The following is a 72,089-nucleotide window of genomic DNA, read 5'->3' as shown; positions in this document are numbered from 1 at the left end:
CCACACAGCACACACTGAACGGATCATAAATATTTGATGGACATGAGATGGAGCAAAAAAAAAAAACACATGAATATATTGTGAAACCTGGTGAGCTGAGATGTGGGACCTGGCTGATCCATGAGCAGTTGCAGCTTTTTTTTTAGATGCTGTGGTTCTGTATCTAATGTCTATTCAATAGAACAAAGACAACACAGTTAATAACAGCCTATAAGATGATGATGATGATGATGATGGAATACAGGCATCTAAAACTTAATGTTGTCAGGTTTTCAAAACACATATCTGCATTTTTACCTTGAACCTCCCGGTCATCGAGTCAATAAAGACTTGGCAATAGAGCTGCAATTAATTGATTAATTGACCAATAATCGATTATTAAATTAATAGTCAATTATTAGATTATTTGATAATCAAATAATCTGTTTTTTAAAGAAAAAAAGTCCAAATGATCTGATTTCAGCCTCCTAAATGTGAACATTTCTGGTTTCTTTGTTCCTTTATGACAATAAACTGAGTCTCTCTTTGGTTTGTGGACAAAACAAGACATTTGAGGACGTCATCTGGTGGTTTGGGAAACACTGATTGACATTTTTCAACATTTTTTTACATTTTAACAACTAGGCTAATCGATTAATCGATAATGAAAACAATGGTTAGTCGCAGCCCTACTTGGCAGATAGAGGACAGTGAGTATGAAGCAGCGACAGGTGAGGCGGCTTCTGCAGTTTAGAGACAGACAGCATGTCCACACTGGGTGTGTCCACACTGGGTGAGAGGTTAGACTGATTTGAATGAAGTGTGTCCTTGGTGTTTAGAGAAGGTGGGAAACTAATCCACTCCTTGTTTTGTGTCGTTGACATATTTCTCAGACTGTGTCACTCATGGCAGATGGACAAATCTCTTACACGCAGCCTCTTGCTGTCCAGTCTGTCGGGTTATGATGAAAAAAACAAAACAAAACAGAGGATATAGTAGAGCACAACTTATTTATTTGACAAAGCACCTACTGACAATGTAGCTACAGATGAGTTCTGACATCTTCTCAGGTACGTGGCGTCACCATGAGAACTGAGCGAGTCACAATGGACAAAGTGTTTGATTCTGTGCAGTCGAGAGAATAAGAATTAAAACATCCAGCGTCACATTCAGTGTTAAAAGGCTATTTATGTGCCATCATAAGAAAATACAAGACAAAAACTTAAATATCAACAAGTAAAAATATTCAAAACAAGAGGACGAGAATTGCACCAGGACTTTTGATATGTATCCGTCATGCTTAAATAAAACTTTTCAGAAGACTCTGTACCGTAAAGCTCTGCCTTCATGATGTCGTCGTCATCTACTTGAAGTCTCTAGATTCACCACTGTGTTTGTTCACACATATAAAAACACATTCAGTTACAACCAACTGTAAAAAATAAATGACAAAGCTCCATAGGGCATAAATAAGTTACATTACTAGGTCCGTGTATAAGGCATACAAAACAACATTCCACACATTAATGCTGAGGTTAATATGAGAAAAGTGTCAGTCAGTGCAACAGTCACACAATGTATAAAACCTGTTGAGGTACAAGGTTGTTCAAACTTGACACCGAACATTAAAAGTTGGCCTAACATCAAAATTTTCTAATTGGCCTAAGTCAAAATCACTGTTGCATTGCAACCAATCACAAGTTCTCATCCAAAAAAGGAAATAAAACATTCAGTGTTCTGGACTTTGTTTATTTCAAGGCACCGTCCAAGTACGCCCTCATCCTGGCTCTGTGTGGCTGGCTGAAGCAGCGGCCAATGGCCTGCTCCGTCTCCTGGATCCGCCGCCGGAAGCGGTCCCGGTCCCGTGCCATTTCTTCCCAGTGTCCTTTACGAGACGCCTGACGGGCGAACGGCCACGTCCTCATGACGTGGACTTTAACAACAGGAGAGAACTGCACCTGGAGTCCAAGAGAAACCTCATTAGAAACAATTGTGATACAACACAACAGCTACTGGAGCTGATAAAGGTATTTCAGATGTTAAAGTGACCACACAGATGAAAATACCCTTCACTAAAAACAGACGGAGCTCATGATGCCAACAGCAGCGCTCCTCAGACAGACTGTGGAACAGCTTCTCTATTTTCTGAGTCTGATGCAACAGGCTGTGATGGAGGAAGCATCAAAGCGTCTGTGCAATACTGCTGCAACTTCTTTCACTGCAAACTCTCTGCTGACTCGCTGGAGTCACGTGACCCGCTTAGTCATGACGACCGGCAGCGTTGCTAACCCACAGCAAACAACAATTCATCCTAACACTCTGTACAGTGGAGTGTGTGTGTGTGTGTGTGTGTATGTGAGTGGAAGCAGGAATTAACCCTGACACTCATCCATACAGGAAGCTGTGACAGTCAGCCGAGGCCACTCCCATAGATATTAATGTATGAAGCTAAATCCAGGCTGACGTGCTCCTGGATGTTTCCTCACTGACGACAGGGATGTGCCTCTTAGTTTCTAAAATACTCTAACTCCAAATAAAGTTGAGGACTGTATGAGTCTATTTCAGTCTCAACTCCACAGAGTTCACATGTCACACCTCATATCACACCTCCTGACTAGAACTTTACATACACTTTTCTGGGCAAAGTGAATCGTAGGCAACTGGACTTGTGTTTCATTTGTATTTGTCTGGGAAGACGTTTCGCCTCTTATCCAAGGGGCTTCATCAGTTCGAACGCAACAAGTCTCACTCCCACAAGTCCAGTTGCCTACGATTCAATTTGCACGATGACCTGGATGAATGAGAATATCCATAGACAACTTTACATATAGACTTTTATCAGACAATCACCTTTTTCTTGGTGCTGCTGGTCTTCTTGTCCTTGGTCTCCTCTGGTGGTGTCTGGGGGGTTTGTCCTGGTCGTCTCCAGGGCACCAGTGTTTTGTCCGGGTGGGAGTGATGCTTCAGCTTCCTCTCCGGCAGAGAGGGCTTGGTCGATCTGGATCTTCGGGGCGTTTTTGCTTCTTTTTCACATTTCTGGCCCTTGCTGGGTGGATGTGTGGTGCGCTGGCCATCGGGGACGTCTGGATCTTCCTCAGACTGGAGTGCTGCTGCTGCTGCTGCTGCTGCTGGTGTGGAGGAGCTCTGGAGGCAGGAGCGGAAGTTGAGCGGGTGGAAAGGGTCGTCCTTCTGGCAGAGAGCCTTCCACAGCTGCTCTTCTTCGTCGTCCTCGGACGGAGGCGGAGAGCCGGGAGGGAGCGAGGGAGTCTGCGGTTTGGAGAGCGCGGCGGTCGTGCTGCTGAGCGCGCACGCCGAGAAGCACATGGGGTTGTAGGGGTCGGCGGGGCTGCTGAAGAACTCCCACAGCCTCTCGCTCTCCTCCTTGTCCACGTCGGGGCTGGAGCTGTCCGAGCTGGCCCAGCTGCTCTCGCTGTCCGAGCGACTGACCCAGATGCCGAGGCCTCGAGGACCCAGCACCTCCTGGCCGGCCTTGCTCACCGACACCAGGTCGGCATCGCTCATCTCACTGTCGCTCTTGCCCATGTTTGTGTTTGTTGAAATACACGCAGAGAAAAAGAAGGGGTTGTACGGATCACTGGACTTGGACAGAGACTCCCACAGCGCCTTGCTTTCCTCGCTGTCAAACTCCACGATGTTCTGGTCCTCTTCGCTACTCCAGTGACAGCTCCTCTCCTCTTCTGAACTGTCCTGTTTGAAAACCGTCTCCCTCATGATGTCGTGTTTGAAGACTTTCTCGCCGCAGGCCTCGTTGGAACCGGAGGAGCTGTCGCTGCTCGACACAAAGATGTTCCAGTCGCCGGGGAAGCCCATCTTCCAGGTAGACTGGTGGTGGTGGTGTCCGAGGAAGATGCCGTCTTCCTTCCCGGCCGTTCGGGACACAAAGTCGTCCACCAGTCCGCAGCACAGGTCGTCGGCGCGCAGGCTGGACAGCAGGGCCTCGGCGGGGGATTTCCCGGTGAAGGGGTCGCCGGCGTCGGCGCAGAAGTTGGAGAGGGGGTTGGAACCACCGACCATGACTCCGTTGTCTCCGTCAAACAACGAGGAGAACAGGAAGGTCTCGGCCGGCTTCGCTGCTGTGCCCATGTGCTGGATGTGCTGACCCGTCTCGTCAGTGATTCTCACGTGAACCTCAAATCTGAACATCTGGAAAACTGGAATCAAATCAGAGAAAAGTGTTAGAATGGTATCAAGTTCAACTGAGAATGTACACATGTCATTATTATTTATTTCTGTTAGATCAACTAATGATGAATGATTACTGATATGGATCAATATGCATTACTGTGTGTGTGTTTTCTCACACATCACTTCATGTTATGCATGTTGAGCTGTGGCTGGTGGATATTTAGGACTGGATGAAAAAACTAAATAATCACATAATTCATTTACTGATCAGTAACTAATGATCGCTGTCAAATCTTTGTCAATGTCCAGATAAAGACGTGGTCTTTTCTCTGCATTGTCAGTTGTTCTAAGGGCAACAGTGCATCTCCATTTGTAACATAACAATCTTACAATAGTGTTTTATTTGAGCAGGCTTTAAATTAGACATGGGTCTTCATGCCTGTATCTATGTGCCTACTTGTGTTACTCATTGTATTTTTTGTCTCTTTAATAGTATTCTATTGTAAAGCACTTTGTGATTTCTATGAAAGGTGCTACATTAATACATTTACTTACTTAGTTTTTAGTCTATATTTAGTAGCCTACTACATGACCTTAGTGGGAACATGAGTGGGATAACGTTAACCTGGGCAGTCCCCATACTGTATCTATGGGGAGTCCCAGCCACTCAGTTGACACAACAATGAAATGACAGTGAAGTAACGTTACTTCAACTGGCTCGTATCATAATATTGACTAACGGTCGCGGTGTTTCCCAGTGACAGTGAACGTCTCCCGGCGGATGAATTTAGTAAACAGGACGTGAAAAGGAATAAAGTTACAGGCTTAATGTGTGAACTTCCTCCGCCTTACCTGACATGAAGGTGTAGTAAATGACCTGCACCAGCAGCCGAAGCTGTTCCCACATCACGGTGAGCATCTGTTTGGTCCAGGGCAGAAGCGCCATCCCTCCGCTACCGAATGTCTCCATCGCCGTACGTTCGGGACCCTTATCGGCACCAACCGTCGTAGCCATTTTTCCTTCCGACTTCTTCCCTCTCCTCTTGTCCGTGGGTTGCGGTGTTAATGTTCAGGAAAAATCCTCACGTATTCTGGTATTCCTCGTCGAAAACCAACAGATTTCGCGTATTGGTCGGTGACAGATAAGCAAAGATGAGCTGTCGCTTCATTTTACGGCAAGTCTGTGCCATGTTTCGATCTCCTTTGTCAAATGTTCTCATGTATTTTCTCCATGTTTCTCAGTCGTGTGTTGTCGTCGTCGTTGTTGTAGTAGAAGTGAATGTCTCGATGTTGCAAGAGCGCCTAATATATAATAAACAAGCCTGATGTCATACCGCGCGTTGATTGGACAACGGGCTGTCACTCACGTAAGACCCCGCCCTTTCGTTGCGTACACATGACGCATGGAAAATGCCAGTAAGTTCCTCCTCCTCCAGGAAACCCTCTTATGGCTCCTTCAAGTGTATTATGCTGCCTAACAACCATATGAAACCGAAATTAGCGGTGAAAAGTGGGAAAGTTTCTATAAAAGTCCAAGAAGATGAAAAGTAAAAACTCGATTTCAAAAATCAGAGATATAAGTTTCAGTTCAACTATTAATAGAATCTCTACAATTAGGGCATAGTGAAGGAAGGGCCAAGAAGATCCTTACATAGTATCTGTGGAAACATTATTCTGAAATCTATTTAAGTGTAAATATTTTCAGCAAAAATGGAAACCTACTTGTTCAGCCACAAAACTTTGACGTCTTTAATTGGCAACATACTGAAAGTGATGATTGGTATAAAACTTCTGCAGTTATCCCTAGGGCTGCTATTAATATCCCTTTAAATCAGAAAGGAATGTGTTTCCCAGTAGCAGTCAAGAGATATATTAGGGGGCGTGAAATAATGAGGTGAATCTGGAAATAAATGTTTCACTTATCATGATTTTTGTGTGTAAACAGGACAAAATGCAAAACAAAAAACTAATTCACAACTCATCACATGTCAAATATGTTGCAGATCACTGCTTTTATCTATAGATTACAGTATACAAAACCTTAATATCAGGGGTGCAACCTCATCAGGGGTAAAAAAAAAAAGGGTGACAAGATACCGACCCCCTAGGGCAGAGGCGGTCCTGGCTAGTTTGACCCCCCCCAAAAAACCCCACCAACGAACAAACACAAGAATATATTATAAACACTGTTGGGGGGGTTTCTTTTAAAATGTATTCCCCTACAGATTACTGATTACATGTCCCAAAATCTGTAATCTGTAATGCATTTTGATTACTCAAGTAAAGTAATGTATTATGAATACTTTCTGGATTACTTTTAGCGTATTTCAAAATCACCTGCCTGAGCGCCTTTAACACTGAATTTGATCTCACACGATCTTATAGGCTACCGTGGTTCCTTTAAATTAAATCATCAATAAATGTGTTTGAATTTGTCAAACCACAGTTTCATTTGTTATTGATCATCCAGCCATAACTATTTACATTTTGTTTTAAATAGCCAATCACATAAAATTATAGGCTTAGGCTATATTAAAACTGAGCAGCTTGACTACAGCCTCTGAACCTCTAAAAGAATACACAATTTAAAATAGGTTTTGTTTTTGAGTGTAGGGCCAGCAACATGATATTTTGAATATTAAGTAATGACAGGAACCACTGTTCCATCTGTAGGCTAAACTAAAAATGTACTTGTTAGTGACCGTTTACTTTTCATATTAAATATGAAAAGTAAACTGTTTTCATATTAAATATGAAAAGTAAACAGTCACTAACAAGTTTAGTAAGTGGAGAAAAATCCAAAAACATAAGACTAAAATAAAAGTCTTGAGTATCAGAACTGGAAAATCAAATAAGCACCTAAAAGTTATACCCAAATGCAACGCTTCAATAAACAGTTACTTCCCACCACTTTTGTATTGCCTTTAATTGATAGCACAGTCAAGAGAGACAGGAAATGGGGGAACAACATGCAGGATTTGAACTGGGGTGAGGACTGGACTGCAGTGAGGACTGTAGCCTCAACATGGGGCGGCAGTGAGCTAAACGCCACCCCAGTGGTTTGACATTTTGACAAAAATGTTGCTTAACGGCAATTAAATCAGGACGCAGATGACATCAGTGTATAGAAGACAGGACAAATTTCCAATTTAAATTGTTTTATTAATCCAAAAAGTGTATGTTTATGCCACCAGAGCAGAAGCTGTAGAGGACTCACTGTAGACAGAAAGAAAAGCAGCCATTAGAGGGAGCACCCCTCAAAATCACAACCACTCTAGTGTTTATAAGCACCCTAAAACCTGAAAGAAATGTTTATACACTATACCAGAAGCTGGTGATGTAACAGCATTCAGTATTTATAATGTACAAGACTGTACAACAATTGCCTGTGGGCACACTGTTAACTATGGGAGTGTTATAATAGTGTCCTACATTACAGCTACTCCACTGTGACCTATGTATGCATGTCATGTAAAATATAATAGAAAACACATCAAAAAGTATTTGCATTGTATGAAGGGGACTGGCAGAGGTGGCACGTGGAGCCACTCTGCTAATTTACCTCCAGTTTTTCTAGCACAACAGAAATATCACTGCTCCCAATGGTGAGAGGAGCAGGACAATGATTTGTGCACATTTCCATGCATGTAACAGAACTGTTTACTTCCATGATAAACCAGCTAACTGGCCTTTTGAAATATGACCATTAAACTGACCTTGCTGTTTCCTGTCGCATACAAAACTAACAAGCTTTTGATTCTTTTCCCAATTCAGAGATAAAAATAGAATGTTCCCAAAGCAGAAACAATACTTACTACTTCCAGTTGGGGGCCAGTACTCTCTTGGTCTTGTAGTAACGGGCCAGCCTGTGGATCCTGCTCTCGATGAGAATCAGACGGAACTTGGCATCTTTGTCCTACAAACACAAAGTGGTGTGGTGAACATGATTGGATTCACACAACATAATGCAAATCCCAGCATCAACCTAGAACTCAACCCCGACTGTGGTTTTTTTCTATTTCTCATACTTCTTTGGGCATACTATGATTAAGAATATAATTGCCATTTTTTAAATCAAATGTTAACTCTGCTACTATAAAGTTAATACTTTGTAGCAAGAAAAAAAAACACTTTCTGTCCAGGTAGACGTGACCATCTAATATGAATATGATCTTATTCATGCTACAATCAGGGATATGAATGCAAACACATGCATACTGTAATGGCAGTGACATCCTGAGGGCAGGAGGAAGAACTCATTTGTATATTGCAGTTATTTGACCATTAAAAATCCATACAGGGCAGTGTACGTAACCAAAAACAGAACCAGGACTATTGAAGCGTCACAGCCCAAAAGGGGCCGGGCTGCATTCAGGAATCTGCCAACATTTGTGAATTAAAGGGATAGTTCACCCAAAATTGAAATTTCACTCATTATCTACTCACCCTCATGTCGACTAAGGGCTGGGAGAAGTTTCAGAGTTATCCGTGGCTTCTCTGAGTTACAGGGGGTCTCGGCGTAGCAGTGCATGTCCATATAACGGTTGCAAATGGATACCAACTGTCTTCGGAACAAAAAGACACCAAAAAACATCCAAATACCTCCATGCTGTTCGTATGTAATGTCCCTCTTGTATTAAAGCCGCGAAATGGTCCCGAAAAAAATTAAATAAGTCTATTATTCAAGCTTGTTTTGTAGCGGAAGCTTCTCGAAGCTCCTCTTCCCGGTTCGTCAAATTTGGACGAACCAGGGTCTTCCCAGTCCGCTACAAACAAGCTTGAAATATAGGCTTATTTAATTTTTTTCGGGACAATTTCGCATTTCGGGGCTTCAATACAAGAGGGACATTACATACAAGCAGCATGGAGGTATTTGGATGTTTTTTGGTGTGTCTTCTTGTTCCGAAGACAGTTGATATCCATTTGCAACCGTTATATGGACATGCACTGCTACGCCAAGACCCCCTGTAACTCTGAAACTTCTCCCAGCCCTTAGTCGACATGAGGGTGAGTAGATAGAGTGAAATTTCAATTTTGGGTGAACTATCCCTTTAAGCAGTTGATAAAAATCACAGAGACTCTTCCAGACATGTAGACTCAGCCATCTGTTCCAGACACCACTTAAAAATCACTTGCTTGTACTTCACATGCGTTTTAGGGACAGTCTTGCCACACCTTTCTGTTTCTCTCCAGATGCTTCCTGACAGCCACAGCCTTCTTGATGAGGTGGTAGAGATCCTCGGGCAGGTCTGGGGCCAGACCCTTGGACTTCAGGATCCTCAGGATCTTGTTACCAGTGACGAAACGTACCTGGGCCACACCATGGGAGTCCCTCAGAATCACACCTAGAAGGTACATAAACAAGCTTGAGAGAGTTGCTCACAACAGCAGTGAGCTCTGTTCATTTGTCATAGTGTGTGATGCTGCATTAATATCAGCCAGACACTTGATAACCTTCTAAATGAGTGTAAATCAAACCCGACAGTAGTGAACTGTGACCAGATGTAAGTTAGTCACTTTGTCCTGACTACAGTAAACTAATCTGAAACACCACAGCTGCACCCATCCACTTTAAAAAGAAGTCAGTCACAAAAGGGCTTAACATTTTGAGAGTGCAAGCAGAAAATTTAGGAGCTGCACTGTAAATCGACATGCAAAGCAAATATTCATTCATGATCCTAACACACATTGTAATGACAGATACCAGAGTCCTTGAGTTGCCCCTTCCATGTTTCACAAGTAAAACAAAAAAAAAATTTAGGGGCAAAATGCCTCCATTTAGGGGGCATTTTGAAAAAGAAAATCACCCGTTTGAACATCTGAGTTCAGGCCCCAAAGTAAACCAGAAAATGACTGAAATCAGGCAACAGTCCACCAAATGGAATCTGATTTAATACAGATATCCGTCAGACTCCCGAGGATGTCCGCACCCTGAACACCAGCTACTATTGGTCTTCACACAACAAATCCATGTGGTCGTAACCACTACAAGTCAGCATGCAACACCACTTTTAAAAACTGAATTTTAAAATGTGGAGTCTCCGACAGAAATACTCACCGATCTGGGAGGGGGTCAGACCCTTTTTGGCCAGCTTGAAGATCTGCTCTTTGACATCGTCGGATGTGAGCTTCAGCCACTGCAATTCACGTTAAAATGATTATCGACTTGATAAATGGGTTCAGAAATATAAAGTGAGGTCAATAACAAAAAACGACCACGTTTGTGTGTATACTCACAGTGGGAACACTGCGCCTGTAAGGCAGAGCTGACTGGGACAGGCCCTTTCTGCAGAAAATAAGGTTAATTAGACACTTTGTTGAGAGACGGAGAATCCTCAATACACACAAGTTTGATACCAATTTAGAAAAGCTGTCTAGCATCACTATGAGACTGATTCAGCGAGGCCCGGCAACCCGTAGCTTCATACTCGTGCAAACTTATGTCAAGTGTTTTACATTACAATACTTCCACTTCTAAAACAACCGCATAAAGGTGATACAAATGGGCCGTGAATGCACAATATATCACTGTCTTTTCACTGAGAAATTACACATCGTGGTGAACGCCGCTAGCTAATGTTAGCTTAGCGGGCTGGAGGTGGATGTCGATTCAGACGGTGCGAGCGTTTTATGTAATTTTCTCACTTTTAGACCGAATTTAAGAGTTCAACTTGGTCCTCAAGCATTCACAACACATTTAAAAGTCATATCCCGTCATAAAATCCGGCCTCGCTGGACAAAATAACAACTTTATACGATAGAAAGAGAGCTCACCCGGGAGCGTGCATGCGACCCATGATGGCGGTAGAGGAAGAGAGGCCGCACACGCGACAGAAAATGGTATTTTGCGCCTGCGTCGGAAATGACGCAATGACGCACAGGGGAGCATGACTGACGCAGCCAAACGCGTTCAAGATACCGTAGATTGTTGATTGTTGAGTTTATAACAGACTGTATAACAGCTATTTAACATGTTAATATCTTGTGTAAAATGCACTAGATAGGGGTTTAGTCCAACAGACTAGGACTAGGCTTTCCCTCTTGACACATTTGAAACATTCTAGGTAATTTTGCCTGAGATAAACCTGTAATAGACAACAGTTGGTCTCATCTGTATTTTCCCTTATATATTTCAGTAATAGCTGCACACTTCACTGTGTTGTAGATTTGGCTTTGGAAAATTGCAATCTGAACCCAAAGAGGCACACTTTAATTATTGTAAAGAGCCTGCCATATACTATTTACCTGTATCTTCATTTGAGGGTCTGCCCTGGGAGCCTCATCACAATCTATGCTTAGACCCTGATCAATTATACAGGGCACATACCCATTTATATGTACAGTATGCCCTAAATGTCATGTAGGCCAGTGGTTCCCAACCTGGGGGGCGCCAAAGATCCAGGGGGGGTCGCGAAGCCCTCTTTATTTTAAGGGGTTTAATAATTTTAATGTAATTAAAATGTTAAATAAATGAATAGGCTAAGCATTTAATTCATATATGTGACAAATCTAAATTCAAGGGCCACATTAAACATTTATTCGTGTATTTAAATAGATAAACAAATAAATTATAGGCCTATATCAATAGATGATTGAATATCAACAGTTTTAAAACATTAAATACATAATATAAAGCAGGGCAATATCAGTCACAATGAATTTGAAAAACAGCATGGAACAATGAGAAAAAACCTGTGTAAAATTAACATATTCTTCAGAACTTGTACTTTTAAAAACACAATTATGTTTTTAAAAGTACAAGTTCTGAAGAAATATGTTGTATTCATACACAGGTTCTCCTGATTGTTTGTTCCATGCTGTTATTAAATTACTGAAATATAATAAAGTATTTCATGTAAAAGAAGTTATGATGTTCCTTTCCTCACCAAAGTTTTCAATGGTAAAAATATGGGTCCCTTAAGAAAAAGGTTGGGAACCACTGATGTAGGCTACTGGTATGGGAGGGCAGGCGGTGCCTTTGATTATAAACAATCATCCAGCAATGTTATGAGTGTGAGTTCATATAAGATGTAGAGACTAGGTAAAAACAAGTAAATAGTGGATCAGAGATGGGTATATACTGTAAATATATGCCCTTGAGCCACAGTAGGAATTAAACATCCCATCAGATCTTCGAGGCAGGCAACCAGCAGCTCAGCTCTCCTCAGTAAGTCACAAAGGACTTCAATAGTGACTCCTCTGACACCACGCCTTGGCCTGGAATAGGAGACTGTGGAGGATCAATTCCATACAATAAGCCTTTAACTTGCCAAACTCACTCCTGCATTAATGACACATATTGTTTATTGGCCATTGTAGTTGTCATCCCATGTAAGTGGTTTGAATTAATCCAAATCAACATCCAACACATTTATACAACAGAAATAAAGAGTCACATCAGATTTGTTCCAAAAACATTTAATTTGCTTTAGGAAAGAGGGATTACAGTACACACTGATCCATTCAGGTTACAGGTCACCAATTAAGAATAAATAACTGGCCATGTTAATACAAACTTTGCTTTCTTTCTTTGTACAGTCACTAAAAAAGTGGATCAAGTCACTAATATTTATAGTGTGAGTGTTGCTCTTTAATCATAATTGTTTTGTATAGACCTTCTCTTGAAAAGTCCTCAGATAAATTCATCATCATTTCTTTATTAAACATTAACAACTTTAGATTTATAGTTAGCGAGTGGAGAGGAAGGCAGTTAATTTATTGCTCATGATCTTGTTCCCTTTTTTTTCCCTAAAGATGTTTAAGTTAAAGTTGCCTGTTTTGCACTTCTCTGTGTTCAGTTTGCATTTTCTCATTTAAATACCCTAAAACCTGACTGCATCTGGACTTCACTGGCAGTTTAAGTTATTTATAACCATTTGGCCAGTTACACATCACGGCGTCATTACACCACCATTAGGCACTGAGAGTGAGTGTGGTATTGCTGCCGAACTGAAACAGCCTCATGTCCAGACTCAGCTCCTAAACTGCATTCTGCAAGTCTGCACTGTGGTTTTGAACCACCAGAAGGAAGCGCTGAACAGACTTAGGATCAGAATTATTAGGCAACCATAACCTCTATATCCAGAGCACAGACAAGAGCATGTTCAAAAGCTTATGATGCTAATTCCCCTTTAAGGTGTGCTGTGTGAAAATAGTCAAGTAATACCATGAGAGAAAGACCTGGTAGTGTGCATTTAGTGGCAGTCCACTGTTAGAAAAAACTGCTCTGGAAGAAGTACTGATATAGCTTGACAGAATATAGATTCTTCTTTAATAAGGACATATCACATTGTTAATCAAATATATAGCAATAAGGCCAAGTCGAGCATTAAAAAGAGATTGTGAGCACGAAGGCACCCTGTTCATCTCCCTGTTGGAGAGAGTGGTTTCATTTGCTGTCCTTGTCATTCATTTTGGCACTTTCTTGGGGAATCATAAGGTCACTGTTGATTTCCTGGAATCTGGTGTGTTGGACTACTCTACCCAGAAGTGTCTATTGGAAAGCAGGAAAACCCTGATGCCTCCTATTTGTCTATATAGAAAAGAAACACGGAAAATGTAAAAATGAGCCCCCTTTCTATTCCTTAAAAAATAAATGTGTCAATCTATATATACTCTTCTGTAAGTAAGCCGTTTTGGTCCTCTAATATCAAAATGTACAAAACATTACACCTCTTTGTTATAGTTCAGGAAAAAAGAGAGACAAAATAAGTGGAGATTGTTTGTCACAGAAACAATCTTGATTAGTTAGCAGGATCCTCTTTGAGGGTGTGAATCAGCTTGTTCAGTCGTCCTTGGTGAGTTTTCATTCTGCATTCATGTCATATGGGAATAACCTGAGGCAACATGATGATGGTTAGAAGCTGTGATTTACAGGAGTTTAATCTGTGAGGATGACATCAGATGCCTACGACACGTTGTAATAAGTGAAAGATGCTTTTCTGCACAGAGCACAGCCGTGTCCTGCTATGATAAAGATCTGAAGAATACTTATTACAAAACCATCCACGTGAAAGAAAATGTTTGGTTTGGTTTGTTTGACTTGAAATGAAAACCTCACTGAGGGTATTTTATGAACTGAGCTGAGGTGACCAGTATTTTCAAGTGAGGTCACATCTGCTGCCTTTCCCATATGAAGTGAATGCAGCGTTTTGTCTGCGGAGTGGTTCCCGGCTTCAGGGAGACACAGGTACAGTAGGGGGGGTTAGAAGTTAGAAGTAGGGCACGGCCGTAAGTTTGTACCACTTGACCGTCTCTTTGCTGAGGTCAAAGTCTTTGAGTCTGAGCGTGATGCCGCCCAGGAAGTAGTTCTCACGCAGCGACTCAGCACTGAGCACGCTCAGCTGAAGCTCCCGCAGGCCCAGGGTCTCCTTGCTGTAGCCGCTGTACACCAGCTGTGGGGGGAGAGGAGGAGGAGTAAGCAAAGGAAGTGCAAGTTCTTATTTAGTTCAGATGCACCTTGGACTTAGATGACTGAGATAACCACGTGGAAAGCTCAAGGGATAGTTCAACATTTTGGCAAATGATCCCTATAGTCATAGCAGTAGGTTTGTTACCTTTAATTGTCCGTGCAAGCTGTTTTTAGAACGGCCGAGCAGAGCCGTGAGCTGCTCAGAGCTACGCTACGGAGGCAATGGGATTTCTTGGCTTCCCTCATCAAACTCATCAAATACACAATCCAACAACTCCAAAACGCTCTGGTGGACAAGTTGTGACCTGCACATTCACCACACTATGAGATAATAACAGAACGTTACGAGACAGAGTTGTTTTCGAGGTAAATTCATGCAAAACCGCTGATGCACGTTCCCGTCTGGAGCAGTTTTTCGGCAAGCAGTCTCTAAATTTACCTCGAAAAACAACTCTGTCTCGTAACGTTCCGTTATTATCTCATAGCGTGGTGAATGCGCAGGTCACAACTTGTCCACCAGAGCGTTTTGGAGTTGTTGGATTGTGTATTTGATGAGTTTGATGAGGGAAACCAAGAAATCCCATTAGCCTCCGTAGCGGAGCTCTGAGCAGCTTGCGGCTCTGCTCCGCCGTTCTAAAAACAGCTTGCACCGACAATTAAAGGTAACAAACCTACTCCTAAAACTATAGGGATTATGGCAATGGGCCAAAATGTTGAACTATCCCTTTAAAGGAAAATTCTAACCTTTACGTTTCTAAAACCAAACCTATTCTAGAGTCCATGAGCTGTAAATATATAAAGAGAAATTTTCAAATTCATGCTTCCTAACCATCTCATTGAAAGTAGGGTTTCTGGTTTTCCTCGAGATCTTGGTCTTGCGTTTGGAAGTCTTGTGAGGATCTGGAAGCAGGTAGGTTTTCACATACGGGTTGGGATCCGTTCCATCCTCAGAAACCTGAAGGGCAGTGGATGAGAGATGAGAAATAAAATAAGAATGAGACGGTCAAACGTTCTGTAAAAACAGCATCTCTGGGATCATCACTGTGTTTACCAGATCTCTGATGTGCATAACCATGATGAACAGAGTGCTGTTCCTGTAGGAGATTGAGAGCTTCACTTCTCCTTCCACCCGACCAGAGGTTGGACTCAGAGGAGGCTCTGCAGCAGACAAACACACACAAGTCAGACACACAGGAAGGAGAGTCCACACCAAAGACTTCAAAATAAAGTTCACAGTACTTTCAATTATCAGAATGGGATTTCTGCCATTTATGTTCCCTCTGAGTTCAAATTAATATTTTATATAGTAGGTATTAGGTACTAATTTGATCTCCTTAGAAAAATATATATAAAAAGGAACATTTGTAATGAAACCAAAAGCACATACAGTACAGTGGGAGGAATCTGACTAACACTTGAAGAATGGAAATGAAAAGTGCAGGTGTTTACCCGGCGCTTTGGGCGTGGCATCTAAACCTTCTGTCTTGTCATCCCGTGCAATTGGATGAAAGAACGTGTAGATCAGGTCACACTGGGAACAGAGAGCATGACGTCACTTCACTGCTGCGTTGAAACTTTCACATTACTACCACGTAACGCGTGTGTATGTACCTGGGTGACCTCCGTTGAGCTCCTCATCAGGTTGTGGACATAGTTGTTGAGCTCCAGCTTCCTCTTGGCCGCTACATCTTTGATGTGGGTGCGACCCAGCACCATTTTGTTGGGGAAGCTACAGATGGAGAGTGAGACATGGTACATTTACTATAAAAGAAACTGATGGAACATTCTTCCTCAAAGCCTAGAATAGAAAAATAATTTCTTAAATTTATCAGGGTCTTCAGAAACAGAAAGGGAACAACACAGGATACATTAAAGCAAAATGGGAGAAAGAACTAAACATAGAAATATCAGAAGAGGATTGGCATCCTATGTGGAGTGCACAGAATTCATCTACGAGTTCAAAGAAGTGAAGAATATTTGGCTGGAAAAATTTGATTGTTTTTTTCATTACACCTCTTGTAAAAAGCTAATTCTCTCAATCACAACAACAGTGCTGGAGGCAGTGCGAAACATGAACGCAGACCATTCTCATATATTTTGGTCATGCCCAAAAATTCAAACTTTTTGGGGTAATGTATCTGTGACTGTGGGAAAGATTTTGGGATACACAATTCCTAACAATGTGATGGTCCTCTATTTTTGTGTCTTAAGAATGTGATTATTTGTGATTAAGACTGGTATCTATGTAAAACACTGTTGATGGCTCGTAAAAAAAAAAAAAGCTCTAACAAACTGCTGGTATAAAACCGAGTCTCCAAGCCTTAACCAATGGATGGACAGAGTGAAGGAAATGTGTTTAATGGAAGAGATGACTTTCTCTCTCAGATCTAGAGGAGCGACCTTTCCCAGGAAAAGGGAAAAATGGACTGCTTTTATTAAAACAATAGCGGACGCTACACAATAATAAGTAATGTGTTAAGAATAAGATTATCAACAGAGAAGCCCCCATGTTTTTGTCTGTTTTTTTATTTCCTTGACAGCTTGTTGTGAACTTCTTTTCCCATAAATTGGAAATGCTAAATAAAAAGAAGAAGCACTTCCTCACTTATACCCCTTTCCCACTGGCCAAAAAACCCGTTTAAACCCGCTAACAATCGGCTTTTGGTGGCAGTGGGAAAGGCGCACCGAGCCGCGTTGACCCGCGTCGACGCGGGTCAAACGACTCGGCAAGCGACGCGGGTTAAAATCGCCTTTAATCGGCTCGGCTCTGCTCGGCTTGCAGTGGGAACGCCAGACCCGCGTCAACCCGCTAATTTACGTGATGACACTGAACGTTACGTGACGCTACGTCATCGCGCCGGTCGCGTCTCATATCACGTACCAAAACAAAGCTCTGCTCCGCTCTGCTCTCATCCGAGACTGGGATCAAAACATCAGAGAACACTGACCGAAAACGATAGAAAAAAAGAAAAGAAAAGAAGCGACAGTCTGTTTAACTGACGTGTTGCCGCGGACGTCCGTCATCCGGCCGCAGCAGACTCTCTGTCCTCCGCGGTCCTGGTGCTCCAGGTCAGCCAGCCAGAGAGTCTGCCTCGGCGGACGGACACTCCACGGCGGGCGGCTGTGGCATGACTGTGTGTGTCTCTTGCACCGCGGATGAGAGCGGGGCGACTGGTTTATGCTCTGTCTGATCCCCCAGCGGGGGGTCAGACTCGGCTCATTTTGGTCAATGGGAAAGGGGCCAAATGCCGATTGTTAGCGGGTCGACCCGCGTTTAAAAAACCCGCGTCGACCCGCTAATTTTAGTGGGAAAACGGTTCTAGTCTGATGAGCTGAGGGTGACGGGTGAAGTGAGGCCTTACCTCGGCAGCTTCCACAGAGGAAAAAGTATGGTCAGTTTGTTGTGCAGCTCCTGGAACTCATCAAATGTGCGGAAGAGAAACTGGGGTTCGGTCTGACTTTCCCTCAGGATCCTCACCACATACGTCTGCACAGAGAGCACAGGGAGAGGAGCAGACATGACCATCAGGTGTCACTATCTTTCCACTTTACATACAGAGATGTGGTGGAGAATAGAAAAAGAACATGGTTTTAGTAATGGAACTGACTCCATAGCACTCACATAATGCTTGTCGGGGTTGTATCTCTTCTGGAAGGAGAAGATGGAAGCGTGGATGATGCGGCCCTCCTGTTTCAGGGTGTAGGTCTTGGGGGAGAAGGACAGGATGGGCTCGTCGTTGGCTGGCAGACCGGAGAATCGTAGCTGAGCAAGGTTGTGGATAAAGAAGTTGAACTTGGTGGCCACGCTGCCCAGACTGGACTCAATTAACCTGCAGGGAAAACACAGAGGGGATCAGAGGGAGGCGGGGTGAGGAGGAGAAACAGCACACATCTTAATATGCTGTACTGACCTCAGGCTCTTAAAGGATAATTACCGTTTTTTACAATCTGGACCTTATTTCTAGCATAAAATATGATCATTTACTCACCCAGATAACTTTGGTGTCATTACAAGTCGTTCCGACGGAATTAGATCCAGCCAAGAGCCGCGTATATCCGTATAATGCAAGTCTATCAGGCAGCAGAATGCAGCCTCTAAATAACACATTATCTGCCGCTTATTTAGAGGCTGCATTCAACTGCCCTGTAGACTCACATTACATGGATATACACGGCTCTCGGCTGGATCTAATTTCGTCTGAACGACTTATAATGACACCAAAGTTATCTGGGTGAGTAAATGATCGTATTTTATGCCAGAAATAAGTAAAAAACTGTAATTATCCTTGAAAGAAAATGTCATCAAAGCATTTGTTCTGACAATAGACTTAGTTTCAATCAATCAGGTATCAACCTGCCACACCTGATGTGTGTTATGAGTCTGTGTTGTGATGTCAGACAACATCTGTGCTTGGCTTTCCTGTGCCTCTACTGCCACTTGGTGGACTTTGAGTTACACAACAACAGTTTGCAGCAAAGAATAATAATAGATGAGAATGAAAAATGTCTCTGTGCAGTCGGAGGTAGAGATGTTGTGTTGTGTTTACCTGGTGAAGAAAATAGTTGCCTCAGCATCTGTGTTGTGGGGCTGCAGAGCATCAAACACGTACTTCAGGTCCTGGGAGCCCGTCAGCTCTGGGAGGCCTGATGATGTCATCTGTCACACAAAGACACACCAGGTGGATTCTTAGTAGATTAGTGCTTATTCACTTTCAGATTGGTTCAGCACATGGAACCTTTTATTGCCCAACGCTTTGTACAGCAACATGATATATAACAAGGCAGTGAATCAACTTTAAATCTTTAAAATAGCACTAATCAGTGTTGTAAGAATAATAGCTCATAATTTAGTTCATTTAAACTATGGTAATTCCAAAAGTATATTTTCCATGATTTTCAGGTTGTCAATCATTTTGCATGATTCATTAATTAATGAATTATTTCAGAATAAAGTTTGTTAACACAATCTAACTATGATCTATACAGTTAAATCTTTATTTTAACTCATTGTCATTTATATGTAGATTTCATGCATTATTCTGTCTCTGAAAGCTCCACATTGCCTTTGTGTTTGAATACAAATACATGTATTTGTATTCAAACACAATGGCAACGTGTTTGACGTTGTTTCTCAAAAGAACCATTGCTGTTTATTGTATACATACATTGCTGTTTATTGTATACATACAATAAACAGCAATGGTTCTTTTGAGAAACAACGTCAAGTGTCTACAGACACAGAATATGTTTTAAACTGACATATTCAGGACAACAGTGCAGCCCTGATTTATTATCAAGGCACAACTGCTGCGCTTCGTCTGCGTATGTTGGTCTCCTGACTCTCACAGGTGCAAAAACAAAGTGCTTCAGCTAGACTGGAAGAAGAAAATGAAAAGGCTAAAACTGCTGGGAACCACAAAAATACATCTGAAGAGAGATGTACAAAGATATAAGAACAGGAATCTACACCAATGGAAACAAGTAGGACTACATGTCAACTGCAATACTGTTCTAGAAACACTGCTACATCCCACTCTGCCGTGTGTGTGTGTGTGTGTGTTTGTGAATTATTGTCTCACCAGTGACAACAGGTTGAGAAAAAGGCCGGAGTGCTTGCGGATGAGGTTGTAGGCCTGACAACACAAGTCTACGAACAGCTGGAAACGGCTGGTGGGACGCTCGCCTCCGTTGATGACGTACGCCATGTCAGAGGTCAGAACGAACGGAGCTCGATCCCTGATGGGAAAGATGGAGATGGGGAAGAGAGAGAGGATGTAAATAAAAGTGAATAAAATGTGTTTGGTTCAAATCCCTAGGACATGTGGATCAGGAAAGTATTACACACTATAACACCACTAAATAGCTCAATGAAGGTGCTGAGGGGGCATAAAGCAGAAGTGTAGTAGTGTAGTTGTGGGGCAGATCCCAGCAGGGAAGATGTGTAATTGTGCACACCATGAAAACAGGTCATGCCCAAAAACACATTAATCTTGCTGCACAAACAAGCTTACTCCTGCATCTGACCCACAAAGGAACAGTGGGCCATTGAGTTTCTTAGAGACAGACCTGATAATTAACTGATGGTTTTATGAGAATAAATGAACATCATAACCATATCTGTGTCATCACTGAATCATTCCCTCATGTGTTCCACGACAACACCTACACATTACAAACAGGACCAGGTTGAGTAGCTGTAATCAGCTGCTGCAGGACCTTTCACCTACACTGATAACTCCTTGATAATAAAACAATGACACAGCTAAACCATCCTGATGAACCACCTTCAATACAAATAACAGGGCTGATTTTCACCTTTTGAAGCTGCCAAACATTTGAGCGTGACCCAGGAACTTGCCAAAGTCGATGTGGAACATGTGACCAGTGGAGCGCAGCATGATGTTGTCGTTGTGCCGATCGCAGATACCCAGTACGTAAGTTGCGACACAGCATCCTGCACATGAGTAGATGAAGTTCTCTGATGCCTACGGAGGAGAGAGAGAGAAGCACAGCTTGAGGTTTAGCTGGATACACAGGAGGTGCTTCCTTTTTTCCTTTTAATTTGTTTATTTAGATGGGACAGTGCACATTTCCATCTGTAGTCCCATTTCCATAAAAACAGTTTAAGACAACACTACAATACATATAATAGAAAATAAAGAAAAAGAACCAACAATGGGGAAGAGGAAGAAAACACTAGAGTAAGGGCGACAATGAAAACAGTGAAAACAAACAAATATAGTATACAGGTGGGTGACATACAAGTTTTTTTCATCTTGAGTAGTAAAGTGCTTGAGTGCTGGGCTCAAGTGCTTAAGTCAGTGTTTTTCAACATTGGGGTCGGGACCCCATGTTGGGTCGCCTGTAAGTTACATGGGGTCTTTTGATTAAAAAAATTTTTTTTTTTCAAGCAGAAGTAAGCTATCCGGTCGTTTTGGCTAACTTTTTGTCAGCCGATGGAGTTAGCAGTCCCCGCCCTCGTCATGGATCTATTGGTCCTTGTCCCTTCGTCACCACATTCATGTGCATCCCTTGGCTGCACACACAGAGAGGACCGCCCCTTTATGCCGTTCTCTCTCCTCATTGGATAAAGGTTGTAGGATACGAGGAAAGTTTTCTCCTCGGCTTACAGCAGAGCAGAGTGACTGACAGACCCGTGTTTCAGACCAAACACTCTATAAGTGATTGCCGTCGGAAGATACAACTATTTAAGACTTATATTAACACAAACATTCTGCTTACTTCTGCTTTAACTAATTATTATTCTTTTTCAAATTATGATTAAAAACTATTTAAAAACCATCCTAAACAACTGTATTCTATACTTTCACTTCCTCGAATACAAATCGAGTTCAAACAAAAGTTGGCGCATCTTGATTGATGGGGTCGCCAGAAATTTGTGATGTCAAAATGGGAACACGAGCCAAAAAAGGTTGGCAACCACTGGCTTAAGTGCACAGTGCCAGATTGATGGCGCCCTAATTGCACATGAATCTAAAGTGCCAGGTTATATTGCACAAAGGCCAATAACACTCATTTGCTCATGCAGAAGTGTGTGGATATTGCACTAGGTACCAAATGTATTATGTAAGTACTATTGCACAGAAACAGCATACACAAAAGATTGTGTGACGTTAAACTTCCATGATGCAGTGGAATATTGGCTCTGTTTGCTCTGAAGAACAAAGGCCTAAATGCTTGAAAAGAAGAAGGATGGACGTTCCCTGCTGGTTTTTATACTAACCCAGAAATGAGCACAAAACCTTCAGGCTCAAAAACAGAAGAGCTCATTTGAACTCCATCTAGATTCCTGCTTCCTGCTGAAGTCGTATTTTTCAGGGTCAGAGGTTGAGCTGGAGTACTGTTTCACATTTATAGGTGTTAAAAGTCATACAGTTCCTACAGCTACCATAAACTTAAAGAGCACACTCACCTGAATCACTGTGTCACAAGAAAATGATGGTTTTAATGTTTAACCCATTTCTCAACATTATAACGTGTGGTATTGATAGTCTGTCAGATTATATACAGTGCCTTGCAAAAGTATTCATACCCCTTGAACTTTTCCACATTTTGTCACATTACAACCACAAACATAAATGTATTTTATTGGGATATTATAGACTAACACAAAGCAGCACACAGTTGTCAAGTGAAAGGTAAATGATTAAGGTGTTCGGGATTTATTACATATTAAAGACCAAAATTGCAATAACGCTATACAGAAACCCAACACTGCACATAAACCTGAACACACCGCCCCCAGTGTGAAACATGGTGGTGGCAGCATCATGAACCTGAACACACCATCCCCACTGACTCAGGGGGGCTGAATACATATGCACGCCACACTTTTCAGATTTTTTATTTGTAAAAAAATCCCATGTATCATTTTCCTTCAAATTGAGAGTTATGCGCTACTTTAATTAATGATCTAATGTTGCAACAATTGATCCAATAAAATTACAATTTAACACAGTACATAAATACATTACAGAAATAACAGATATATAAATCATTGTGTGTAATTGCGGCAGTGCCAAAGATGAGGTAGTATGATTACTCAAGGTTACAAACCTGGTTTGCTTTAAGCCATATCTTAAGTTTGTTTAAAGGTTAAGTTATAAGTGCTCTCTCTTAAATCAATGGGTCAAATATTCCAGTAGTGGGGGGCTCTGATTGAGAAGACTGTCTGTCCAAAATTGCTACATCTGTATTGTAAACACTCATAACTCACTCAGTGGGGGAGGTGCAAGCCCATGGAAGACCTTACAGATGAGGCAAGCATCTGCAAAATGTTTAAAATTGTCTAAATGAAATGAATTGTACTCTTGCTATTGGCTATTTGTCAAGTGTTTTTAGTGTCTGTTTGTGAAGGGACTCGGCTTGCTTGTGACCAGCTGGGTAAACAGTATGGTACTGTATGTGGGAGAAGATTGTAGAGTGCATAAAGAGTTTGTCTGCCTTTGTTGTTATATGGTCTGTTAAAGTAGCTGTGCATGTAAAGCTTCCTCACCAGCAATGAACTATTGATGACATCATGAATACCATGTTTGACTTGCATCAACAGCTGTTGTGCGTGTAAAGTAGTGGTTATCCTTCACGTGTGTACCTTCTCATACTCATCCTCAGCAGGGTTGTACTTGCGGAGCCACTCGGCCAGCGGTTTGTCTTTGAAGGATCCGGTGACGCCGTACTCCACCTGGATCTTTCTGAGGGTGTCGGAAGACGGCACCAGCTCCACCATACCTGAACAACACAACAGAACTTTTAGTAAAACAATGCAATCACACAACAGTCAGTTCTGTACCTCGCTTTTTAATTTGTGTTTTATGGTCGAGGATATATATATATATATATATATATATATATATATATATATATATATATATATATATATATATATATATATATATATATATATATATAAACCAGAATATTTTTATAGGGGAATCAATTCAAATCCATTTATTTTAGATAGATTAGAAAAACAAACATACACTCCACACAGAGAATCAAAACAGCCTTGTGTTGGCTCAAGCACTCAATATGAGTACATTTTGAGCACAAAGAAAGAGTCGAAGGATGAGGCGGATCTGATTGGCTGTCACCACTGTGTGGCAGTGATGAGGTCCATGTTCGACAATCTGAGGGGCCTGGGTGTGGGAATAATGGCTGTGCTATGACACGAATGTCTGTGAAATGATCTTTATCAGCCATTTCAAAAGAATGACAGCAACTGAGAACATCCTACTTAGAGTACTTGACTAAAGCGATGTGTACTTCCTTTCACCTGACCCAAACAGACAGAAAGGTCACCATCTTTCAGAATAACACTAATTAAGATGGGCTGATAATTGTATTCATTCACTGTCTTCAACAATTACACAGTCATGTTTTTTTAAAAGTATATTTTTAGGCTTTTTTGCCTTTATTTGATAGCACAGTGAGATAGACAGGAAAGGGGGAGGCAGAAAGCGTTGAGGACTGTAGCCTCTACATGGGGCAGCCGCCTTAACCACTGTGCCACGCACCGCCCCATTACACAGTCATGTTAACTTCATTACGCTTCGTCCTGTTACCTTTATCTTTGCCGGTGGAGATGCATTTGAAGTTGACGATGCGGAGGTCCAGCCCCTCCTGCAGCCAGATGCGGTCCATGATGCGGATCATCTGAAGAGCCAACATGTCCTGCCTCAGGTCCTCTCCAACCTGGTACACAGTCAGACACATTACACCAGTGATCAGAGTTCGCCAGGTGTGCCGTGAAAAAAATATCAAATTTAACTTAATTGATCCGAACTAGGGATGCACATTTTTATTTTTTTTTCAGACCGATAACCGACGCTTGTATAAGGCTTGTGCCGACCGGCCGGTCTCTTTTTGTTTGCTTTTTACATTTTTTTTATAAAACACACGCGCGCTGCTCCCGCTGTGCTGCAGCACATCCAGAGCGCTCCTCTAGCTCGTCTGTGCAGCTGCAGGTGAGTGACGGGGGAGCCGGCAGGAGAGCGCCTCCTGGGCACCGTCCTCCTCACAGGGTGAAGCACGCGTTGCACTCAAAGTTTGTTCTGACTTTCTATCACAGGGAGTGCACAGCATAAGTATAAGTCCTCTCATGTAACGCTTTGCTGTGAAATATGGCTGAAGGCACGAGTGGAAGTGTGCACGTGTTGACAAGCTCCCATGAGTTGACTGACATAGATAAAAAAAAAAAAAATTAAAAAGAAGAAGAATTGGAGTCAAATCAGAATCCAAGTTCTTGTTATCAGTTAACAGTTTGTGTCCAAACAAATAGGCCTATTATTTAGCTACTTAAAATAATTTGGCTTTGTTGAGCATCTGTGTCTGCTATAGTGACTGCCTGGCAGAGTTGGCTAATAAAATAGGACTCTTTTATGTCAATGGGTGTAGTGGCAGAAGCCTGCACAATGACCTTGGCTTAGCAATGTCCATTACTGAGTCAGAACAAACTAACTACACCGTAAGAGACAAATTGTATTATATGTACTGTATTAGGCTGTACTGTGTCATTTTGTAACATTTTTGGTGAGTGGTGTGCCATGGGATTTTTTTAATGAAAAAAATGTGCCGTGGCTCAAAAAAGGTTGAAAACACTGCATTACACTACTGTACCTTCCTGCACTTCTGTCTGGGTAGAATTGACTCCAGTCACCAGGGGGCGCAGTGTTCAGATGGGTAGCTCATAAACAACAGTGTTGGTGTACCTGATGACTACTACCCTGTTTACACTAATGAAACGTGCAAGAAAGATACAGAACAACCAGTTCCTAGGCATTACTAAAAATGTACCTTGAACATGACATTAATCTCTTCTCCCAGTGGGTCGGCGTTGACCAGGGCCAACTTGAGGGGAACTGCGTTGGAGTTGAAGAAGGAACAGGCCTACACACACACATACAAACAGTGTGATTTTATCACCATTACATCACTTTGACCTTGCAATATAATAGGACAAATGGATCCAAACATGTTTATCTTAATCACCCTCTTTTGTATTGATATATTAGCTTCTCCTCTAATGTCACTGTCCAAACACAAACAGAACCAAAGAGGTTAGAGAAGTAATTATGACAAGAAGAGGTCACTGACTGGTTATGGAATTTCAACACACATTGTGTGGATCATAAGAGCCATTAATGTCAAGTATACTCTCCGTCATTTCATTAATCAATTGAGCAATAACAGCTGAATAATGTTGAAGCAGATCTATTATGAATATTTGTATGATATTTGAGAGTACATGTGTTTTATATTTTGGGAAAACTTTAGTTTAATAAGCCAATTTCCTCTGTGGTTTAAAAATGTGGTTGTTTCCTGACCAACAGCATTCAATGCGTTGTGCGAGTGTGCTTGAGTGTGTGTGCATGTGTGTTACCTTGATGTTCAGTTCCTTGGCCACCAGACTGGGGCTGAGGGGCAGTCGGCAGGTGGTCTTCTGGAAAAAGTTCTGAACGTTCTCCAGGCCCTCCTGCAGCGCCACCTGAGACAACATTGTATCAGTAGCTGCGTTTCCATCACAGATTTTCGCAAAATAAAAGCGATATTTCTGAAATTTCGAAAAAGTACAATTGCTATTTCCATTGAAAGGTGGTTTGCGAATGAGCCCTAATCTAGTCTCGCGATATCCCATAATTCTCGCCTTGCGAGACTTATTGTTTTCAACAAAGATGAAGGCAGCGCTTGATTGCTGAAAGGCAAAGCCCGTGTGGCGCTGGCAGCGGCCACAAATAAGAGACACCAGCGTTGATGAGGTGCTGACAACAATATACGGTGGTTGTGTCCCAGGTTGGTTTATGTGACTAGAGGGGACATTTCAGCGCATGAGGGAGTGGGAGCGTGGATGCGAGCCAATCTCCTTCAACCATTCACGGAAAAGGGGAATGATAGGAAAGGTTTATCTAATTTATTGAGAAACAATGCTCAGGTCAGCAATGCAATGCCAAAAAACATTAGATTATACTTTATTTCATCCCCGAGGGGAAATTTGTTCGTGACAGCAGCATTTAACAAAAGGAAATAAAACAGGACAAATAATAAAATACACAATTCATAAAAATACTTTAAGAAGAAGAAGACAAAAGAAGAAAATGCTACGGTGCTTTCTACCTGCTTGGCAAAGTAACAGATTAAAAAGTGCTTGCTGGTAGACAACTATGAATAAAAAACAATTTAAAGTGCACGGGAGATTTCAAAAAGAAGTGCGACAGACATTACAAATTAAATAGAACTGTTAAAAAGTCTAACTGACATGGGGATAAAAGACCTGCGAAAACGCTCTGTTTTGCACTGAGGGTGTCTCAGCCTGTTGCTACGGGAGCTTTTCAGGCCGCTCAGTGTCCAATGCAGAGGGTGAGAGGGGTTGCCCATGATGGCAGTCAGTTTGTGCAGCATTCTCCTCTCACCCACCTGCTCAACAGTCTCAAGGGGGCTGGACAGGACAGAGCTGGCTCTTTTAATCAGTTTGTTTATTTTTTTCCTGTCCCTGTCCCCATGCCGTTAATTTGTCCCCTCCAGTCACATAAACCAACGCAGCTGTGGACACACACAACTCCGGTGACGCCGGTGACGTGTAAATGCGAAATAAGTATTTCCATTACACTTTTGCGATACAGGTTTATATTGATACGTCTGAAAAACCACCTCATGAGAGCGATATTTGAGAGGTTTTTCAAAATGTAGGCGTTTCCATTACCAGTCTTTTATTGCGATATTGAGGTTTTGCGCATTTGTAGGGGTAGTGGAAACGCACCTAATGACATGCCGCATTGTCCAGTCATCCAGTTAGATCACCACCACACACACTAACCTGCCGTGTGGACCCCCCTGCCTGCCTGACCCTCTCAGCCACGGCTCCCAGCAGGGTGACAAAGTGATTCTGTTTCTCCAGCTCAGCTCTCAGCTTGGCTCCGCACAGACACAGCAGGGCGCCCAGCACCCGTTCGTAACGCCGGCCCCAGGCGTGGTCCTGCACGGCGTCCTTCAGCAGCCTGCGGTCACCAAGCGCATCACAACAGTCAATATTTCAAAGACGCTTTCATCCTGGGCACACATCAAACTAAAAAAACACAGTGTAAAAGGATCTATGCTCCTGGAGGAAGTGCTGGGTTGCAACTTCCCAAGTGTATCTGGTGTATAGAGTCAGATTCAACAGGTGACCTACAGTATTATGACATGAGAGCCTTTTTTTGAGGTTTGCATCCATCTTCAGGTTGCAGGTCTGTCACTGTTAAGTTATTGGGGACAGTGACTGTTAAAGACTTGACCCACAACTTGAACATTTATACAATCTGCAAAAAGGGGCTGCAGATAATCTATTTTCTACTACTTTTAATGTAGAAAAGACCTTGTTGCATTTATTTTATATATCTTCTACTGAGTCTGTTTCAACATTTTGCCTCATCTCTTTTTATTCTGGCCTCTCTGCACAGAATAAGAACCACCTGTCTAAAATCATAAACCACGCCAGCAAAACAACTGGTGTTCAGCTGCCCGCCCTCACAAAAATCTACAACAAACTGGTTCTGCAGAAAGCTCAGGTAGTCTTGAATATCCTCTCCATACTGAATTCATCCCTCTCCCTTCAGGACGGAGACGTAGGCTCCGTAGGGCCAGAACAAATAGGTATAAATACTCTTTTATAGTACAATCAGTGCAATCAATTCACACTATTCTTAAACTACATTTTGTACATGTTGCACTTTACAAAACTGTTGTTATTCTGTCCTCCTTCCATATATCTTATATTGTTTGTTTTGTCTGTGTGTTCTTACTAAGGTTGCAAAACAAGTTTTCCTCTTTGGGACGATAAAAGCTCTGAACTGAACTCTCTGAACTCACTGAAATCACATCTGAAAAAGATCTAAACACAATGTAATCTATAATAGATATGTTAGCAGATCATTTCACATGCCAAGGAATTACAGAGGAAATGACTTGAACACTTAAACTTGTGGTTGGATACATGCTTTCATCCCCCTGGCCATTAGACTGAACGACACCTCCCAGTTATAACACGTGAAACCAAACAGACACAGACACTGAACCGGGTCCATGTGTTCTTTGTATATTAATGCACTTTAATATAGGTTTGTAGTTTCTCCTTTAACTTGACACTGGATGTGTAAATATCCATTGTGGGATCAGTTAAGTATGTATGTGTGTATGTATCTCTCTATAATACTATAAATACTGTGTGCTAGCTTTGATGAATGCTATAAACATCAGTCTGAACTTATTTGTTGCTCTGAGGCCTGTTACTTTATTTCAGCCTCTATCGCACACGTCATTGTTTGGTGGTTGTGTCAGTGCCACTGTGATCTCACCAGAAGAGGTAGTGGGCGATGTTGATGTTGCTTTGTGCTCTGGACAGCAGGAACATGACAAGGGCATTATTTAGGTGACACTCGAACTTTAAGGCCTAGAGAAGAGGAAACAGGGAACAGGGTTAGAATCATAGATGGAGGAAGTGTTGGATTTAACAGTGCGTGTCGAGTATTGTAGCTCTACCTGTACGAGCTGTGGCAGGTAGCCAGCAAGTTCATCATCACTGCTCGTTTCAATCCAACTAACAGCCACACGCCTCACCTCTGTATCTGCAAATCTGCACACACAAGCACAATTAGAATCTATTCAACAGCAAATGATCAGGTTAAAGGGATAGTTCAGCTTTTTTTTTGAAGGAACACTGTCGCATCGCTCTGCACCGAGACACAGGCAGTACACTGTTGCCAATGAGGGATGATTAATCCCCGTCTCAAAATAATACACCAGTTCAAGAGTATGATCTAAAGTAAAGATCGCATCAGCTGGTCGGAAAAAAGTTTGTTTATCTAGAACTAACCAACTCACTCAGTACTCCTTGGTACTACTCGGTATCACTCCGCCTCTACACCGCTGATCCAAATAGCTGATAGGCGGAGTGATTCAGCATGTTGCAGAGCCTACCTGTATGGAGGAGTACCCGCTGTGTTTTAAATTTGACTGCAGCAACAGTTTTGGCCACATTCTTACATACAGCTCCTTTAATGGGAATTTGAAGCTCAAACAACCCCACTTTAAAAAAGCTGAACTATACCTTTAAGTCCCACTTCACACTTGACCTCAACATGAAACAAATTGGATAGACTCAAAAAAAAAAAAGGTTAAACAAAAACTGTTCATTTTTGTTTAACGTCTTACAATTAAATCCTTCAAAATTCCCAAGGGACCTGCAGCGCTGTAGACAGAATGTGTGTGTAAGTATTGGGAACAGTGCGTACTTGGAGTCGAGCAGCTCCAGCGCAGTGACTGGGGGCAGAGGTGGCCAATGGTGGAGCAGGGAGTGGATGTGAGCCATGCTGGCCCAGTCCCAGCTGGGCGCACTGGCCAGCACCTTGGGCAGGCTGCTGGGGTGGTCCCTCCGACAGTGGAGCCGATGGTCCCATAGGATCTGGTGGTCCGCCCGCTTCAATCTGGACATAGACCGGGAACAGATTGACAGACATCTTTAAGTTAGACATCTTAAAGGTACATTGTGTAGGAATTGCTCCAATCTAGCGTTGCGGTTGTATATCGCAAGCAACTCAATCGTATTTTTCATGCTGCATTCACGTGAAATTGGGCAGACGGCAGACGGACAACAGCCGCTGCACGTAACGGCATAAACAAGCCTCTATGTAAACAAGTGGTCCGTCAGCACGAGGCAAAACAATACACGTGACAATATGTTGTCATGGTGATATTGCCGTATTGTTTTCCTGGCCCACGTGTTACCGGCTTTCTCTCGACTTCTGTGACTAAAACGACATCTGGTTTGTTAGCGACGGCCGTCTGCCCGACTGCAGGTGAATGCAGCATCAGTGTAACGCTCCATTCCTCCTCACTGCGTTACCGCGGTGACTTCACAGACACCTCGACCTGAGCCGACAGCTCCGGTGTCTCCACTGAGTTTCCGTGGTTTCCTACCGTCACGCTGCCACTGAACATAAAAATATGGCAGCCAGCACCGAGCTTACCCGCTCCATGTAGATATGAATGATATGAACGGCTAATTCAGAGCTGAAAGGAACACTTCAGTTTGTTGATGGGGGGGATTACTGATGAATGAAAAACATACTTTTGAACGAAATAATTGATTTTCGTGAATAGATAACAGGAGAAGTTATACAATATCCCTTTAAACAACTCGTTAATCAGACGTAACCATCAATCAACTCAAATGTATTACTTAGTCTTTAAAGGATCATAGGGCAGGATTAATGAGAACGGCCAGTGACGCGACGGCCGCTGCGCGTAACTACAGCAACCAGCGAAGCCACCGGCACGGGAGCGCGCACAGACTTTTCACTGTTTACTTTACTCTTTACAGTCTTTCCTATCTGGGGGGGGGGGGGGTATTTTACTGTAGGTTCTCTCTCTCTCTCTCTCTCTGCTCTCTCTCTCTCTCACAGACAGACAGACAGACAGACACACACACACACACACACACACACACACCTGCCTCTTCACTGTGCTGCAGCAGGAGGCTGCTTGTCTGTTCCTCAGAGCTCCTCTGCATGGATCTGTATGGGCTCCTACAGGCCGGTACTGAGAATTAACGCGCCGGGTCCGGGTGTCGGAGCGCATCTGTCAGGGTCCGCGATCCCATGCAAACCAATAAACACCGGACATATTCATGATTTCATAAAAATAAAAAAAACGGACGCGTCGCGGACACAAGTGGACGTGTCCGGGCAAAAGAGGACGTTTGTCCACCTGCCTCTAATAACGTTATTAAAGTTATAACGGCTTTTAGCCGCTAGCTGCGGCTAACGGCTAATAATAAGACAGTTAGTGATGAGGGAGAGGGTGTGTAAGTTAGTGACCTGCCTGCTGCTGTGTGCGTGTGTGAAGGGAGGGGGAGGCTTTTAACAGGGCTTTCAGTTGTGCTGGGTCGTTTGCTGGCAGTAACAGTCATTTGGATCCACCGTGGTTCAGAGCGATTGATATAACAGGGAGTGTCGCCACTCTGTTACTATATCAGTCGCTCTGCCGCGGTTGCCCTCTTCATGTCTCCGTTCCATTGATCCATTCGAAGGCAGTCGTGGACGCGCTGACGTCAGGTCCGCCGGCCAGCGCGCGAAATTCACCCCCTGAATTGCAGCGCATTTTGCAGCACAGACCCCGGTCAGAGCAACGGAGAGATACGCGGGTGGGCTCGTTCTTTTTGGTTTTGAACGCTTCCTCACCCATTATTATTTAAAAAACGTAAAACGCATGGGTATTTTCTCACAAATCCTGCCCAAATCCTGCCCTATGATCCTTTAAGTGTGTAGAAACCAGCTCTCTGCTTCAACACTGTGATCAGGAACTAAGGGACTCAGACTGTGGAGTTTAGTTGGCAGGATCAACAATAATCTTTAAAACAGACTACAGAGAAAGTGGATTTCAACAGAGCTAAACAAATACAACGCAAAATATATTAACATCAGTGCATATTTCTTAGAATATTAGAGAAAATCAGTAAAGGGTGAGCGGAGTATGAACTATTTGCTCTTGTAAATCAACACCAAATGCAAGGACTTGAATCATCTAGTAATAATCCACAGATATTAAGAGCTTTGCTTAAAAATGTCTGCATCGGTTTTTCAAAAAAAGCTGGCACTCTCAGATAATGTTTCCTTGGCAAGTAAAGGTACATTACAACAATCATATCATAGTGACTCTAGTAAATCAACAGACCACACAGAGAACCAACACTATTGATCATGTCTGGCTGTCCTGCTTTACTATGAGAGCATGGATTTCAGGATATCATGTCACTTTTTGAAGCAGTGCTCGAGCCAGACGGCCTCTGCCAGCTAACATTTGTCTTTCTGAATTTGCCAGAGAGGTTGCTCTTTGCCTGACCCTGTTCTCCTTGCAGTAATAAAAAAGGAAAACGTCTCCTTCGGGGGTTGATGAAACATCGCACACACATCCACACAACTAGATCGACACACGACAGATCAGAGAAACTGCAGCTCAACAAGTCTTGTGTCTGCAGAGGCTGGAGTGAAGAATGAGCAGGACAGAAAGCAGGCGGTGAGAGCCCAGTGAGAGAGCGCTCTGTGCTAAAGCGCCGGTTGAGACTCATGGATGTTGGCAGAGTGGAGGAGATTTGGCTGGCAGCAGGCATAAGAGAGCATTTAGCTGGGCCTGGAGCAGCTGGAGGAGAGCAGACACACATTCAGGCGTTATGGGGAACTGTGGCTGGCAAAGTCAGAGGCATTTTTTAAAATCTCTACTTAAAATCGAGTAAGTCCTGCAGATTTGGGGTGGTCTGAGAGAAAGCCAGAAAGCTGCCCACTGAAGGGGATAAACTGAACTAGAAAACACAGTTTCTGTGCGTGTTTTTAAACCCGTCATAATGAAAAAACCCAATCACTTATCAATTGACTTCAATTACAATCTGGAGGAACACATTTGCATCTAACACACCTTTAGCACCCTCCACACCTTTCAAAAGTCACATTTCTGATGAACTCTTTTGCTCATGGTCTGGACTCATTAATCCACTTTGCTAGTACGTTGCAGAAGTTGGTTTTTGTGGCATTCTGGTTTAATGCACATGCACACGTTAGTCACAATTTGAGAATTTATTACCGATCCTGTGGCTACTTCAAGCCTCTCACGTCTGTTTTGGAAATCAGGAACATCTCCCTGGTTATATTAACTGATGCCTGTGCTTTTATTTGAAATCAATCCTGCAAACCAGGCTTCCCTTACAAACTCTTAGAAGTGAAGTGATGGAAACAGCAGGAAAGGATGGCACATTTATTTGCCAGATGAATTTATGATATTTACTCTCTGATCCAAATTTTTGCAACCTCCAATTACAGCTTTAAGAACACGCGGGAGGTTACCCTACCCAAAATTGGAAGCTCGGCTGCAGATTTTCTCCAGTTTGCGTTTGAGGTCTGGGTCCAGCTCTTCCAGAGTGTGGGGCTCTGGGCTGGGGGCTTCCTTTGGTCCAACATATAAAACTTCCAATGCTGAGTTGGGGAAGTCCACCTGATGGTGACACAAATACAAAAGTTTGAGTTAGTTTATTTTTCTGAAGTAATTTTAATGAAAAAAAAAACACACACACACATACAGTAGTATGATCATTCATATCAAAATAACAAACAATAAAAAAACAAGAATAAAACAAAAGGTCTACAACTGCTATTACCACTTGTTCGCGAGTTTTTGTGCTTTTAGCTGCTACTGATAAACCCACTGTCTGTAAATAACTATAACTACTACTGCATACACCATAAACCCTGCCCCTCCTTCTTCTTTTTTGACTGTTTATTTGCTGATAAAAGGAACTAGTAGATTGCATAGTTTTAATACAACTTGATTTATAATAGGGTAGGCAAAATAAGCTTTTTGGTCTAAATGTCCGTTGTACACTTTATTTACTTATTGTTTATTTAGATTAGCATATTTTCCATTTTGTTACTGCTGTATTTATGTTGAGATGTAACTTCTATTGCACAACGAGGTGCTGTATCAAGACCGGAATAAACTAAACTAAACTAAACTACCTTCTACTGAGAGCACTATATGCAAAATCTATAAATACTACTCTGACAATGACTTCACTGTGACTATTTGCCATTGGGAAACCACTGCAATGAGAGACACTGCAACCACCACCACCACCACTGACCTGCAGTATAATCCTCTCTGTGGGCATCCTCTTGCGGCTGCCTGTAGAGCCAGCAGCGGCAGCAGCTCCCTGGGCAGATGTCCACAGACATAACAGCCTGCTGCCCTTGGCAAGCACCCTGGAACACAAGTCAGCACTAAATCAACAACAACACCCAAAACCTTCAGTACAAGCTACCTTACAAACACTGAGGCGAGAATGTAAACTGCTGTTATCTATTAATTGATTTGTTATTGCGCCGTCAAGTATTTGACATGCTACAGAAATAGTGTTCATTCCTGATTTCATGGATGGATTACCAGATGGGCTTACTAGGCGCAGGGTTCCCAAGAAGTCAGGGAGCCAGCGGGCTAAAACATGTATATGATATTTGAAACTAACTAACCTTAATTAAAAGACACTAAATACCCATAAACAGATGCCAACATGCCAAATGGGAGGCAGTATAACCCCAAAGACACACAAAATAACCAAACATGGCTGCAAAGTGTTGTGCAAAACATTATTGTTCTGTTGGCCTCTGACCTTCTGGATATAAAATGGTCTAACTTCATCATTTTTTATCTGGTTTGACTCCAACACTTGAGTCCAAGTGTATGCCTTCAGTTCTGCAGCCACTTAGGCCCATAAGTGGGGGGCCTTTTACCTGTTCTCATGCTTTGTCCCTGCCTGATTAGTTATTGTTATGTTTTTTTCAGCTTTTGTAGGTTTAAGGGATAGTTCAACATTTCGGCAAACTGGCCCATTGCCATAATCACTATAGTCATAGCAGTAGGTTCGTTACCTTTGTCAGTGCAAGCTATTTTTTAGAGCGGCGGAGCAGAGCCGTGAGATGCTCAGAGCTACACTATGGAGGTTAGTGGGATTTCTTGGTTTCCCTCATCAAATACACAATCCAACAACTCCAAAACGCTCTGGTGGACAAGTTGTGACCTGCACATTCACTACACTATGAGATAATAGCAGAACGTTATGAGACGGAGTTGTTTTCCAGGTAAAAACAGAGACTGCTTGCTGAAAAATTGTCCCTGAAGCCAACGCGCATCAGCGGTTTTACATGAATTTACCTCTAAAACAACTCATTATCTCATAGCGTGGTGAATGTGCAGGTCACAACTTGTCCACCAGAGCGTTTTGGAGTTGTTGGATTGTGTATTTGATGAGTTTGATGAGGGAAACCAAGAAATCCCATTAGCCTCTGTAGTGTAGCTCTGAGCAGCTCACGGCTCTGCTCCGCCATTCTAAAAACAGCTTGCACCGACAAAGGTAACAAACCTACTGCTATGACTATAGTGATTATGGCAATGGGCCAATTTTCCAAAATGTTGAACTATCCCTTGAAACAGTATGGGTTCCTCTACAGTTCCCTTTAATGAAAAGCTCAAATGACCGTGAATGGATAAAATGGAGATCCACAAAAACATGAGCCGGGCCACTCCCAGCTGTTTCCCTCTCCTCACCGTCTGAAGTCAAAGAGAGGCATAGAGACTTTGCCCAGCTGCTCTGGAGCTTTCCTCTGTTTGTTGGAGTCTGGGGAGCCACCGGCATTCTGGTTCAGCACACCGAACAGAGTCAGGCTAAGAACAGACTCCAGTGGCAGCACAGCTACTGCTATGGGGAAGTTGATCCTGGGAGAGACAAAGATGATGTCAGCCGCATGGACGCACAGAGCAAACAGCACATTGTTGTTGGTAAGAACATTTCAAATAGTACAACAAATGGTGGAGAGAAATGAGGGAAGGAGAGGAAATGGAAAAGAAAGAAAAGAGGGCAAGGGAATCGCTCACAGTTCATCCCATTTGACGTGGTAGAAGAAGCTTTTGTATGTGCCCACTCTCTTGGACTGGACCGGTTTGAACAGGTTCTTGCCATTGTGGGTGAGAGAGCACATCAGGAAGTACTTCTCATAGCTGAAACAACACAGCACACAAACACAATATCACTTCAGTGTTTCTATAGGGCAGAAAGAATCATGACATTTGTCCAGTAGACTACTGTACTGGTGGGAGAGTGCCTTGCTCAAGAGCTTTGGGACGTAAACTTAAATAATGGCCTGACTTAGATCACTGATGGTATTAACTGGTTACAGTATGCCGGTGCATATTCTCATTTGCCCAGGTCATAGTATTTCAAAGGAGGTTAAATCGAAAGCAACTGGACTTAGTTATTTGTCTAGGAAGACGTTTCACCTCTCATCAAAGAGGCTTCATCAGTTGGCTGGGACTGGTCCAACTATCTGATGTGGAGACTCACTATTTAACCTGTATACAGTACAGTATATGTGAGTATTATCATTCTCCCAGTATACATCCAGTATTTTCAGTCAGAAAAGATTGTTTCTCATAACATGAAAGAACATGTCTTTTGAAGAACACTCTGGCTTCAGGAGGAGCAGCTCTGTGTTAAGCGTCAGAGTGGCAGCAGTAAGGAGCTAAAGTCACTGCTAAATCTCTGTAACTAGACTTGTCCTGCAAATTGAACAAGGATTGAACCCTCGACCTTCACATCACAGGTTCATTTTAAACACAACAATTTGGGCAGGGCCATGCTGGAAGATCGGTCAAAGCCTGTGTTCTACTGAAGTGTTCCAGGTGGCATCTGACATGTGCTGCATTTACTGTATCTAGGAACCACACTCAGGTCTTAAGGTTCTTTCAGTCACATGACCTATTTGGGCTGAGCTTGTACAAAAGATGAGGGAGAGTTTGTGTTATTCCATCAGTTGTCAGTGTTTTTTATGACACTGTGCTGTGACTGACTAAATATTTCTGTTGAAGATGACATGTGTCAGTGTTTTGGTAGATTTGTTTTATAACTGTGTGTAATAACTGTTTTTTGAATTGTGTGTTTTAGGTGTGTCTGTGTGCTAAAGAGACCCTGAGGAGTTTGCTTCTGGTTATAAAAGAGTCTCATACTAATGTGGATGAATCTACGTTACCCACACTTGTTAATGTGTCCATTTCCGTTTTGTCTTTATAGTTGTTTTGATATTATTATTTAGTGGTCGGCTCGCCCAGCATCCTAGTTTTCATTTTCCGGACGCTGCCCGGCGGGTCATGGGAATAACGCTGCCGAAACGCTAGTTGGCATCGTTTATGGTTAGAACTACGACGGTATCTGATCGTCTTCCAACCTCCGACTTTCATTCTTGATCAATGAAAATATTCTTGGCAAATGCTTTCGCTTTTGTCCGTCTTGCGCCGATCCAAGAATTTCTAAATGCTTATATGTACAGGGCTATGACCTCAATACAAGTACACAGCTAATAGAGAAATTTGAGACTTATAATACAAGTTACGTAATAAATGTGAGTGTGAAAACCTGTCTAACATATGTGAGAGAAAATACAAGCACATCAGATACACATTTTCCCTCCTCCAGACTTGATCCATTGCTCAGTGCCATACGTGTTGGCAGCTCCACTACTAGTCATGGTGTCTCAATATGCTGGCAGTGCCATGGCATCTACTGAGGCTCCAGATGGATGACACACAACAATGCACAACACTCAAGCCTTCCATAAGCGAGCGTTACAGTAACAGCAGATACGCCTACTTATTCTTCAGGGCCGGGGAAAGCTGTGCTTGGCGTGTCCCTCTGGACTTGGGTTGTGAGGAGCGAAATATTTTTGGAGGTGTCTTTGGAATGACTGTCACTGCAGCAATGTTTGGTGCTGGCTTAAAATAGCCGCTGGAGGAGGCCGCGCCGCAGTAAATAGGCCTGTTATTAAGCAGTTCCTCTCTTTATGAAGGCCTCACTGGCCCAAAATTACCATGGAAAGAAGGCACTGAAGCAGTTCTCAGGAAACCTTTGAACTGCCTCCATCTCATAGTCAGAGTTACAGTTTTTTTTTTTTTTTCAGCAATAAAACATCACGCACAAACACAAGCACAAGCATTCTTTAGCTGAGGACTGAGGACTTTTCTTCAGAGCAGATCATTACTGAAAGGACAGAGGCAGTGACTGACTTTGGTCACTGCAGCATCTTCCTCTATTCTCTTTTGTGTTGTTTTTCCTGCAATTAAGACTAAGATTAAAAAAATTGTTTTCATAACATTTCTCTATTTTTCAAACCCAGCAAGATCCTAGTATTGTGGAACGGGCTCGACAGAAATGTACCGATGTACTGGTCCATGATGCGTGACAGAGCTGGGAATGGAAAATTTGGCTCAGCTCTGTTCCAGACACACGCAGGAGATAAAGTCAGGGTGAAACTGGACACTGGCACGGAAAAATAAGACACGGAGAGCAACACCGGATCCGTTTGTTTAGTAGGAGAAAACAAAACTACCTGGTGTGACAGCCGAGCCTGTGGGACTGTGTTACAAATAAAAACACTGCTCGGTCCTATCTGTTTTCCAATCAATTGTTATCGTGCTAGATCAACCGTGTTCTCCGACCATCATACTATGGCTGCCTGTGACCTAAAGCTTTTCTGCTCTTGCACCTGGTGGAAAGTGAATTTTAATTCTCAGCTGTCCTCCCCTGCCTTCTCCTCCTTATCTTTAATCCTTTCTTACACAAGAACAATTAAGTGAAATGTGGGAGGAACTAAGAACTAATGAGCAAGAGAGTGATCATGCAACAAATGTGTGATCGGGTTTGCTTGAAATACAATTTCACAGTAAGTTAGCACGAGATTTGTGTGCAAATAAAATAATGTTCTGGTGCATCAGGCTTCATGTGGTATTAATCACTACACACTGATTTATTGCTTTGAAGCAGAACCATCAACTTGAGTCACATGACCAGTATTTCCTGTTATTGAAACCACTTAGCTGCTTCAATGTACTATTGTTTTGTAAAAGAAATAGAACAGACAATTATTTACAAATGGGGTTTGTACATTACATATTGCTTTATGTCCTATTGTAAAATATGTACTGTGTCAGAGGAACAGTGAAATGTCTTAGTGAGCCTCTGCAATCATAAAATGTAATGATGTGTGTTAGCTATGAATACAAGCACAGTGCTGCACACAGACTATCACTGTATATCAAACAATAGTTTACTCCCGTTTTTATAGAGTAACAGGATAGCGATTGAGTGTTTATTCTCCTGTTTACCTGCTGATCCAGTTGGCTGGGATGCCGTGCAGGGCAAACAGGGTGAACTGAAGGTGGTCTGTGGTGCCAGAAGCTTCTTTGCTGCTTTTGCCCTCTACGGCTTCCTTGTCTGCAGCCGGGGGCAACTGAGGTGAGCTGAAGGAGGTGACGGGAGGACAGAAGGAACGCAAGTAGAGCTTGGTCAGGTCGTAGACGGCCTGCGTTAGCAAGGCCATGCTCTCCTCCACAGGACTGGTATGACCTGTTAGGATCAGATAAACATTGGCGTGAAGTCACAGAGATGTAATAGTAAAACCATAACCCTCTGGCTTTGTTCAAAATCACTATCCTCTCAGTGTTTTTTTTTTAGAATTCTTAACTCATATCAGTGGGCTTTATGCACAGCTCCACTACTTCCTGAAATAAGCCAAATAAGCCAATAAGCCTGTCTGACCTCACAACAATGGTCAGGCACACCTGGATTAATCAGTTGGTCCAATAATGTAAGACAGGAAATAAAGGAGCTGGCTTATTTCAGGAAGTAGTGGAGCTGTGCATAAAGCCTATTCTTGTCATAAGCATAAAACACAATGCACTTGTTGGTTAAAACAACCTAAAAAAAATGACAATTTTCTATGCTGCTATTATTTTTTCAAGTATAATTTTTATTATTAAAATAAACTGAGAATATTACATGAAATTACTCCCTTGGCCAAAAAGTGGCAATGTTGCAGCCAAAGTGTACAATTTAATGTACCGTATACAGTATGTTCTTGGTATATTTAAAGAGCTCAAGTTAAAAACAAATAAAAAATCTGAAAAAATCATTTCATATGCATTAACACTGCTATAATGATCAATAAAAAAGAAAGATAACTGGACACAAATGAGCCAGATAGAGCACAGAGGGTTAACACCAACTACTCTGCAGTAACTGGTCATTGCATGGGGAAACAATAATGAAACCCACTGTGTGCAGAACTTACCATTTGATGACTGACCAGAAGATGTGGAGCCCATCTACAAATCAAAACAATGTTGGTCTTAGAAAGGTATGCTTAACACAAAACAAAAACTATGCATGAATCCATATGTGTGGATACAGTATGTGCCAAGAGCCCACCTTGGGTGAGCATGTCCTGTGTAAATTGACGGAGTGTCGCAGCCTTTTGATGGCCTCAGAGATGGTTTGGGTCTCCACCTCATCCAGAGCACAGCAGAAGTTCTTCACAGTCTGCACCACCCGGTCCACTGTTTTATACTGGGTACTCTGAGTGCAGAGACGGAGCAACAATAAAGATACAGCACTCCTCACATGCTCATGATATGCTTCTGTTTTTCAGCTTGTTAATATTCAAACATGTTATTAACCTAAAAATCAGACAACCCTGATATGGACGTTTGTACAAACACAGCTCAAAACAACACTCTGACATGCCAACAGCAGATTCATTAATGCATATGCTATGATTCTGTTGTGGTTCACCCAAATGAATCCTAATGACATCATCGGGTTTAAGTTGGTCTGGGGTTTGGGAGGGGGGCACAGTAGAGTAGCTCTCCATTATTAGTGCAGTATGTATTTAATTGCTCCATAACAATCCAGACTGGCTGAAAAACAGATGTGCCGTTTCTAGAAAGCCAACCAATCAAGAATGTCCTGGTTTACTAAGATTTATGAAGTACTGGAATCAACACAACGCCTTCATGAGATCTGAAAACAAGATCTACACTCTTTCATGACTTAGCCTACATGAATGTTAATTCAAAAGCTAGCTATAAAACATCCCGTTTTAATTTCACCAGGCTAGGGTGCAGAATTCCTAGGCACAGACACACAATTCACAAAGTGGTGGTAAACTTCCAGACTTGTCTTGACTGTTTTCTGAGGTTAGGATCTAGATATGATCAAAATCATTTTCCATCCTCTTGCTAAACTCCCCAGACCTGCACAGGGACCACGTGTACCTCATTTTGTAGGCAGATGTTGACTTGATTATGATAGCCCTCCAAGTAGTCAGCCAGGCCTTGTCTGCAAGAAGAGAGAGAAAGAGATTAGTGAGGAATGACAGGAGGCCTTTGATTACCGTACATGTGGTTTATTATCAGGACACAACAGAAAAATGTTTACTTTGTTGAAAATAACTTTAAGAGCGCCACTAAGTCTTCAAAATGTTTCAGTATGATAAAAATCACAACAAAAAAAAAAACTCAAAGTGTATTTGTCAATTAGAGAAGAAGAAAATTGTTCCAAGTAAACCAGTACTATACACTTATTTCTATTTTGGTTATAGTTTTCGGAACATGACTGGAGATGTAACAAAAGCAACAGGAGAAATACTAAAGTCTAGTTGGGCCAATCCTGTTTCTTCATAACATATTTTTCACTATCTAAATCAATCTGTAACTTCATGTTCGTTCATGTATTTGCAGTCTGAACTCCCTACCTGGTGACAGTCTCTTTAAAAGGCCTCTCCACCTGGGCCAGGTGCTTCTCCAAGTCCATGATAGAGTTGTCATCTTCCACCTGAGGAAAAAACAAAACAAAATGATAATGAAGATTTACCCACCATGAACTGATGCTGCCCAGAGTGCAGGTTGCATCATTACAGTAAATAGCTGAAATGCAGTTTCCAGCAGTAATAAAATTGCATTATGTCACAGTTCAGTGAAAATGTCCCATAAAGTTGACATGAGCTCATATGTTTAGCTTGATATAGCAACTTACGCTGCGGGCCAAGTCTCTTCTCATGGTGGAGCGAGAGAGTAGCTGTAATGTGATCTCATTCTCCCACTTCCTGCAGTTCTGGACATACTCATGGCTGCCGAGGCTGTGTTTACTGTGGACCAGGGCAACAGAGAGCCAAGGCTATGAAAATCACATTATATGCTATATTGAGGATAATAACAAGAGATTAGTGAGAACGGGACAAACACAGACTAATAACTCATTCCGTGGAGTAGATTATCCAAGTTAGACCAGGGACACTGACTTACCAGAGATGAGGAGTTATCTTTTTTTAGTCTGCATTCCAGGCAATTCATCATGTACATGACCTAAATGGTCTTGGCATTATTATTGTTTTTGTCACTCATCTTGTTGGGGCAAGACCAAAGTCAAAGGTTTTCTATGAGCCTGCTATACTGCTGTGATAATGCCCTTTACTCATGTCAAACATTAACTTTAAGACTGATTTGATTATGAGGCAGATGTTGCAAAGCAAAAGCAAAAGCATGTGTATAAAGCGTTTGTTTGCTACTGTTTCAACAAGTTCTCACAGGCATGGCTGCCTCACAGCATTTGGGCTTCTACACCGGTACACGCTTCAGGCCCCGACCTGAAAGAACTGTATTTACTTTAATCACAGGTGATGCAATGATGTAATTGCTGAAAGCATCAATTAATCCACTATAACAAAGATTTATAGGTCTTTGTGCAATGGCTCTGAGTGTTTCTGTAGAGTTTTCTGCAAAGACTACACTACCGACAAAGATGGATTATTGTCTGATGATGTAATAGGTAATGGGTGGGGATGCTCCGCACAGTACCATGGCTCACCCTGAGGAGTGCATATCACATGGCTCAGTCCTAACTGCAGTGGCCCAGGTTTGAATCCGACTCACTGCCCTTCACTGCACGTCATCCCCTCTCTCTTTCTCATTTCCGGCCTCTCCTTCACTTGCTATCATAATAAAGGCCTTAAAAGCCACAAACAATCCTAACAATTAGTTAAAGTTCATTAGGAGTGTACGATTATACAGCGTTTAATGTGTTCAGTTGTTAAAATCACAACCGATTAAAAATGCAACTTTGAACATTTGGGTGTACCAGGCCTTTAAGCTTTGGTATATACAGTAGTGAACATTCCCATGTAGCCCAGATTAGAGGGAGAGGAGAGGTGGGGGCAGGAGCGGGGCGTGATATAGAAATATCCACCAAGACTTTCAAGAGATGCCAAGATAAGGCTGATGCAAAAAAAAAGATCAAGTGGGGGTGGGGGTGGGGACATACTCAAGAGAGAGGTTAAACAGAGATAAAGCAGAACATGAAATATATTCAGAATCCTGCACATCATGAATAAAGTCTCAAGTCTGCCTTGGCTTTTTTTTTAATGTTGTTTCTGCAACATAACAAGTTTTGTGTATACTTACTTCTGTAGCACCTCCTCCTGGCCACAGACTTTGAGCAGGTAGCTGGAGAGGTCAACCTGGTCCAGGTCGTCATGGACCCAGCAGAGAGTCTGACTGATCAACAGCTCCACTGGAGAACTCACTGAGGAGGGAGGAGAAAACCATGGTGAGATAACAACAAGATGACAGCGATAGAGGCGGCGAGGGAGGGGCAGTGAGGGTGATCGGGGATATTGATGGAGAGAAGGGGAACCACATGAGACCGATATGAGGGAGGGGTAGGGAAAGCTACGAGCCAGAAAGAAGGGAGGGATACATGGTTGGTCAAACAGATATGAAGAAGAAGAGAAGGATGGAAAGGGAAGAAAGGGAAGAAAAGGAGGGATAGATAGAGGAGGTCAAAAAAGAGAGAAGACATAATGAGAATGAGGTCAAGTTTAAATACTACACATAACATACTGTAACCTGCGACAGCAGACTGAACACAAGGGGTAGACAACATCATAACACCAACACATCTATGTGTATTATGGGGCCAGAGGTCAAGGTTACATTTCATTCATTTAGCTGAGATTCTTAAAGGAGAATTCCGGTCATTTTTGACCCCTAAATCGTTGCCCTGGTGGTCACCCAGTGTTGGGGGGAGCAAAAAACGCCACTAAAATTGATGCAGGCAAACCGGAGTTACACCATGGCTACACTGTGCTAGGGATAGCGACAACGCTAACCGATAGGGGCAATTCTTGTGGTTGAAAAAATTGCCCCCATAAATTAGCGTTAGCGGGTAGCCATGGTGTAACTCCAGTTTGCCTGCATCAGTTTTAGTCGTGTTTTTTGCTGAATTCTCCTTTAATGAGTCAAAATTAAAGAGTTTGAGTGGCTGTTAACACACACACACATCAACTGCTGTGGGAACTGAACCCTAGACCTTACAGATGTTGGAAATTCTCTCCAACCACAAATCATTCTGCCACATTTTGAACGTCTCTAGTTTCACTTCAAATCAAACCCATCTTCCAATCAAAGGAACAGCACTGTGTGTGCCGTGTTGTGGAAAGATATCAAGAGGGGGAGAACTTTGAGTTCGGCTCTAGATGTTTGTGTACGCTTCAATATCTGATATGTCCAGCCAAGACGTGACTGGGAGGAGAGTGTAACCTGACACAAGGCAGATTATTCCACTGTTTAGCTACTTCCACAGAGGTTTTACCGCACTCTTAACCTTGTCTGTACATAAACACAGGCAGACAGATACAAAGACAGATACAGACTCTTCACATTCAGATACAACTCCACTCTAGGACTGAGCACACAAACTCAGGTTACTCAATAGACAATCACATAGACACATAAGGAGGGAGACCACCCCTAGCTCCAGCAATAACAGACCTCCACCCTTCAGAGGAATGGTTTTCACTCAGACCAGTAGCTTTAGGAGGCCTGTGTGCCAGCGGTTGTTGCTGGAGTGGTTTGTTACAAAGTAATTAAGATAGGTCACGCCTCAGTTTGTGAGTGCTCTGAGGTAGTGAGGGAATTCCCAGCAGGGTATTTCTGAGGGCGCAACTGAAAGAAGAGAAAATCCCTCCTCCACAATGTTTTGTCCTACGCTACAGTATGTCGGTGATTGGACCAATCACTATCTTGTAGGATGTGGATGCAAAGGGTGGGGAGAGGTCAATCACAGTCCACCAGAGTGACATTGTAAAGATGCTTTTTTTTCCTCTTCTTTCCCCCCCCCCTTTTTATTTATTTATTTTCAACAATTACATTTTTATATTATTTATTTTGAGAATGTTTGGAGATAATGAATTAATTGTGGAGGCAGTTGTCATTTTTTTTCTTCTTCTAAACGAAATGTATATGCCTCATCTGCAAAACCTTTAATAAAAAGAGATTCTAAAAAAAAAAAGAAAAAAAAAAAGATGTAAAAGAAGAATTTTAAATCATATACTCAAAGAGCAAACAGCGATTTATGCTGGGCACAGATTTAGAGAAAAAAGGAGACACATAGGGGCAACAATAATTACTATGGATCATGCAGAACAATGTTACAGTACAAAAGTAAAGAAGAGATTGAAAGTTTAGGGTGAAATTAATTCAAATTCATGTTAAAGGCTAATTCTGTAATTGCTCCGTGATGCTGAAGATTGACCATGTATCCCACCTTTTCCCAGGTTAGTAATCTCACTGCTTGTGACCCTGCTGAACTCTCTCACTCACAGCTGATATATCCCAAATGTCTAACTGATGAAATGCAAACAAACAAGCATGGAATCAGTGACAAGTAACAAAGGAAAGCAGTCACAGTGTTGGCTTTGTGCCAATAAGTGAAACAGGTTTTGTTCAATTCACATTTCAAACTATTAGAACAAGCCATGCGTAGGTGGTATTTGCATTAACATGTCATTAGCTAAGTCAAATGAGAAAATATGATGTAATCCCTCCTCTCTCTCAGACAGTAACAGTGACCTGAGGCAAACTATCACCATTTCCTCTTTTCTGCTGCACAACCTATTTAATCTATCTTAATTTCATTTTCTGTTTTTTCTCTGCACCTTTTTCTCTGTGAATCTCCCCCTATAGTTTTTCTCTGACAAATTATCTCTTGTCTGATTTTTCTCTGACACTGTCTCTGTTCCTGCTTTCCATTCCCCCGGCTCTCTCTCTTTTGTATTTCTTGCTCTATGTTGCGTTTTCCTCTCTCACTCCCTTCATCTCCCACTCTCTCATCAGCTAGAGTATATGAGGAAATTCCCAGAGGCCAGAAGTAGTTCACAGCCAAGCCCTGCAAGAATTGGGCTCTCCTGACAAACGAAAAAGGCAGAGAAAATCATCCAGAAATAACCACCGGTATATTCCATAACACTATCCTCTTTAAGTTGTTGGACAATATTAGAACATTCATTATGATAATCATGGAAATGTACATCAAAAAAGAGAAGATGGAGGGAGAATAGCAGGCATATGAGGAAAAAAGTGAGAAAGTAGTAGAGAGAACTATCAACACTGAAAGTGAAGAAGGCTGTGACAGTTGTGATGAAAGGATGGAGAGATGCAGTGAGATGCCAGAACAGAGATGAAGAGGATGTTACAAAGAAATAAGGGTGGAGGGAAATATTGTGATGCAAAAGAAGGAAGGGGGGGACAAGAGATAGAAAAAGGGGTAGCAAAAGTACAATGGAAAAACAAACAGGGAGTAAGAGGAAGAGCTGAGGAATGAGAAAAAGGAGGGGAATGTGAAAGAGGAGTACCAGCCCTGTCTTCCATCTCTCTGCTCTCTATCCTAGGCTTTGAGCAGAACTGAGGCCTATTGTTCCTGAGTGCAAAGTCATGTCGAACCAGAGGAATCCAAACACCAATAAGTGGGTCAACACACTGTTGACAACACAGGAAGTCAACCAGGAAACAAATAACTAGACATCACACAAGGACAGAAGGTCATAGTGACCGAGGAAGCACTGATTAAAGGAGGTGAAGTGGGTAGGAGCAGGAAAGACGACGTAAACTTAAGAGTCAATGCAGGATGCTAGGAAAATGCTATTAGGATGTAGAACGAGGAAAGCATTCAATATACTTCCTAAAGGCTGTCAATGTTGAACTTGGCTGTTCAGAGTGGTGCCTAGGTCAGTAGGACACACATGGACACGGACACACACACACACACGGACACACACACACACACACAGTGGCCCAGTGTTGGTCCTCAGGGACCCAGATAGACAGTGGTGAACTTGGTCACACAGTTGGGATAATATGTCCAACAAAAAGAGCCCTCCTTATTGGCTGACAGCCTCCACTGCGCTTGGCTTCACATCCCAAAGGACATGTCAGTCACAGTGCTTGTAGTTTTTGTGTGTATAATGAGGGGTTAGCCAATAACAGCTCTCTAAACAACCCGGGGACAGAAACCAGAAATCATAGTGCGCCGGGGGGGGGGGGGGGGGGGGGGGGGGAAGAGAAGAAAAAAAGTGAACTCCAGTCCCTTTTGCCCAACGTGTCTCCTCAATAGTGAAGGGACAAACCTTTATTTGTGCGGAAAAGGAACGTAGTGTACTTCCCACGACAGAAAAAATGAAAAGAAAAGAGAAAAAATGAGGTGGAGGGGGGGTGAAGAGTTTGGCAGCTGTGAATGTCGTTTCCTCCTCTCGAGCTCTCTTATCTGCAATCTGAGCTGTTCATTCTCAAAGCCAAAGGGGGTACACTGGTTCTTTTTCTGGCTGCTGTGCCATCTGTACAGAGGATTCTCTGCACTTTCTAACAACACGACATTCTCATACTTATATTCAAAGTTACATTTCAGAATGTTGTTCGCTAATTCAAGAAAAAATGGGTTAAGTATAATTCCTGCTGTGTGCTGTTTAAACCGTGCAGGCTGCAGACAATTTTTTTTTTTTGTGACAATGGATGCTTACCATCACAGGTGAAGGTGACAGGCTGCCGAGACTCAGAGATTTCAATAGAAACCTTGACGGAGCAGCTGTTGTCACCTCCGCTGTCTCTCTGGGTGATGACAGGGCTGAGGACAAAGCCAGGGTTGGTGGACATGTCGCTATGAGAGAATTTGGAGCGCAGGCTGGAGGAGTTAAAAGAAGAAAGAAAAAAAAAACAGTCAACACTTTGTTTTTCAATATTTTGTAGTGTTACACCAGTGCCAACACATGAGGTGCAGCCAGGGCCAGGCTACACATATGGCTCAGAGTGCTCGGATGAGGCTACTGGGAATGCATCATAGGCCATACAACAGGAAAACTGGAAGGAAGGAGAAAGAGGAGAAGCAAATCTGAATGGAACTGGTATTTATAGCAGCGACATGATGAAGTTCTACACAATAACCCACCACACTCCCTGTCAGGCTGACTTTGTCCTGTGGGCTCGAGTTTAAGAGATGATATAAAATGATTTTTAATTTATACTCCTATGAGAGCTTTCATTTCTTAATTAACCCAAACCAGAAATAAGGGTGTGTGTGTGTGTGTGTGTTGACCAGTAAGTCTGTGGTAAAGTTGCTAGGCATGGCAAGGGTACTGACATCATAATTAAAGTGGATATAAAAGTAGATTCCCAAGGCACAGTTTCATCATCACTCCACCCAAACTAACCATTCACACAAGACACAAGTGATTCAACTAAATCTAATTAATATTGGCTTTAATACAACTGTATTCTGTATTCAACTGTTTTCTCAATGAGGTTTAGTACATTATGATACATTGGAGTGGGTTAGGTAAAAATATGGATTAAAGTCAAAAGGCTGCTTGATAAAACAAGTTAAAGGTCCAGTGTGTAAAATGGGGGAAAAACCATGACATCTAGCCTTCAGATTGTATATAGCAAAGTAACGGTGGCTTCTTAGGACAAAAAAACTTTTGTGTTGAAGATCCATTCGCAAACTTTCAGGTTTATAACTCAAAAACTTCTCACTATTCTGTACCAACTAACTACTAACTCACTCTCTCTGCTGTTTCCTATTCCTAATTCTTTCCTCCCACCTTCTTCTTCATGAAACCCTTGCTATATGTATTTATAAAAGAAGAATTAGGTATAAGGCTACGAAAACCAAACACATTTTATTTTATAGCGATAACACGGATGCAAATATATTCATGGGTAATTTATTCAGATTTTGCCAATAAACCTTGACAAATATTACACACTGGACCTTTAAGAGGGTCAATAACAGTTAAAAGAGGGTCTTTATTTCCATAATGAAAAGGATCTTACGTTGCAATGTCTTCACAGAAGGCGACAATCTCAAGGTTTTGAGCATCCTGTTCCTCCAGGGCGACATTCTTCACCAAACCTTTTCCTCTTCCCTTCTCCTACAGAAGCAACAGAGTCAGACACACAAACAATCAGGGAAGCAACAAAATATGTACTAAGAATGTTCACAAAGCAGAAGCAGATGGAGACGGGACGGGCAGAAGTGACGTGCTGTGTGAGGTCCCAGTGGTAATTTGGCTTGTCATTTACACTGTATCCAGCACATGTGAACTCCTATGAGCTTAGGAGTAGCATAGGCCAGTGGACAGCGCCACTTTTTTCTTTTATCATCATTGTTTATGGACTGTTGAAGGGGCAGTTTTGTTTAAAACACCTCACAGCTACGAAGCCTAGCAAAGGAATAAAAATGTCAGCGGGGGACACAATTGAGGTCTCCAGCCCTTTAATGTCATTCTGTCTGGTAAAGTGCAGCAATAAAGTTTTACTTGAAGTTTAATTAAACACATCCATTTATATTCTGGAACATTTGAATGACTGAGCTGAATGAGTTGTAATGAGTCTCTTTGTCTCTGGGACACTGACACACAAATCCTGAGCTCCCGTGGGAATTACTTGAAGAGATTCCTGCAGGCTGCCAGGAACTCGCAGTTACACTTGGTTTTTTACGGCTGTCTGACTGCCAGTGGCTGAGGAATGTGCTTCCTGTGGTACAGGAAATGAGAAGTGAAAGGGCCCCGCCCCTTCCTTTGCCAGGCACTGGCTGTCTGCAAAAGTGCTCAGTCATTGCTTGGAAATCTGGGACTCTGACATCATTCCCAACGAGAGAGACAGAGGTTTGAGACGGCGCAGTAGCAGAGGGGAGGAAAAAGGAGAGGGGGGGTGAAAAAAATGTTTGGAATGTCATTAAAATGGTTCATTCCTCCCCTCAGAGATTTCTGGCAGATTTTGTGTTGTGAGCTTTTTTTTGATGAACCTATAGGGAACAGAGCTCACCTTTCATGTGTAATGATGGTGCAACTAGAAAGCTTCCCGGGGGTCGCTTCTCTGCAGTTTGTCAAGTCAACTTAACCACAACAGATCTTAAAACTAGGTCAAAACTCACGGCATGACCACATGGCTCAACTGTGTCGTAGGCTATTTTCATTCTACTATCAACCGGTTTCAGCTCTTCATCTGTTTAATAACCTCTTACTCTCTCAACTCACATACAGTATTTTAAACCAGCCACATTTCAAATGACTCATTTACAAATGGTCCTGTTTCTGCTGTCCAACAGAAACATGCACACACTACGTTTACCAGCAGCCACTTGTCTCTGCTGCTAAAATCCCAAGTTCATGACTGCAACTAGGGCTGTCACTATCATCAAATCTTTAGATGAATGGGAATGGTTTTAATGACTATGTTAAATAACTGCTGTCAGCTCAGATCAGACTATTATGTAATAATTATAACAGGCCTAAGTTAATGTATATTTATTAATATGTCTTTGGTATTTTACCTCATTGTTGCTTTTTTTTTAAGGTTGCCTTTTATCATCAGGCAGAGGGACTGGCAATGAAAACTAGCTCTTTTTAGCTAACTCGGGTGCCTTTACATTTGTTTTTTACAATGTTTTATTAATGTACATTGTCCCTTGTCAAATAAATTAAACTGAAACTAAAAGTGCATTAGAAAAAATGACCACGCACATTAAAGTGAATATCACATATTCACTTGTAAAATGAACACTCAAGAGAGGATGTTGGTAGCTCATTTATGTCAGCTGCTGTGCTGTCCATTGTCCTCACAGAATAATAATGGCTCTTCAAAAAACAGTAGTTCAGTTAGCCGAAAAGTTTGCTTGCTAAGTGTTGATTTGAAAAATTAAGTCAACACAAGGGTGATGGAATTACTTTTGTATAAAATCAATCCAAACAAAACCTCTTCACTGTCAAACAAAAGTAAGAGTTTGAGAATAAAACTTTATTTAAAGGGACTACGAGATTAGTTTTGGAAAGCGAAGTGTTTTCACACTACATTTCCCATGATCCTCCACGTGCACGGTGAAATTCTTGGACTGGCGCAAGACGGACGAAAGTCAAATCAAGAATGAAAGTCGGAGGTTGGAAGACGATCAGATAGTCGTAGTTCCGACCATAAACGGCGATTCGGTGGCGTTATTCCCATGACCCGCCGGGCAGCGTCCGTGAAACCGAGAGTAGGAAATGCTGGGCGAGTCGACCAAACAAAATAACGATAAAAATAAAACAATATATTTATTGAAAATGGACCCATTAACAAGTGGGTAACGTAGATTCATCCACATTAATATGAGACTCTTTTATAACCAAAAGCAAACTCCTTTAAGAGAGAAAAAAACTCACTGAAGCAAAAAACTATCATATCAAAAGCAAAATGTTTTTGATCGACAGCTCAGTGCTCCAGAGCTTGGTCTCTTAAGTAAAGTTGTATTCTTTCTCAAGCTCCTATTTTTGTTTGGCATTGAAGAGGTTTTGTTTGGATTGATTTGATACAAAAGTAATTCCAGAAGGGGCTTAAAAGTCTAAAACGACAAAGGAGTGAAGTTGTCAGAACTGCTTGTTTTGGAAAAAAGAAAGGAATGACACTTGGTCAAGTGACTAGTGGTGTAAAGGGAGTAAGGGACTGTACTTTATCATTATAGTTTTTTTTCCTTCCCATACAAAGGTAGAGTACTGACTTCCATTATCTTTGGAGCAACTTGGGGTTCAGTGTCTTTGACATGTGGACTGAAAGGAGTCACGGTGGAAACCGCTAACATTGTAAATGGTGAACAGCCCACTACACCACCTGAGCCATCCAAACATCCAGCTCCTTATAGAACAGCCCCGGTGTGTCCTGTTAGTCTGGTGGGTTGAACATACCATATGACCACACAGTGCCTGGTCCGATTCCAGCCAGACATTTTACTGCAGGTCCGCCCTGATCCCCTTTCTCTCTGCCTCGCTTCCCGCAAACTATAACTATCTAATAAAGAATCAACCAACCCTAATCATGGAGATGACAGCATCCAGTAGGTTAATCCTAGATATCATTTAGACCATAACTGTGTAGCCTCTAAGACCAGAGACCTCTTGTTCAAAGCACTAAGCTGACCTGACATAACACCAGGAGATAGAAATCTCTAAGTCAGCATGAAGCTGGGAAAAGAGGCCAAAGGCTGACACTGAAACACCTGCATCTCCCAGTTCCTGCCTGCACAATCTGTCTTACATTTTCCCTTTCAAAATATGACAATTCACACACACCACTCGAGCAAACACACAGTCCTGTGTTGTGCAATGTATTATTATGCAGATTGACAAAAAAAATAAAAAAGTACGTTTGGATACTTGGAATTATTGTTTAAATTCTTGCACAATTTGCTTATGTGCAGGAATCTGGGATGAGAGGGGGATGAAAGAGCAAAACCAATAAACAGAGGAGACAGAGATGGGGAGGCAGGAGAGCAGGAAAACAAGAGGAGATAGGTGGAGAGAGAACAGAAGAAAGGCAGCGAGAAGAGACTAATAGCACATTAACGGTGTTTATGTTTGGAGTCAGGATTGCTTCAGCAAAAACAAACATGGGCAGATAATCCAATGAGGCCATGTTAGCCGATCGCTGCACTACAAGACACACACACGCAGCGGGGCCGTACGGGCGGGACAGAGCCAGCTTTGTTTCACTCTATCGATTTTTGCTGGACCCCAGACAGAGAGCTCCTGGTGTCTGAAGTCATGGGAACAGCTTCATATGATTCACACATTGACTTATTCATCCTTCCTCTGCCTTTACTGGAGCGCCACGATACTTACTGTAAAACCAGAACACGCTGTACGACACACAGGAAGATCACACGGCTGAGGGTAGAGCTGTGGGGAGTAAACTGTGGTATGTGACCAGGAGTGACAGGAATCTGAAGAGAGATGACTAGAATCCACAGAACTCGGTTGTAGACTGAGTATTTTCCCAGATTAGTTCCTTTTTTTTTTTTTTTTTACCTTCCAACTCTCTCATGATGGATTTCCTTGATACATTTTTCCATCCACCTCCTTCTTTTAAACAGACTAGACATGGAACTTGTCAAAGGTTTTTTTTTTTCCACACCTGCTGTGAATTGTGGTTGAGTCGTCCTGACAAATGTCTACACTTGGCAAAGCTTCAAGTCTGGAAAAAGAGGCTTTTCTTTGTACTGGATGTCCCACATCACCGAACTGCGCTCAAGAGTGACACACAATCAATTATGAAACAGAATGACTTCCATGAAAAACTATTTTGCTGTTTTTCTAGGGCAACATAACTTTGTGGTTGACTGAAGAGAACTGTTCCACAACTTCAAGACGTATTAAATAATGACACACTTTTGTGTCTAGTATGATATACTCAACATTTTACAAATGTGCTGCTAGAGAGCTGCTGCTGGTGTTGGACATAGAAGAAGATGTCAGTTTGCCTCAATGCAGGCACTTATCAGATGGTCAACAGCGTCTGAACCATCTCCCCTCATGGCTGATTGGTCGGAGGGGGAAGGGGAGGGGCTTATTGAGTATTTGACATGTTCAATAGCGTTTCTAAACATGACAATGTGAGGAGTGCACCGGCTTCATAGAGCACTTGCGCAGATGTGGTTCAGCAGCAGGTGAAACATGTGGATTCACCATTAAACATCTGCAGCTTCTCAGCCATAAAGGTACTCCGTCAGGTTTTTAAACACTACTAATGCAGAAGGGTTGGGTGGTAATACGGAAATAAGGTATACCGCGGTATCTTAAAATAGCAATGGTATCAGTTTCACTACTGTCACTAAAAAAATTGCATTGCAGTCATATAGGGGCCTGATATAGCTACTACCTACTAAATATCATTTATTTTACTGTTTTACTTTAAAATGAGTGCATGTCCAACACCTACATGTGTGTGGTTGAGTTTTCAGTTTTACTCCAGTAGTATCATGTTTTCCTTTCAGGAGATGTTTGATAAAGTTGATGTTCTGTTAGCATACAAGTGCATGCCGCTAACATGATTCAGTCTTACCAATAGTTAATTCATCTGTAAGTGGCAGCAACCAGAAAACACAGCAATGAGGCAGCAAGACATGGATGAAAAGTTTACCAACTGGTCTTGCAAATGCTTTAAGCTACAGGAAGTCATCTCTGGTTTAAAACTATTATGAAGCTATTATTGCACGTATTTAATCATTTATTGCAAAGCAAAAAATAAAAACGAACAAAGTAGACATAAACAGAATCAAGTTAAAGGGGAACTATCCACGTGGTCACTTTTCTCTGTGTTGCTAACCCTCCTCTTGCCATGTGCATTTGTTTTCAATAAAGTCGGCAAAAAATCAATCCATGGAGCGGTGGATAACGTTATTTATCATATACGCAAGTATATTTGTGTGGTCTTATCTGTCATAAACAACAGATTACGAGTTACGGGGCGCGTTTGTGTCACGAGCCGCAGAGACGAGAGCTGGGACACCGGGTCGGAGGCTACAAGGTTGGTTTTCAGCCAAGAGACGCTATGTGGAAGGCAGAAAGCCTCCATTCTCCCTGGAACAAGTTACAAGTCATTGATTTAACCAGCACTATTTCTCCGAAGCTGTTTAATTAAGGTAAATAATCCTGCATAGTTCCTCTTTAAACCGTACTTCACACAATGACTTTCAAAGCTCAGGTTATCAAGACTCTCACTATCTGAACTAGGTTTCTGCTGTTCTGTTCTGTTCTGTTCATGCTCCCAACTGATAAATAAGGTCAGACATAAATAAAAGAAAGACAAAAGAACAGAGAAGTCTGACAAAAACAGTGGTGTTGCCACTAAAGTCTAACAGAGATGAACATGGTGACTTTGAGTAACTTTTTCATGCCTCCCTAATGAGCAGGAAAGCCTGACTGAGCACAGGAGCAGAGCTGAAAGACTTTACTAGCCGCAGCGATGACTGGTGACTGGTGGTAATTCCATGCCCAACATTAGTGTTACGTTTCAGTACAGATCCAGACATCAGACACTGCCTGTGCTCTCTGTGCCAGTCTGCGGAAAATGACCTCAGACTGGCCACATCAAACCTGCACCACTAGCTGCTACCTGATATCTATAGCCTACAAGTTCACAAACTCAAAGAGCTGTACAGCAACAGCAGCACATCCTGTTAGTCAGCATTTCTGAGCAAAACATAGCACCTTCTTCTATCTTTGTATAAAAGTAAAACATTGAATATGTATTATTTAAATTGGGACATTTATCTGACACTTAACCTGCAAACTTCCTGCAAATATCAGCTGTAGGCAAAATAAACCAAACTGCAGCTACTGCATGAGAAATGCTGAGTGATGAAGATTGATGAATGTGCTGTGATTACTCAGCTGCATACATGAACAAGGCTTTCTAAGCACTTGTTTGGGAACAGCTTCATCGATGAGACTGAGTGCCTCTGAGGAGCTCAGTGGTTTACATCAGAGGAACTGGCTGTCCTGAAAACACAAATCAACTTCTTCTTTCGAATAGGAAGTGAGGAGTGGCTAACTAACTCACACTTCCTATGATAAACCAAAGTCCCTGACTTAATAAATTGTAGCTCTGGGGACACACTGTCAAATACACAGCTGCGGTTGTCATTTGCGATTGGGTAGAGTTTCAGAGTTTCGTACGTAGCATTAACACTGATGTGTTTTTCACCAAAAACACTGCCTGAGTCAACATGTCCCATGCAGCAAGGTTCTTATCATGTGCACTGGAGTCTGTTCTGTACCTGCCTCCTCACTCCGTCCTCCACAATGCGTCTCCTGTTTTCTGCCAGTAAACAATGTCAAAGGTCAGGAGACACAGAGCTGTTTGCCCATTGAGTCACACACTTAACTGGAATCCATGCGCCACATCCCTGCACTGCAACATCCTCTAACCCTGCACTCTGTCTGGTGGAACACATTTCACAGAGTTAAGTGCACTGCAGCATCTCATATATGTGCTTAAGGTGCAATTAGACAATAATAAAAGAAGATGGGGGCCGTTAGTCTAGAGTGGGATGATGTGTGTGGGATGTTGAGAAATGTAAGAAGAACTCCTGAGGTCTTGAAGACTGTGGAGGCGAGAGAAAATCCACTGTGTATGTAGTTGCAGCATGGTAAAGTAGACTGACATACACAGTGATCCTGAATAACAGAACATAGTCAGATAGAAATAAGCCTATAGTGATTTGTAGGGGTGTAACGATACAAAAAAAAAAATCACAGTTCGATGCGTACCTCGGTTTTGAGGTCAGGGTTCGGTTCATTTTCGGTACAGTATGGGAACAAAATGCAAACCATAAATTTGCTTGTTGTTTATCAGGAATTTTTGTAAACCAAATTTACACGTTTTGTCAAATGTAATTGTTGTAACATTACACAAAATATGAAAATAAAATGAAAAAAATAGAAAACTGTTGTAAAGTTAAATAAATTATTCTCAAATAAACAAAATAAATATAAAATAAGCCTTCCAATCAATAAAATATTCTCAAATAAACAAAAAATATGATTAAAAAAAAAATCTTCACAGCTTGTTGGCACAGATTAACAAAACCTTTCCACATGTAAAGTGTAGCACTAACAATTGATGTCAGTGATGGACTGGCCATAGGGCAATGTGGGCAAATGCCACATTTATGGCCTGATGATGCGGCCGCTCTGCCAGAAATAAAAAAAATAAAGCCGATTATCATACATCGGCTTTACAATACATTTATCGTTACACCCCTAGTGATTTGTCATTGTTATTTTGTCATTTTCAAGGAGCAATGGAAGAACCAACATGCTCAGTCATGCTCAATGAGAGAGGAAACAAAATACTTCCATTCTCCTCAGAAATGAATCTTAACAGATTATCAGAAGATTATACATCATTATAGACACTACAAATACCCTCGTCACTATCATATGCCACAGATAATGCATTAGCATTGAAGATTTGTCATTGTGCTCAATGTCAAATAATAATCAGTGTTCATGTTCTACACTTGTTGTATTTTTGCAGATTTTAGAATCGTGTGTGTCACTACAGTACATTAATTTGACATAATGTTTATATATCCGACTAAAGTTCTTACCATTTCTTCCCTGGACTTGTAGATCCACTACATAATCCAAAACACAAGTAAAACTGAATCAAGGGGAACCACAGTTTGTCAGAATTAGTGATATGGCTGTGAGTTGTCTCAGACAGATATGGCAATCTGAGCTAAATGACGCATAGACTTTCAGAGCTACTTTGCACACATCAAGAGCCAGGTCTGAACAGGCATTGGTGCTGTGAGGCGTGACGACTGAACTGCAGATAGAAGTATTTGTTTGACTGCTGATTATCTCTGACCTACAACTTAATAACTTAGGGCCAGGCACCACAGGCACAGCGAATGTAAGGTAGAAGACTGATTGAGGGCTGAGGGGAGGAAATTAAACGACTGACTGTGAAGACGGGGTTTGAGATGGCAAAAAGAAGTGATAAAGAAAAAAAACAAACCAACCCAAACAAAGCAAAACTCAGTGAGGAGAAAGTAAGACGTAGAGGGAATGAGAGACAAATAGACAGCAAAGACAGAGAGAAAGAGGATTACACATCCAGCAGATGTGGGGTAACTCCACATTCAATAGCACGGTTCTGACTAAGTCTGCATTCAAGCTCATTTGTTCCATTTTACACCCCTCTGCCCACCCTACCACATCTTTCAGTCCACTCCTGCCAACCAAAACAAGGCTTGGCAACTTCAGGCAACATTCATCTCAGACATGAATGTTGCATTGAACAGCACTGAACAACAGTTGGGACATATTGCTGCCAGTGTAACAACAAGGCAAATAAATTGTGATCATGCCTGGGGCAATGCCGGGCACTTTCTGACTTTCTTCTGGTTAAAGGGATAGTTCAACATTTTGGCAAATTGGCCCATTGCCATAATCCCTATATAGTCATAGCAGTAGGTTCGTTACCTTTATTTGTCGGTGTTGACTATTTTAAGAACGGCCGAGCTGAGCCACGAGCTGCTCAGAGCTACGCTACGGAGGCTAATGGGATTTCTTGGTTTCCCTCATCAAACTCATCAAATACACAATCCAACAACTCTAAAACGCTCTGGTGGACAAGTTGTGACCTGCACATTCACCACGCTATGAGATAATAACGGAACATTACCAGACAGAGTTGTTTTAGAGGTAAATTCATGCGAAACCGCTGATGCGCGTTGCCTTCAGGGACAGTTTTTCAGCAAGCAGTCTCTGCATTTGCCTTGCACCGCTCTTTTGTAATTGGCTCTTGTACTGTCTGTTATTCAAATGAGTCTGCATTACCTAACCACACTATTACAAAGTGCACTCTCAAGATATACCTGCCTCAACCAAGTTTCCTGTCTGATCTGCATAACATTTTGAACCACTCTGAAATCTACCAGCTTTGAAAAATGTTCTGCAGCAACACAAATGCACATGCAGGCAAAAAAGGCATAAAAACAATTGGTTTGGTCTTTGAAGAAAAGCGAGGCAACAATAGTTAGTCTTTTTAAAGATGCTGATCTAAACTCTGCCTTCAATCGAGATCTGGCATCACTACAGATTGGCCTTAACTCAGTATCTTCTGTTTCTGTTTCTGTTCTGTGGTATAGTGTTTGAAGTCTAATTTAACCTGAACTTTGGGAAGTTTTTTAAGAAAAAAAGTCAAAATTATCTGATTTCAGCTTCTTAAATGTGAATATTTCTGGTTTCTTTGTTCCTTTATGACAATAAACTGAGTCTCTCTTTGGTTTGTGGACAAAGCAAGACATTTGAGGACGTCATCTTGTGGTTTGGGAAACACTGATTGACATTTTTCAACATTTTTTAACATTTTATTGACCAAACAACTAATCGATTCATCGTTTAAATAATTGACAGATTAATCAATAATGAAAATAATCGTTAGTTGCAGCCCTACTTTCAAAACTATGAAAATACTGTGTCTATTTCTCCTACAACTAAATGAGAGTAGAGTTGGCACAGCGACCTATGAGGGCGATCTGTGAGGCCATTCTGGTGTTGCTGTGCTGCACAGGGGATCTGGACGTGCTCGTTCCTGTTGATAACAACGTGGGCGCTGACTGCCAGGCGAGCAGATGGAACAAGGGGAGCAGGCATACGCACATACCATCTCAACCAACCAGACATAATAGATGCAGATAAAAATTAAAGCTGCAAGCAGTGATGAATGGGCCCTCGCACCCCTCGGGGGGGCTCGCAGCACGCCGCTCACAGCGGTGCTTTGTAGCAACCACCAGACACTGTGCTCAGGTGCTAATGTTTTCTGCAGCATACAGGATGCACTGCACTTTCATACACATTGTCAATAAAGAGCCCACCAGGTAGAGGAAGAACCAGACCAAAGAAAGACATCTGTCTATCAGACCAGAGTGAAAATGTCACAGAAATTAAATGACAGTGTAATGTTTTTTTTTCAGTAGGTGGTACTGTGAGTAGACTTATTGTGAATATGCAGATGTGTAACATGACATCAAACATGAAATTGGTTCAGGATTTGACAATTTATGATGATAATAAAGACATTTTCCCTCTGGATTTGAAAGCTGAGCTGCAACCAGTGTGTGAGGGAGTGATGTGAGAAGACATCTCTCTCAAAGACGGCAGAGGACAATCGATCGAACACATATAAACAGTAGGCAGAAAACTGTAAACATGACACCAAGTCTCTCCTGATTCCATAAATCATTTAAGCTTAAGATACTAACACACACAGAAGTATTTGGTCTTAATGAAAAAACGCCATGTTTTTAGTTCCCAGCTTCTCGGGCCAGTGCTCTTGTCACACATACTAAGTATGGGGCAGTTTGGAGTCGGACCATGTGTGCATTTAGATTTTTCATGGCCAATCAGTCCAATTGGCCACACCACCACGGCCCGCCCTCTGACTCACAAGCTTTGCTTTGAACAACTTTTAACCACAAAGGCCTTACGATGACACTGACCAAATATGAAGTTGATCAGACAAAGTTCCTAGGAGGAGTTGGTTAAAGTATGAGATCTTCAAATCGCTAAAACAGTTCAATTCAAATCAAAACGACTGACCTGATTGTGTGAGATTATGGCTGCCAGAGCCTTTTTTGTGCATCTCCACAGGTTCTATGGGTCTCCTGATTTTCATCCACCTACTACAAAATAACCCATAAACAGAGGGGTCCCAGAATGGTCCAGGGAGCGTTATTGAAGCATTTTGCCCCTCCTATGTGCAAGACCCTTAAAATACATACATTTTCACCAGGCCCGACACAATTATTTCTAAAAAGCAGAGGACAAAGAGTGAGAAATGGAAGCATACAATATGGTCCTCATACCCTCCAGTGCACTCGGGCCCTAAATAGTGAGAGTATAGAGGGATGAATGTGAAGAGCGCCGAGCTGAAAGGCTCAGGTTACACAACACAGTAGTCTGCCCAGCAAACACAGGTTTGAACCTAGACATAACATATACGCAAGAGTCAACAAACACTGTTTCATCCTTTCGAGGGAGGAGACATTCCTCAGCTATGGAGGATACAGCTGGGTGTACACACTGAACAAGTTGCCTTCAGAGACCAGAAAATAGGGATGGAAGGGGGGGGGGGTATTCTTTGATTCAGGGTGTATTCAAAAATTTTAATTTTTTTAATTTTGTAGGGAGGAGGAGCAGTTTGGTGTCAAATACAGCAGCCAGGTCAGTTGTGAAAAGGACAAAGGAGGCACTATGGCTCATGCTAACAACACATAGGCTATCTATATATACTGTATATATATTAAGGCTGTCAATGTTAACGCGTTATTAACGCCAACTCACCTGTTCAAGTTGCAGAACGTGAATATATATATAGAAATTTTAATTAAGTCAAGTCAAGTTAAGCTTTATTTACACTAACAGGCCACAGAGGTGCTGCTGCATCCCATTCACTGCAGGTGCATTCTATCATATTACAGAGCAGCATGACCATCTTTACTTTAAATAGATAGATCATATTAAAAAAAATTGAAAGAAAACCCAAACATATATTGACCTGAATCAAAAACGGACCCCAAATCAGTCTGACAAACAAACCAAACCATGGATTTTCTGAACCATCCTACCCCAACAACAAAGCAAACACCAGTAGTCCTACAAAGGCACACTGAAACTGACCTCAGTTGATGATGTTTTTGACTGCACTGTTAGCCTGACAAGCCAGACTATATCATTAAAATGTATAGTCTGGCAACGACCGGTAGACGTCGGCTCAATCCAGGGGGCGGGATGAAGGCTGTCTTTCAAACTGCCTCTGCACGCAATAGGGTAGTGCTTGAGCGCTACGACCAATCAGCGCAAAGAGCAGGATGCCGTTAGCCTGACAAGCCAATTAAAATGTATGTCATCATCGTGTTAAGCCCGCCCAACGACTCTCTAAACAGATAGAGCGCTGTGATTGGTGAACACAATCGGTGTTCGAGACTCAAAAAGTTCCTATGGCTCGTTTCTAGACCCACCTACGGAGCAAATATTTTTGCTGCCGCTAGGGTGCGTCTAGATTTCTAGGCTACTGCACTGTACAATAATCTCTCAAAACACCATGTTCAAATTGTGTCAGATTTCCTGGTTTTGAGCTACCGTGGGGAATTCTGTAAATAAAGGCTTTGCTGTAAGGTTGATTATTACCCTAGTGTAAGGAACATACCACAGAGACCAATTGTTTGGTCCTGACATAGAGAAACACAATGAGCAGGAAGCAACGCTATTGAGCTGTAACAAAAAAAAAAAAAAAAAAACGATACAAGTGTCAAGAGGTAGAATAGCTTTTTAAGACTGTAAAAGCACTTTTTGACAACTAGTGGTGAAGAAAAAATAATATGACATATCTTGTATCTTGGGGTGACTGTATAAATATACATATAGTATATATAGTGGTATATATCAGTCCTGTCCAGGAGCTTTTCACTTCTTCCATTATATCTGAAGAGCAGTCCTGATATAACATAGCAGAGCTTTCATTTTCACACTAGAGATTAACAACTTGACGGTAATCTGACTCTCAACACAAGTGTGTGTTGGTCTGGTGGGCCTCAGTATGGCTGCACTGCTCCACATTGAAATGTTTGTCCTGTCTCTCCACCTCAACCCAGAGCTGCCAGCCAAATGACAGATGGCTGTTTAGTTTTAGGGAGGAAAAATAAGATGTAGAGGCAACAATGTCCCATGCCACTTGCCCAAAGCAGTGTCCCAAATGAATGTTCTAAATATTCATCACACCAAATCAGATCACTCACGTCTCAGCAAAATTAATCACAAAATGTGGTTGAGACGAAAATTGTGTGGTGAAACGGAGGGTCGCTTACCACAGTGAAAAACTTAATTACAGGGAGTTAGGGCTGTCAGAACGAACTTCGCTATTCGAATACAATTCGAATGTTAGTCAAAATGAGAACATTCGATGGTGGAAACTGACGTTCGAATGTTTTTAATGAGGCAAATTAACGTGGTGCGTCGCGACGTTCAGAGTAGTACACATGTTGATAAAACAACATGCAGTTATTGTTGTGCACAAAGTAAAGCTGCAGCTTCAAATATACAAGCAGAGTTTTTTTTAAATTGCCCGTTCATTCGGCCGCCACGGTGCGCGTATGCCACTCTACACACACACCTTTTTTTTTTTTTAATTGATCGATCCGCGGACCACTTGTGTGCTGATCATGGATCAGCTGTGATCTGTTGCACCACAAGTTACTCTGTGCCCTAACCCCGCAGCCCCGCGAGTGGGGGGACGCCGCCCCCGCCTGTGAAGCCGGGTTTCCACCGAATCAACGATCCTTCTTTTTTTTTTTTTTTACCGCAACATATGGTTCACGTCAAGATAAGTTATTTTTCCATAGTTCTCTTTGTTTAACACTTAGAGACTTTTGGTTAAGTAACCATGGACAGCTCCTATGCAGGTTCGTTCTGCTGCAGGTTCGTTCCCCCCCCCATAATGAGATTAAAAAAATAAATAAAAAAAACATAAAAAAATTCGAATATTAGTCGAATATTTAACATAAGATGGGTTAGAAATTCGAACTTGATTTCGGGGGAAGATTGACAGCCCTACAGGGAGTAGAAGTATAGAGGATGTTGTGCTTGCAGTGGCTAATGACTGAAGAGTATACAGTTGTAAGCAGGACTGTAATGGGTGTTTTAGATAGACAAGAAAATCTACCATCGTTTCTTCTGACTAAACTGACCTCAGTGGGTAAACTGTGGTTGGATTTAATATTATAATAATAATATAATAATTTAATTTACTCTGCCGTGCACAATTGCATCTATTCTGTAAACTGTGTGCAAGGACACATTAGTGTTAGTGAACTGATTTGTCATGGTGGCAGCAGAGAAGCTGAAGCCTCCTGGTCTGGATAGTAACATACACCTGAGGAGAGGCAACGACCAAGACGGCCAGGAGCCAACCAAGTTCACCCACTGTTTCAATCAAAGTGCCCATGACCATATGAGCAACTAAAGTTGAGAACAAAACAGTTTAACAGAAAACCTCAGCTAACCCGGTTCTTAAAGGTACAGTGTGTACCGGTAACTTATTTGGCTTTTTATTAGCAAAAATCGAATATTCTTTTCATAAATACGTATTTAGCCAATCTAATCACAATGACATCACAAATGAAGGCTTTTTCGTAGCTTAGAATGAGTTGTATACAAATAGATACTGTAGACAGCGGTGCACCCCATAGATATATATACTGACTAGATGCCGCGTTCCTAGGCAACTCTATTGAGTGGAATACGTCAACGCGGCCGCCATCTTGGTCCGGGGGAAGCCTTGTCTACTTACTGCACTAGTCAACAGAGGCAGACGTCTATCAACCATTAAAATCGCCATAACTCACCGAATATTCAACCGATTTTCAAGCCATTTGGTTTATTATAAATGTCAGACATGTATTTATGATACAACAACAACAACAAATTTTGAAAAATGTTATAATTTTTTTTTTTTTATGTATTAAACATACACTTAGATACTCAGACACACACCCATATGCATAAATACACTGAAATTTGTTCTACAAGCGTCTGACTGGTCTGACTGCTGGTCAGACGTGTAATATGTCTATGGTCAGAACCCCCGGACCAAGATGGCGGCGCTATTGACGTACGCTGAGAAGCAGAACACGGCATCTAGTCAGTATGGGTGCACCCAACCGAGGCTGCCATGTTGCATCGCCATCTTTGAATATGGCAGCCGAAAGGGGACAAACTTGGTTTCATCGCTCTATTGAGTGTCTGTGACTAGGCTTGTGCAGATCAGCAACCCGATCCTCTATCGGAGGACGATCGACAATGTTTTGTTTTTGTTTTTTTGCCGTTATAAAACACACACATTGGGTTGCTGATTGGCACAAGCCTAGTCACAGACACTCAAAAGAGCATTTAAACCAAGTTAGTCCCCTTTCGGCTGCCATATTCAAAGATGGTGATGCAACATGGCAGCCTCAGTTAGTTAGGTGCACCGCCACCTATGTATTTGTAAACAACTCATTCTAAGCTACAAGAAAGCTTTCATTTGTGTGTGATTGTGATTAGACTTTGGTAAATAATATGTATTTATGAAAGCAATATTTAATATTTGCTAATAAAAAGCCAAATAAGTTACACACTATACCTTTAAGAACCATGTGGTGGAGGTTGGTTGATAGGATTTAATTGACAACAGCAAACAACTGTAACCAGATCTTTAAAGCAGAATGTTTGTGTTAATATAAGTCTTAAATAGTTATATCTTCCGACAGCAATCACTTACATAGAGTGTTTGGTCCGAAACACAAGGGCGGAGACTGCTAACTCCATCTGCTGACAGGAAGTTAGCCAAAACGACCGGATCGCTTACTTCTGCTTTGATCAAAGATTTCTAAACCCTCGTCATATGTGTGTGCTTAAATATGTGACATTATCTTTTTCCAACTGAGCCTTGCCCACACTTAGGCTAACTAGTTAAAAAAGTAGTACAGATCATTCATCACAGGTATTTGCCCGTTACAATGAGATAGAACATGGTCTTACCTGATTGTTTGGCTTGTGCTGGGAGGAGGTCCCTGGGATGTTGAGTGAGTGACTCCTGGTGACAGCAGCTCCTGTTGATGCCCTCCGCTGCTGTGAGCGAACCGACAGTGAGGCTTTGGCCTCCAGCTGGGGGCTGTTGCTGCTATTGTTCCCTTCGGTCTCCAGCACTGCGTCCCAAGGATCCCCTGCAAGACCTCCTGGTACTGTCTGTGCGGCACCTTCTGATGCCAGAGATGCATGCTCGTTCTCAGCTTTATGCTTTGTAAGAGGGTCCAGATCCAGCCAGTCAAAGCAACTGATGCTAGATGATTCCGTCCCTGTTGGCTGCTGGGGTGGTGGGTTGGGTGCCAGAGCTGTGCCAGCTTGAGAGGAATCTAGGTCAGTGCTGGCTGATCTGCCATTCTTCAAGTATTCTGAGGTGCTGGCAATCTTGTCGAACAGTTTGGCCATCTCTGGGTCCACAGCTGGTTGTGGGAAGACCATGGCAGCAGCGGCCGTCTGGATGGGAGGGAAGGGCATGAAGGGTTGCTGCTGCGCTGGCAGGGCCATGAAGGACATGGGTGGAGTGAAGCCATTTGGAAATGTGCCTGGTTTGGGGTATGGGGCAGAGGGGAACATCGGGCTGGGCTGATGGGTGGGAGTGGACACATTGGAGCTTGTTGGTGTGGACAAGACAGGTGTCCACTGGCTGCCCTGGAAAGGGGAGGAGCTACAGGGAAGACCCCCAGGGTAGGAGGCACTCAGGTTAAACCCCAGGAGTGAGGAGGGGCGGGACACTTTACTGTTAGCCCCAAAGTTTTCATCGAGTAGAAGCTTTTCAAGTTCTTCGTTGGTCAGTTTGTCCACATCAATATCCCTGAACTTGTCCTGCTCTGCCTGCTTCTTGGTCTCTGGGAAGACAATGAGGTCTTTTTCTGGTCTATTAGTAAAGGGTGAAGGTTGAGGAGCAGTAGTGGTATATTTAGATGCTTTTGGTTTTGAGGAGGATGCGGACGTGGCATACGAAGGTGGTGTTGATATGGGAGCTGAAATAGTGTGCGGCCTCTTCTCCTTTTGCAACTTTGCTAAAGCCTCTTCCTCCATACGGAGAGCCTCCTCTTTACCCACAACCCCTTTTGGCTGGGGGACATCCAGCTTGAACCCATTACCGCTTGATATCTGGGCCATTCTGTCAACTGGAGGGTGCCATGAGTGTGAAGGCTTTTAAGTCAGATGGCCCAAATGGTTGAGGAGTGAAGCTTTAAATACCTAAACAAAGGAAAAACATTAGAATAAGTAAATTCAAATCAAACAGGTTCAAATCAAACAGTATGTCACTCAGAACATTATTTTTCCTAATAATACAAGCATTTAGGATCCCCATCAATGCAACAGCTTATGGTATCTAACTTTTAACATTTCATTGACCAAACAACTAATTGATTAATCGTTTAAATAATCAACAGATTAATGATTAATGAAAATAATCATTAGTTGCAGCCCTACTTTCAACACACTCTCTTTCACAGCTCATGGAGGGGAAAAAAAGCTTGTTTACATATTCGTGGATACCACATTTATAAGTGCTTCACTTTGTCTGTGCCACCCACACATACAGGTATGACCTGCTCTTCCTCCTGAGCCAAAGCTCAACTTGTTCACTCTGCTCATCGGTTAAATGACAGTTCTATATCGAAGGCTTCCTGAGGCCTTGTTGCTATAACCATGGTTTGATTGCTTATTGATTTACCATTTGTCACATACGCACAGCAAATTACTTTTACTTGTTTTGGAGTCAAGGGCATGAATTAGGTCAGCCCCATCAGCAGCATGTTCATAGTATTTAAATTGATTAGCTCTTTCACTCAAAGCGAGTTCTCTACTTCTGTGTTGTTGTCTGCTCAGCAAAGTGACAGTGGCCTCCGAGGACATTACCACGACTGGGAGTATTTTAGGAGCATGGAGCGATGAGGTGAAGATCTAAACCATTTTACCATATGTCTGCTGTTTCCTACTTCTTCTTCTTCTTTCCTTCTGCCTTCTTCTTCGTTAGTTTTTTTATGAACGCGAACGCTCTCTCTGGCTGGCTTTTCGGTTCGGGCTGATACTCTCTAAAGCAAGAACCTATATAAGAAGAATTATAAGACTACAAAAAACAAATTAATTTTATTCTATAGCGATTATACACTATTGATAATTCAGATTTTGCCAATGAACCTTGCCAATTATTACACACTGGACCTTTAAGTATCCCATATCTAGGCCTATATTATAAGAAAAAACATTTCTCCAAAGAGTGTTCTGTGGCCCTTAAAATGACACAGCGCCTTGTTCAAAGCAACCATTCATTGAGTGATCACAGCCCCAGGGTTGAGTGAGTTCCTTCTCTCCCCAGGCGTCACCGGCCTCTCCTGAGCTTCCCCTCCCATTGTGGCGAAGGCAGGCTCTGCTGGGGCTCAGGCTAGCCTAGCACTATTGTGCAGCTGAGGAATTTGGCATGCTAAGCAGCCCGGACGGGTCTCTCTCTTAACTCTGTTAGCATTATGTTAGCACCATGGCCCAAGATTGTCTTATCAGCTGTGCTAACACCAGAAGGCACTGACAATGTGGCTACATTCATTAAGCATTTGACTGGGAGAGCTTTGTACCAATCTCTTCCAGGAAAACAGCTTCAGGGAAACTAAATGCCATCATATTTTGGTGTCTAGTGTCACTGATGGATTAAAATCTCTGCAGAAATGTCACATGCCCTAACCAAAGTAGTTCATCTGTATATTATTGATTTTGCACACAGTAAGAATGCACACTCTGACAGACTAAAGCTTAGTAGTTAATGGTGCCGTTCCATAAGATCAAAGCCCCTTCACTGACAAGTGTCTGAGTTAACACACTGAGCCAGACGCTGAACAGCAACTGCTTCCTGGTTTCTGTGGTAAACACTAGTGGTTCTATATGGGGAACCATATGACATGATTTAAGCTCATAAACATTTGATTAGTTTGTCTTCCATGTTTTGCACTGCAGATCACTGCAGATTGGGCAGATCAAGCCAATATAGTATTAGTACAGGCACAGTTGACAATTCTATTTTAACACAATGTGAGCTACACATAGATCACCAAAAGATCCTGGATCAAGATTCCCACATTGTGAAAGTCCATATATGGCAACAGGGGACTAAAAAAAAAAGAAGAAATACCCACTTATGGAGAAAAGCCAGCTGTAGCCAAGACAAATAGTGCAAACTCTGATCAGCTGCACCGTAAGAGAGAATGGCAGAGAGTTTACCAGTAGGAGCCTATTTTATCATCTGAGTATGGCATTAGCACTGTTATAAAAGCATAAAGATTGAGATTGTGATAACAAATGAGGCAAGGTGTGCAGAGATTTCCCACATCATTGACTTGATGGTTTGATGAAACCAACATTATGGTTTTAACCCCTTAACATACGGGCAGTATTGCGTATTTGATCAATATTAATAAATATTTTAGAATAGTATTGTATAGCCTACACATTTACTCCTAAAACAATTGTATTTAGCATCTTCTGAAACTTTGCAATCCCCAGTAAAAATTGGATTAAAGATGTATTGCTTTGAATAATGGGTGGCTACACAGTATATTACACTAAAATTCTTCTTTATAGTCTGAATTTGGGATATGATCTCATGACACAGTGAAGGTTGTGCTTCCAGTAGCTCTGCAAAAGTGCATATGTTGGCAATACACACTGCAGCTGATCAAAGTACAAGACAACATCTTTAAAGAGAAAAATGAGTAACCAGATCAAGTTCAGAGATGTGTCAGGTACTATGTTGTGATGTTTAAAGAGGTAGAACAATACAGTAAACCCCTCTTTGCACTGGCTTATCTGCTACCGAAGCTCATCTGTGCAAAACATTAAGTCTATAAAAAGAAACAAAAACAAAACCTGACAGGGCCATTTTGGAGCACTGGAAAGCTGAAATCCCTGATGTCCTCCAGTTGGCAAGAATCCCACAACAAATCATATGGTGGTGAAGCTCTAGTTTACTCTGCATTTGCATTAATACGTTCATGCAAACTACAGATTTATTCTCTCTTTCTTATTCTTCTTTTCTTGTGCATGGCATGGCATCTAAATCAGCATTTCATTGTCTATTATGGTACTGTATAATGATGATGTGTTGACTCTGATGATTCCTCTAAAGTGTTCAACTTCTGTACCAACTTGCACAACAGAATGTCATCAGATGCCAGGCGTTGACAGTCAGCAGTAGGAGGATATTACATTATCACGTAGCATTTTGGAAGACAGTCAACAGACGGAAATATGACTGGCTTGTGAAGTGAAAGTAACGCTACAGTTACAATTACATCGCAAGGTTTTAAAATACATAGCAACTGAGTAGAGTCGTTTTTGTAAACAGCCCGTACAGCTATGCTAACCTGTCGGCTGATGCTCACCTGACAGCAGCTGATGCGTTGTGTATTGTCAATAAACACTCGCTTTTCTCACACGGTCCACCTCTAAAACAGGAGCTAGCTGATTGTTAGAGAGAGACAACAGGCTCTCAACAGATTTTAGAGAAAGAGACTATCAAACCAAGCCGGCTGGTCCGACCAGAAGTAACTTGTTGATACTTTTGATAGCGGTTAGTAGGAACTCAAACTTTGTTGGATGCTAAGTTTAGCCGCTAAACCCAATACAGCTGCACACAAAACAGGCAGAGGCGTCGCTCACAGAGACACAACCACGACGGAGTTTAGCTAAACAACGACAACTTAACTTACATGACTGCTCCCGGACTCTGAGGGGCTCTGAATTAACTATTTCAAAGTCTCCAGGCAACTGCTTCGCTCCTGCCAACTGGCCACAATGAGGAAGAAGTGCAGGTTCGGTCACACGGAAACAACCGGGTAACGTTGGGGCTGAGGAATTCAGGCGAGAACCAGCTCAGACTTTACACTCGGACATTTACTGTAAAAAAGGTTCAACTCTCACCTTTCAGCGGTACGGTGTTTGGAGCCATTTTTCCTGCAGCTGCATTTTTTCCATCCACTTGCACAGAAGGGGACGTCAGTTCCTGTTGAGGTGGTTGGATGGAGGTTTTGCCTGGACACGGTTGGATAGAGTTTCTTGCCAGGCTGAGTCACTTTGCTGAGGCCAGAGCAGCTCGACAGCGCCGCTGTGTGGCCCGCGGCGGTTAGTGTCCAAATGGAAGAGGGGACAGAAATCCTGGAGGGAGGCTGTAGCTACGTAATTTGCGTGATGAATTCGTCAGAATAATACCAGGCAGAAGTAGGCCTATTATGTTGTAAATAACTAACTAAATATTCTGTTGTGACTAAATGTCTAAAATGTTAAAACACAATTGCATGATATGTATTAGGTAGTAGACTGAATACTACAGTAGGTACGGTTTAGTAAAGCCTAATGTTGTGGTCCTAGTATATTATTCAAGCAGGCAACTGAAGTTTGAGCCTACCTTCACTTTAATTGAATATTTGAATTTTTTCAGCTCTTGTTAAGATGCTGTGTAAAGCCCTTTGAGACAAACTGTTTGTAAAAACAGGCAAGGCAAGGCAAAAAAAAAAAAAATGCCTTGCCTTGCCTGACTGATTCTATTCCATACGTTCATCTACAGTGATGGGAAAATATTGTACTTTTTGTTGAATTACTTATTTTACTGCAGATTCAGACTAAATACAAAATGTTTTCAACAAATAAGAAGAGGAACAAACGTTTTAGCATCCTGTTTTACTTTAAAGAGAAAAAAAAGTAAAGGCACTATGCAAAAAAAAAAAAGGGGGGGGGAAAGCCCATTTCAGAATCTTATGTTATTCATGCATAATGCACAAGGAGGCCTATTAGTCTACTTGCCAACAATGAGTACCCGGAAATGTTGAGTACCCCAAAGTTTTATGTTAGAAATAGATAGTATGGGTCCCCAGTATTCAGAAACTGCCGGATGCTAACTTATATATATTGGGCAATTAGCACAATTGACATAATTAGCATAAATTAGCATAATTGCCTATATGGGCAATATTTCAACAAAATTGACTTGGCTGATCTGGGCAATATTGGAGTGGTTTTAGGGGTTATTGATGATGCTGAATCCATTTCTGACCTTTTCAAAATTCAAAATGGCTGTCTAAACCGGAAGTGACCAGATTTTAACCGCCAGTGGGCCGATTTTGATGGATTTCAATCTGGTCACTTCCGGTTTAGACAGCCATTTTGAATTTTGAAAATGTCAGAAATGGATTCAGCATCATCAATAACCCCTAAAACCACTCCAATATTGCCCAGATCAGCCAAGTCAATTTTGTTGAAATATTGCCCATATAGGCAATTATGCTAATTTAGGCTAATTATGTCAATTGTGCTAATTGCCCAATATATCTAAGTTAGCATCCGGCAGTTTCTGAATACTGGGGACCCAT

General features: G+C 42.1%; 3 protein-coding genes across 3 annotated transcripts; all 3 read right to left on the bottom strand.

Annotated features, from left to right (window-relative positions):
- Window positions 1–1,002: 1,002 nt before the first annotated feature.
- LOC310987836 (uncharacterized protein) lies at window positions 1,003–5,396 on the bottom strand. Its single transcript, XM_083974291.1, has 3 exons — window positions 4,978–5,396; window positions 2,830–4,151; window positions 1,003–1,937 (listed from the first exon to the last, which is right to left on the bottom strand). The coding sequence occupies exons 1-3, from the start codon at window positions 5,138–5,140 to the stop codon at window positions 1,728–1,730; spliced, it is 1,695 nt and encodes a 564-aa protein (XP_083830417.1). The 5' UTR covers window positions 5,141–5,396; the 3' UTR covers window positions 1,003–1,727.
- A 1,870-nt stretch (window positions 5,397–7,266) lies between these two features.
- rps13 (ribosomal protein S13) lies at window positions 7,267–10,972 on the bottom strand. The gene is made up of 6 exons (XM_083973246.1): window positions 10,900–10,972; window positions 10,363–10,411; window positions 10,184–10,262; window positions 9,301–9,470; window positions 7,941–8,041; window positions 7,267–7,341 (listed from the first exon to the last, which is right to left on the bottom strand). The coding sequence occupies exons 1-6, from the start codon at window positions 10,920–10,922 to the stop codon at window positions 7,308–7,310; spliced, it is 456 nt and encodes a 151-aa protein (XP_083829372.1). The 5' UTR covers window positions 10,923–10,972; the 3' UTR covers window positions 7,267–7,307.
- A 1,616-nt stretch (window positions 10,973–12,588) lies between these two features.
- Window positions 12,589–70,734, bottom strand: pik3c2a (phosphatidylinositol-4-phosphate 3-kinase, catalytic subunit type 2 alpha). The gene is made up of 33 exons (XM_083973737.1): window positions 70,645–70,734; window positions 65,680–66,927; window positions 49,613–49,710; window positions 48,304–48,464; window positions 43,913–44,033; window positions 42,489–42,600; window positions 42,208–42,287; window positions 41,729–41,792; window positions 40,884–41,030; window positions 40,747–40,780; window positions 39,782–40,022; window positions 36,503–36,625; window positions 36,176–36,343; window positions 34,716–34,833; window positions 33,927–34,069; window positions 30,319–30,510; window positions 29,567–29,660; window positions 29,383–29,477; window positions 27,867–28,047; window positions 26,436–26,540; window positions 25,850–25,942; window positions 24,619–24,748; window positions 23,649–23,785; window positions 20,852–21,021; window positions 20,116–20,272; window positions 19,084–19,193; window positions 18,159–18,366; window positions 17,899–18,023; window positions 16,148–16,265; window positions 15,986–16,067; window positions 15,588–15,694; window positions 15,366–15,491; window positions 12,589–14,519 (listed from the first exon to the last, which is right to left on the bottom strand). Exons 2-33 carry the CDS (start codon window positions 66,844–66,846, stop codon window positions 14,337–14,339), a joined length of 5,190 nt encoding a protein of 1,729 aa, XP_083829863.1. The 5' UTR covers window positions 66,847–66,927; window positions 70,645–70,734; the 3' UTR covers window positions 12,589–14,336.
- Between the last annotated feature and the right edge of the window lie 1,355 nt (window positions 70,735–72,089).

The sequence above is a fragment of the Trachurus trachurus genome, assembly GCF_905171665.1.
Source record: "Trachurus trachurus genome assembly, chromosome: 6".
Lineage (NCBI taxonomy): Eukaryota > Metazoa > Chordata > Actinopteri > Carangiformes > Carangidae > Trachurus > Trachurus trachurus.
This window is presented reverse-complemented; position numbering and strand designations above follow the sequence as displayed.

Coding starts and splice junctions, on each gene's coding strand:
- LOC310987836 (XM_083974291.1), bottom strand. CDS start 5,140: ATGGCTACGACGGTTGGTGCCGATAAGGGTCCCGAACGTACGGCGATG. Junction 4,152..4,977: donor TTACTACACCTTCATGTCAG/GTAAGGCGGAGG, acceptor ATTTGATTCCAG/TTTTCCAGATGTTCAGATTT. Junction 1,938..2,829: donor CCAGCAGCACCAAGAAAAAG/GTGATTGTCTGA, acceptor CTTGGACTCCAG/GTGCAGTTCTCTCCTGTTGT.
- rps13 (XM_083973246.1), bottom strand. CDS start 10,922: ATGGGTCGCATGCACGCTCCCGG. Junction 10,263..10,362: donor ACAGGCGCAGTGTTCCCACT/GTGAGTATACAC, acceptor CGTGAATTGCAG/TGGCTGAAGCTCACATCCGA. Junction 9,471..10,183: donor TCTGACCCCCTCCCAGATCG/GTGAGTATTTCT, acceptor TGTACCTTCTAG/GTGTGATTCTGAGGGACTCC.
- pik3c2a (XM_083973737.1), bottom strand. CDS start 66,846: ATGGCCCAGATATCAAGCGGTAATGGGTTCAAGCTGGATGTCCCCCAG. Junction 34,070..34,715: donor CAGAGAGGATTATACTGCAG/GTCAGTGGTGGT, acceptor TGTCACCATCAG/GTGGACTTCCCCAACTCAGC. Junction 25,943..26,435: donor CCAAGGAACTGAACATCAAG/GTAACACACATG, acceptor GTGTGTGTGTAG/GCCTGTTCCTTCTTCAACTC.